The sequence below is a fragment of the Pinus tabuliformis genome, chromosome Q, assembly GCF_031772625.1.
Source record: "Pinus tabuliformis cultivar Carrire ecotype Pingquan chromosome Q, CPIR1, whole genome shotgun sequence".
Classification (NCBI taxonomy): Eukaryota; Viridiplantae; Streptophyta; class Pinopsida; order Pinales; family Pinaceae; genus Pinus; species Pinus tabuliformis.
In genome coordinates, this window is record NC_142296.1 from 885,504,184 (window position 1) to 885,576,272 (window position 72,089).

Sequence of the window (72,089 nt, forward strand, 5' to 3'; positions counted from 1 at the left end):
TATGAGTAAGATAGTATCCCTCAAAAATGGGTCCTATCATAAGCTTCTAAATCTTGTGTTCTAAGATATGACAATGATAATAATATGCATCATGGCATCATGGAAGCATTAGAAACAAGAGATCGTGACATCATTGTGGGAATAATGGAAAAAATCCATGGCATCCAAACATGTAGGATATATAGCTCTTGGGAACCTCAATGAAAATTGAACAAAGGGGTCATCTAAGGCTCATCATACATCAAGTCAAGAAAAAGAAAGAAAGAAACATCTGCCAGATGGGGATATACAAGATCCTCAAAATTCTTTGATGGAATCCTCATCGTAGAGTTCACCAATCTAGAGAGGAAGAAAGTGTTTCAACAAGAACTCCAACCTATGGAATCCATGAGATAATGATGTGATGACATGAAGCAGATCAAGGGATCGAAGATCTCTTCAATCAAGGAAGTTGTTGGAAGAATATGCAATTTTATAATTTCATGTCGTATGGTTGCAGGGAATATAGATCATCACTTCTATCCTAAGAAGCATGATCAAAAGAAAGGGATCTCCTCCTCTGAAAAGATGCAGAAAGGCATAAGTCACGCTAGATGAAATCAACATAATATATCCTCATATGAAGTATGAGGTGGTTTAATACAATTAAGAAAATCTGATTGAAAGCTCCTGGGAATGGAATGTGTGAGGAAGGAAGAGATTGATATATAACCATGCCAAAGGCAATCATCATCCAAAAGATCAATAAGATTTGACTAGAAAATCTCCTGGAAAGACATGAAGACTCTGATGAAAAATCTAAAAAAAATAAAAATGAAGACCCTTGACAATATATATCTTTGGGAGATGTGTCAACTTGTATGCAGGATGCTGCTACCTATAGGAAGATGTCATGATGAAGAGCCATCTAAAAAGGTAAAATTTGATTTAATTTTTTGATTTCTTGAATAATATCTAGATGAATTCATGCGGGGCTACTAACACAAAAGTTGTAAGTACAAGTACAACTAGCATTCATGTGGTGTATGGAAATTCCTGAAAGGTGCATGGAGAGAAAAGAAGTAGCCATATGAATAAAGTTACAGATGTATGCCAAGAAGGCCACTTTCCATGAATAAAGGAGCAACATGACGAAATAAGAAGGAAAGTGATCAATGATTGTTGCCTTACAAGAAATAAGCTCAACTAAATTTCATGACATCAATGAGAGAAGTTGATTAAGCGGCTGAAGAACCCACGAAGAAGAAGATGTTGATGTATATAAGAGTCCCTAGCTAAGAGGGAGATCTGATAGATCCCTGATCAAGAGGGAGTTGGAATTAAGATCACCCATAATTACAAAGGAGTGAAAATTGTGTTTTTCCATGTCATGTGTCATGCACTAGAACATGACTAGCAACCGTAAGTCTAGATGAAGGCCATGAATGGAAATGTAGATACATGATAGACACAACATTCTTGTCTTCACTTGGGAAGAAAGAATGGGAGGATTGGGTAATCATCTGGCATCCAATACTCTTTGAGGATGTGTAGGGCATCCAAGACAAGAGTAGGCAAGAGGACCAATATTCTTTGAGGTTTAGGAACCCAAGATAAGAATGGTCTTAGAAGCTCATACTTAGTGAGCACCTGGGTGGGTATGTACCTTGAGAGAGAATGATGAAGGTGTCTATAAATCATTGGTCTCGCGAGCATTGTAGCTCATGGTCTCATAGAGAGATGGAGCTGTTAGTCAAGGCCTTGCACTATGACAATGCTGATTGATATGATGCTATACAGATGGGATTACCAATCCGATTCTTCTTATGAGAAATTATTTAGATTGAGAATAACCAAGTACCATTGTAAATACCTCCCTAGTTAAGAGGGAGTGTTGAAGAAAAGGGTAACTAGGTTCGGTATTTGTCAATGTAATTTTGATCTTTGTACTTGTCAAGAAAAAGAACTATTATTTTTATAAATTATATGAATGAGTTTATTGCTCATTTTATAGGTCTAGGAAAGTCAAAGAGTCAAAATTATATTGAAGAGCTCTTCTTGAACATATATGTAATAAACACAAGTCAACCTAGTGTCAAGCAACCCTCCAAGACAAGCACCATCCTTCAAAGAAGAAGCCTGGAAACAAAGAAATGAAAAGAGATCATATCGATCTGCAAAATTATATATATTAATGACTAGATGACATGTTGGTTCACCTGAACAAGTTGGCTCAAACTAGAGACACAACCACTATATATACCCAGTTGGGGTATTCGCAAAAACAAGAAGAAATCTCAGCGAAGGCTCTGAAACTCTTAGATAGGTGCAGGTAGAATCTTGGATGGTACAAGACTGAATCTCGGATGGTACAAGACAACATCTCCGATAGGTGAACGATGGTAAGGTGCAGTCTCAATGATAGTTGTAATGACACCCTCACATATCTCTCTGCCAGCTCAGCCTAGTCACAAGGTTACAATAATTGTTTCAGACTTCATAAGGATCTCGATGAAGTATAGACACAGTCATCACTGTTATCATGACATCAATCATGATCCTAATGCAAATGAAGTTCTTAGTTATAATCCTAATGAAGATAAGACACAAAATTCTATGCATTAGTGAAGACATGTTATGTAAGAGTGCAACCATGATTTCGGTGAAGGCAGAGCTATGATAAGACAAGTCATGATCTTAGTGAATCAAGGAGCAGACCTCATGAAGATCTCAATGGTACGGTGAAGACCTTGGTGAGAGTAAATCAATAAAGTTGCAACAATAAAGATCTCAATAGTGCAGCAATAATGATGATATCAACAGTGACAAGGAAGAAGAATGTTATCTTGATCTTGGAGTGGCTGAAAGGGTCAAGAGTCATGGTCTTGGTGTTTGTCAATTGAATATCCATAAGAAGAATTTTATGCAGGTTTTCCTCTCCAAGAGGGAGAGGTTTTAGACCTGGCATAATGCCAAACATTTTGTGTTCTTGTCTCTTTGTTTTGGCAGCATTATGAAGCAAACACACACACACTAATAATAAGAAGAAGATTAAGCTAAGATAAATTGCAAAAGCACTTCACAAATTGTTATCAAGTTTATAAGAATTACATTAAACCCATTTGCCTTAGATTCTTCAACAATTTTAAGGAACAATTAAAGGTTATGTTTTCCTTAAGTTATGTATGGGTGTGGAATCCATACTAACATATATCTATGAGCTAATGTATGGGTGTGGGATCCATACTAGCATATATCTATGAGGTAAGGTATGGGTGTAGAATCCACACAAACATATATCTATGAGCTAAGTAATTCTTCTGGTTAGAATGAACAAATTATTATGATGAAATCTCATAGACATGATTAAGGAGGATTGATTATGTGTAATTAAAGTTAAATGGATAGAGGTTCGTAACATGAATTTGCTTGAGATTTAAATTCATTATTTTCATTTGATTACAAATGAAGGTACTAAAATTGATATAGTGAACACCATTAGGTGGTTTATGATGTTTGGAATAACTGATTTTGATATATGGAGTCAAGTGTGAACTAGGTGTCTATCCCCTATTATTGTAATACTTTTGTATGTGTTGGAATTAAGTAGAATTAAATTGATTTTCAAATTCTTAAAATGTTGAAAAAAATTATTGTGATAAGTTGATGAAATATCTTTTCTATTGGCTTAAGACAAATTAGATCTAGGAAAGCCATAATAGTCTCCTTAATAATTTTATCAATTGCATATTGGTTGAATTCTATTTAAACTAAATTAATTAGAGAAATTATGAGGATTGAACTCATGAACTGCTCTAAACTATTGTTAGTTAGGTGATCGAGTCAAAATTCATATTGTTTATGAACTTGATGAACTGCTTTCTTGAAATTTGATTAACTTGTAAATTGTTAAGAGAATAACATGTTTAGAAGATAAACATGTTTTGTGGTGAGACTTTGTTTTATTTGAACTTAAAGGAAAAATGTACGTGATTAATGAAAAACTTATTAGATTTATTGTTTTACAAGAATATGTGCTCGTGACATTTTTTGAGGGATAAATTGAAGGAGAGTGAGATCACATTTTGATGCATTGGAATTGTTGCATGATTTAGAAACCTAAGATGATTGTATTGTATGTGGAATGGAAGAGATCGTTGGAAATAGTAATTTGTGCTTGGATGTATAGTTGTATGAGTAGTTATTAGTCCTACAAAAGGTTGTAATCTTTTGAGAGGGTGGTAATTCTCTTTAAGAAAAAAGGGTTTAGCTTTAGGCTAGAAATTCCCTTGTGATAGTCTAAATCTTATTTAAATTCAACAAGCTTCTTTATATTTTGAGAAATGTATGGTTTTCATAGGTTGGTTTTGTGTATGTATTAGTAGTAAGGAATAAAACCTTAAACCAAATGAATTGATTAATTACTGAATAGAAATCATGAGAAATTTTATAGTTGGAAAACAAATTGACTTACAGTTATCAAGATAGATTCAATAATATAGATACCATATTTGCATAATTATGAGAGTTGTTCTTGGTTTCAAGTCATTTTCGAAAAATATATCATTAATTTTCTTTCGGAATGAAGATGTTCTAACAGAGTCATTCATAATTGATTCTCAAGTAAGAGAAGTGAATAATAATGAATATTACGAGAACTAAAGGAATGGTCTAAAATACATAAGTGGGTAAATGAGGAATGTATGGAACCTTGGCTTGCTAGTTTAAAAAAATCATGGCGTCTTGAACCTTAAATTGTGATTTTTCCTAAAGAGTAAACATTTAGTAAAAACTATAGGTAGATCCTAAAGATTTTGATTGCAAGGATGTCTTATGGAATGAAAAGGGGAAACTTGGATTGAGAAGACATAAATCAAGTGGGATGTAAGAGTGGGTTTTATATATGACATTAGGTTTTGTTGTGTAGTTTCACTGACAATTGTATGTGGATGCTTTTATGTTTCTTGTATGCAAAACTAATTGTGAGATGGGATGGACCATCATTGTTGTTTATACAACCAATGTGTGAGCTATTTATAGCTTGGAAAACTCAACATACTATAGAACCAAGAAGATGACACATGTAGGATTCATGCAAACTATGAGAAAGAAAAACATGTAGAATATCAAAGTATTATAGATAACTTAAGTAGATGTCATATCAATTACATAAAATAGTATTTTGATATAGTACTATAAATTGTATGGCTGGTTTCAATATAGAAATATTTGGCATTTTATGTCAAAACATGCCTAATATGGCATAGATATATATTCTACCTGATTAAGAATGATATGTTTTGGTTTTCATGGAGTTGCTTCCAATTTAGAAAACATTAAAATATGGATTGGTATGAAGGAAAAGAAATCAAATAAATATACACAAGGCTAACACCTTATTGACAGGAGAATCGAAAAGAACTAAGTATCTTATGAATGTAGGAAAAAAATCGGGCCAAGTTTAGCCTAAGAGGGGGAATATGTAGTGTCCCTTATTGGTGAGATAACTTCGATGACAATTGGAGGGTGATTTTGATGTATTGATATTAAGATTATGCATGCTAGACTTATGTATATGCTTGTATGCTATAGATTTAGTTGAGGTCACATGGTTGCTACGTGCTTATGATAAACGTTGGTTTTGGTTAAGTTCATATTATTGATGTTTTCTCTTTTGATATCCTATTTTGGACATAGGTGTATCACATGGATGGTGATCTAGGATTGAGACACATAGATCCATTTATAATCATGGTTATGTGGAACATATGGTTAATTATGATTTATGGATGATACATGATTTTTATGATTATATATGCTTAATCTTGTACTGAGCAAGATGTGACACGATGCCCAGCTATTTGCAAATATGGATGCTTAAATTATAAATCAATGTGGAATTCATTTAGAAATCATGATACATGATTTGTAGGATTATATATGCTCAATATTGTCTTGAGTAGGATGTGGCAGGGGACGTGGTTATTTGCAAACAAGGATGTTCAAATTATAAATAAATGTGGAAGTCATTTCTTCAACACTAAAATGACTGTAGAATCCATGCATAATTCTTGGCCTTGGAACAAGACCTTACCAATGATTCATTATATGGGTATGAGCTCACAATCAGTTCCTTAAGGTGAAGCACAAAGTTTCAAAGTAGAGGAGATGAGAATCCATGGAAATTAGGGCACAGAGTCCTAAATCCATGAAAGATAAAGACATGGAGTCTTGGATCTATAATAAAAAGATTGAGCTGCAGAGTCCAAATATTTAAAATATTAAGGTGTGGAATCTTAGATCCCTGGAGTAGATTAGGGCACAAAGTCCTCAATCTACTAAGGCATGGAGATGCATGTAATATGGATGTGGAATCCTTATTCTCCGGAAGAAAATTACCACTCATGGGCAACTTAGGGATGAATTTTCGTAATAAAATATTGTTTTTGAAAATTATGCAGTGACTTTCTAAAAATAGAAAGTCATGTTTAGCATTTCAAGTATGACTTTCCAAAAATAGTAAATCACCTTGCATAGATTGGTAATCAAGCATAGTTGAAGGAAAAACACTTAACATATCACTAATCAATCCTAATAGTTCAATATTGACTTAATCCTCAATATTATTATTATCTTTTATGATAATATGATATTATTATTAAAAAGGGAATTATAAGTCACCTTCATCTCCTCAATCACTTCACACCTTTCTCCTTGATGATTCCAATGGCTCTATGCAACTCTCTCTCTCTCTCTCTCTTTTAATAATATATTACACTCTATTTTATGCATTCATCAAAGAATGACATATTCCTCTTACACGCATTATAGACATGTCATAAAAGATTCCTCTTATGCTCTTTTAACGCATATGTTACACTCTCTTTAACTAAGGCATGCGTACCTCTCCTTAATGGCATGGGTTACACTGAGATGTTTAAGTTATTTTTTCTCATGGAAGGTTGTCCTAAGTATAAAGTAAATTCAAAATGGATGAAAAGAATGATAAATTGGGATTTATTTATTCATCCAGATACCAAAGAATTCAATTTGACTACATCCCTAGCAGAAAAAACAAATCTTTCATTAACATGGAAGGAATATATGGATTATACAGATTTATGGATTTCTTTTTATGAATGGAAGAAGCAAGAAGAAAACATGGATTTACAAATGTTATCAACATAATCTTCTTCTAAACACCATTAGACAACTTGTGATGGTAGTAAGATAGAATCCACCTCTATTTTTCTTCCATATAAAGGGATCATCCTTGGAGAAACATGAAAAGTGGTTAAAGCAGTACCTTTAGTCCTCAAAGATGACTCATCTATAGGAATAGAGGGAAGAATACAAAGAGTTAGTGAACAAGTAAATTGGACCAATACTGCTTTGAAAGGTTTATATATGCATGCATCAACATCAAATGCACAAAAAGAACAAGTAGAGTCTCTGCAAGTCTATGTAAATAGTATAAATAAAAGTCTAAATGATTTCCAGTTTTCTGTTTCTACAATAGAAGGATTTTTACGAGAAGGTCATAGTGAAATAAGGACATTGTCTACAAAAATAGATGGATAGTTTGAGGAAATCGAAAATGAAATCCACAAAGCCTTTGTGTTGACCCATACAAAGATTGGAGATCTTTCCTCGCAATTGGGAAACTTGTTTTCTACATCCAAAGATTAAGACATTCCTTCTTCACTATTGTTTAGCCATCCTATCCCCATACATTCTATCAAGAAATCAGTAGATGAATTTCTCAGTTTTTTGCCTAAAGAGAAATCATAGAAGTCAGAAACCTCATTTGACTCTCATCTACTGCCAGTTTATAATCCATTACCCAACCAATACTCAAGATATCCTGCTCCTGATTTGAGTGGTAAGGGTAAGCTGTCGAATCTCAAACAATTTTCAATGATGCACATAAAGAATGGAACATTGACAATCTAAGTTTCGATCAGATAAGACAGATGATTGATCAAATGTTCACTGAATATAAGCTAATGTGCATGAGGGGTAAAAGTGAAGTAGAAGCCTGTAAGACACTAATTTAATGTTTTATTGGTACACTTCCAAGATGGTGGGAAACATAATCCTCTCTAGCATTGGTAGATAAAATGGCAGAAGAAATAATTAAAGATGAAGCAAGGGATGTTGTACATAATGAAAATGGGGATCCCCAAAATAACATGATTGGAGCTCTGACGTCATTCATCCTTGAATACTGGTGTGATGTAGAATTAGAAATATCAGATAAACACTCTCTAATATTAATGAATCTCAAATTTAAAAAAATGTCCCAGTATGAAGACTTCCATAGGGATTGGAAGCAAAAAATATATGAAGTAAAAGATAGCAAGAATCTCTTATGGAAATGAGTGTATCTTGCAACTCTACCTCCTAAATTTGTAGATTATTTGAAAATTCAAGAAGTATTCCAAAACCCCTATGAATCTTATACTGGGGGGGAAATATATAGTACCATAACAAAAGCCTTGGTTGGACTATGCACAGATATGAAGCTGAATAAATTTGTACATAAATTGTCTAGGCTACCTGATAGTAGATCTATCTGCAACAAATATGGTCTATCTATTAATGATCTTGTTGTACAAAATAAAATGATGAAGAAGGCTGTTGGGTCCCTATAATACTAGTGATTACCCCATTACTATTGTAGTTATACCCCTTATTTATATTGTTGTGCCCCTATTACCCCCATGTTGTTATTTCTGTGCCCCATAGAATCCCTCTATTGTTATTTTTGTGGCTTTATATTATTATTGTTAGGTCGGCTGGATTATATTATGACTCCTTAGACTCCTATATATAGAAAGGAGGTTTTGTCATTTGTATTATCAGAAAATTGTTCATTTATGTAATGTAAAGGAGGTTTCCCCCTCGAAGAGGCTGAATTCTAAGGTGTTGATCTATCTTTTCTATCTTTTCTTGAGCTGGTTTCATAACATTTGGTATCAGAGCTTTGGATTCTAGGGTTTCGCTGATCCAAACAGGTCATCGTGGAATTTTCGCTATAACTTTTTTTCTGTGACGTTTAAAAAGTTGCAAGAAAAACCCATTTGAGAAGAAATCACGCTGAACCTGGGGTCCGAATTTCAGAGCTTTTCGCGCTATATTTGCGGAGATATGATCTGAGGAATTTGGTCTTTTTGTAGACTCCTGAATTACATTCAAAACAGGTGACCTGGGGAAAATCGTCATAACTTTCTCTCTGGGGATCAGATTGAAATTTCGTAAGAAGGTACAGAAAGAGGACGGACTTTAGTTTCTTGTATGTGTGTTTCAGATTCAAAGGTTGAAACAGTGACTCATGGCACGTCGTACAAGTTCGCTCTACTGAACTACTCTAAAAGCAAGTCACTGTGGGGGATTTCACATAACTCTTCCTTGGAGAATCCAATTTGGGTCAGACTTGTGGCATTGGAAAGAGGACGTAGAAGGCTACTACAGATCATAATTTTAGAACTGGATGATCTGAAATTACAGAGATACATCAAATTCAATATCAGGCTTCTATAAAGTGAAAAAAGGTGTGTAGTTTTTTTTAAATTTTTGTGTAAGCTTGGTTTAACGGAATTCAAAGGGCATAGTAAAGCATTATTATCGGTAACTGATGCCCCGAGGAAAGAAAATGCAAACACCTAGTAAGGAAACTGAAAGCTTGAGCATGACTCATGAAGAAGAGGAAGAAATGCTACATGATATATCAAAAATACAAGAACAAGTGCAACAAATGTCACGCTCACAAAAGCTAACAGAAGCTAAGATAAGTGGCGTGGAATCTAAGATAAATGGCATAGAATCTAAGATAAATGGCGTGGAATCTAAGATAAAGGGCATGGAAGCTAAGATGGACGATTTGAAGACAGATTTGAGGACAGATTTGAAGACAGATTTGACAAATTTTCTACAAGAAATACTTACTGATGGTGAAAAGGTTGTAAAGGAAACTCATGATGTGATTAAAAGTAATGTTAATCATGATTCCATAGACGCTAATGTTGGATCGAAGACCCACCATATTCCAAAAATTGATATGAGGAAGTTTGATGGCAAGGATCCCGCCACATGGATATTACAGATGGAGCAGTTCTTCGATCTCAATAATGTGCAAAACACACAAAAGGTACGTATGGCAACTGTATATTTGGAACCAAATCAGTTTGTATGGTATCAATGGCTTTGCTCTCGTAAAAAATTTATCACTTGGGCAATTTTTACGGAAGAATTGATAGCACATTATGAAGATACAAAAAGCAACACTTTTTTTAGCCAATTGATAAGTCTCAAACAAAAGGGTTCAGTAATGGAGCACATTGAGGAGTTCCAAAAATTGAACATAAGGGTAAAAGATATTCCAGAGGAGCATAGGATTGATGTGTTCATAGGGTCTTTAAAGGATAATATCCAACATGATGTTCGCCTTTGGGAACCTGATTCATTAGAGAAGGCATTCAGGTTAGCAAGAAAAATGGAAAGCAAAATTATGGCAACCAGGAAGCATACCACTCACAACTATAAAGACGGAAGTGTTGCTGCCCCTAGTCTTCCACAACCTATAAGGTTGACACCACAGCAATTGGAAGAAAAAAGAGCAAAAGGGCTTTGTTACAGTTGTGATAGCAAATACACTAAAGGTCATAAGTGTGTTGAGAAGAAATTATTCTACATAGATTGTGAAGAGGAAGAAGAAAAGGAGCAAGAAAGGTCAAAATAAGAAGATATACTCCAGGAACAAAGCCTAGATGAAGAACAAATAAATCCGACCATATCTTGTAATGCATTGGCGGGAATTACCACTCCTCAAACCATCAAGATAGAAGGACAAATCAAGAAGAAAAAGGTAATAGTGTTGATTGATTTAGGAAGCACCCACAATTTTATTCATTGTAGGGTAGCAAAAGAATTGAATTGCTTCCTATATCCAGCACCAGAGTGTCAAGTGATGATTGCAAATGGAGGAACAATAAATTGCTCTGGAAGGTGCCATAATATCAAGATATCCATGGGAGAATATGTATTGACTAGCCCAATTCTTTCCATTCCAATGGGAGGTGCTGATGTTGTACTAGGAGTCCAATGGCTACAATCCTTGGGTACAATAGCTTTTAATTTTCAAGAACTTTTCATCAAATTTTCTATGGAAGGAAAGGAAGTTGAATTAAGGGGTATTGTAGGGAAACCAGGAAAGATAATCAACTCTAATGGTATGACAAAGCTTCTAAAAAAGGAGCAAAGAGGTGTAATTGCACAATTATGTTCGCTAGATGTTTCCACATCGGAATCATCTATTTCTCCAGATCTCCAAAAAGTCCTGGACAATCATTCCAAGGTATTTGAGACTCCCAAAGATCTCCCACCTATGCGTGACCATGATCATGCTATTCATCTGATTCCAGGAAGTGTTCCTCCAAACATCAGGCCGTACAGATATCCCTATGTCCAAAAAAGTGAAATTGAACGTATGGTTGTAGAAATGCTAGAGGCTGGTATAATTCAACCAAGTCAAAGTTCTTTCTCTGCTCCAGTAGTATTGGTGCACAAGAAGGATGGATCATGGCGCATGTGTCCAGATTATAGGGAGCTCAACAAGCTCACTATTAAAGATAAGTTCCCCATTCCTGTCATTGATGAATTACTGGATGAATTGCATGGATCAATTTACTTCACCAAGTTGGATCTTCGTTCGGGATATCATCAAATTAGAATGAAGATTGAAGACATTCTGAAAACGGCATTTAGAACTCATGAGGGTCATTATGAATTTTTGGTCATGCCTTTTGGCCTTACTAATGCACCTTCAACATTTCAAGGTTTGATGAATTCAATTTTCAAACCATTCCTTAGAAAATTTGTGTTAGTATTTTTTGATGATATACTAATCTACAGTAAGTCTTGGAAGGATCATGTTGAACATGTTGACAGGGTGCTACAACTATTGGAGGAGAAACAATTATATGCAAAAAGATCCAAATGTTTCTTTGGAGTCCAGGAGGTGGAATATTTGGGTCATATTGTATCTCATGAAGGAGTTAAGGTAGACCCTAGCAAAATTAAAGCCATTAAGGAATGGAAAATCCCCACATCCATAAAGCATCTGCGAGGATTTCTTGGGTTGACAGGGTATTATCGCAAGTTTGTTAAGAATTATGGGAGAATAGCAGCACCTCTAACAACATTATTGAAGAAAGATGCATTTTCATGGACTCCGGAAGCAACAAAGGCCTTTGAACATCTTAAAGAGGCAATGTGCCAAGCACCGGTCTTAGCTACACCAGACTTCACAAAAACCTTTATTGTGGAATGTGATGCTTCAGGAAATGGAATTGGTGTTGTTCTAATGCAAGATGAAAGACCCATTGCTTTTGAAAGTCGTCCAATCAAGGGAAAGTTTTTAAGCAAAGCTATTTATGAGAAGGAAATGTTGGCAATACTCCATGCACTTAAGAAATGGCGACCCTACCTAATGGGAAGACACTTCAAGGTAAAAACGGATCATGATAGCCTTAAATACTTTTTAGAAAAAAGATTATCCTCTGAAGAGAAACAAAAGTGGGTCACAAAGGTGTTGGGTTATGACTTTGAAATCATCTACAAAAAAGGGAAGCAAAATGTGGTGGCAGATGCACTCTCAAGCAAGGATGAGGATGTGGAAGCATTGTTGTGCGCCATTTCTATTATCCAACCAGATTGGATAAACGAAGCAAGGGAGGAATGGAAGAATGATGAAGAAGTGTGGGCACTTATTCGAAAACTACAACAAGATTCCAGTACGTCTGATACATTTAGCTGGCAAAATGATTCATTATGGTACAAAGATCGCTTATACCTCTGTAAGAATTCCCAGCTAAAACAAAAGATTCTTATGGAATTGCACACTTCTCCCTTAGGAGGGCACTCGGGATTTTTAAAAACTTACCACAGGGTTAAGAATGAATTTTTTTGGGATGGCCTTAAATCAGATATTCAAAAGTTTGTGGTGGAATGTTTGGTTTGCCAACAAAATAAAGTTGAAACAATTAAGACACCGGGTCTATTACAACCTTTATCCATTCCAAGCCAACGTTGGGAGGAGGTTTCAATGGATTTTATCATAGGTTTACCCAAGTCTGAGGGAAAGAGTGTCATCATGGTGGTAGTTGACAGACTTACCAAGTATGCACATTTTTGTGCATTATCACATCCATTTAAAGCCAGTACAGTTTCTACTGCATTTATGGAAACAATTCAAAAGCTACATGGAAACCCAAAGATTATTGTAAGTGACAGAGATCCCATTTTCACTGGAAATTTTTGGACAGAATTATTTTCTTGTCTTGGTACTCAGTTAGCTCATAGCTCATCTTATCATCCTCAATCTGATGGGCAAACTGAGATAGTAAACAAATGTTTGGAAGGATATCTTCGTTGCTTTGTATCTGATAAACAGACACAATGGGTCAAATGGTTGCCTCTGGCTGAATGGTGGTATAACACTTCCTTCCATGCAGCAACAAAAATGACCCCATTTATGGCACTTTATGGGTATCATCCACCATCCATCACATCATATTTAAGAGAAAATTCTAAGGTTCAGGCAGTGGAACATCACATCGAACATCAACAACAAGTCCTCCAACTCTTAAAGGATAACCTCGTGTTGGCACAAAATAGAATGAAACAACAGGCAGATCAACATCGCAGTGAAAGAAGTTTTGATGTAGGTGATTGGGTACTCCTACGGCTACAACCATATAAGCAAATGTCCCTAAAGCAAGCTAAGAAGGATAATAAATTATCACCAAAGTACTATGGTCCGTACAAGGTGTTGCAAAAGATTGGTACTATGGCATACAAATTGGAGCTTCCTGCAGCTTCTCGATTGCACCCAGTTTTCCATGTTTCATGTTTAAAGAAGGTCATAGGCGACAAGCTCCCAGTGCAAACAATATTGCCAGAACTTGATGAGGAAGGAAAAATTATATTGGAACCGGAAGCAGTCACAAAAACAAGAACTCGACAACTACGAAATCGAGCAATTTCAGAGTATCTTATCAAGTGGAAGAACTTATCCGCTGAAGATTCCACATGGGAGGATGAGAATTTTATGCAGAAGTATCCAGAACTACTCAAGCGTTGAGGACAACACTTTTTTGAAGGAGAGGGCCATGTTGGGTCCCTATAATACTAGTGATTACCCCATTACTATTGTAGTTATACCCCTTATTTATATTGTTGTGCCCCTATTACCCCCATGTTGTTATTTCTGTGCCCCATAGAATCCCTCTATTGTTATTTTTGTGGCTTTATATTATTATTGTTAGGTCGGCTGGATTATATTGTGACTCCTTAGACTCCTATATATAGAAAGGAGGTTTTGTCATTTGTATTATCAAAAAATTGTTCATTTATGTAATGTAAAGGAGGTTGCCCCCTCGAAGAGGCTGAATTCTAAGGCGTTGATCTATCTTTTCTATCTTTTCTTGAGCTGGTTTCATAACAAAGGCCCTTAAGAAAATCTCAAAAATAAAATTGAACCATCCTGTAAAACCCCAAAGAATAAGAAAAACAAAAGGCTACTACAAAATAATTCCAAATTCTCACTATTGCGTTCCTCAAGATATTCATCTTAAGACTCACAAACAAGAAGCCTGGAAGAGGCTTACCTATTGGTTATGTGCGAAAAAAGGACATACTTCAAATAATTGTCCACAGGGGGAGAATCAAAACTACATAGAGGGAAAAGGTCCCAAGAAAATGTTAGAAAACACCAATAGGATAGGCAGAAAAGAGAAGAAAAAAAACCCTTAGTCCACATCCAGTGTTATAAATGTGGTTTGAAACTACATAAAACTAAAAATTGTCCCAATATTCATATCTAAGAATATCAAGAACAAATTATCCAATTTGCCTCAGGTGTGTGGAATCCCGTAGAGAAATACTATTCAACTATTGAGAAAGAAGTAAACGCTGCCTCGAATTGCATCGATAAATTTGATATACACCTAATAAATAAAAGATTTCTTCTAAGAACTGATGCTTCAACCATGAAAAAGGTGTTAACCAAAGATATCAAGAAACGAGGAGAGTCAAAGTTTGCGCGATGCAATATCTCTTCACAAACTTTGATTTTGAAATTGAACACATAAAGGGCAGTAAAAATTGTATTCCTGATTTTCTTAGTAGAGAAAATCTCCAAGAACATGCCCATCTAATGGTTATAGTAGCTAAATGGTATCTTTTTCTTAGTCATGAAACTCTCAGAGAAATTCCAGACTCCATGAAGTGGGAAGATTATATAAATTCTTGGAAACCCACTCGATAGCTTCAAAACACTCGGGTCTTAGATGAAAATCTCCAACCTCATGGAGATCTACAACATTTTGTCCTAGAACAAAAGGTTTATCCAAAATCTAGAAAATGGATTCATGATATGGTTTTTGACCATTCTAGACATCTGGCAAATCGGGCAGAAGATGCCTTAAACCTTCATTTCAAAGACCTGCACATAATTTGGGGAGAGGAAAATAACAAATGTAATATTTTCTACAAAAAATATGTGATAAATAGAGCTAGAGATCCAGATTTCCATAGACTCCTGTGGCCTCAACACAATCCAAAACTTATTTTTCTTGATTCTGTTTATGATTTCTCTGGATATAAAAAGTTATGGTGGAACCTACTTTGCAGAGACAAACCAGATGGTACCTATTATACTCTCTTAAAATTTGGATCACTATTTGTCACTCAGCTACTACATCAGCCCGACTGGTTAAAAGTATGGTGGACATGGTTCGACATCAACAATACTGCCATGGACCCCATTTATTTCCAATCAGATTACAGATAAGCATGTGAAGAATGTATGGACTGCTTTCACCAACCTTGTAAAATTGTAGCAAATTTAAATAGATTCACCGATGATGGGATTCTTTTGGATTTTATGGCTAAACATCACCAATGCGTAGTCATGACAAAAATAAAGCATCAAATAGTACTTGGGAAGCCCATGATAGTTCGATGCATCTTTTCTAAAGCATGGGACAATAGTGGAAGATATTCCAAACAAAGATTCCCTGGAACAAATATGTTGGAAACATAACTATTATACATATATATGTTTCTTGTGGGCTTTGCACAATAAAAGCATCCACTGTGTGAAATAATGTAAAAGTATAGTCACCTGATGATGAGTGTGACCGATATCGTGGGATTTCGATAATATCTCCACTATGTAAATAAAGGTATTGATGGAGGCCTTACATATCCACTTTGTATACTTTATAGGATGATTCCCTGTCCCAAAAAGTCATTATTACAAGACTTTACCGGACGATTCTCTAAGACTCGGAGCACTTCTTTGACGATTGGTGCATTTGACCCACATCTCAGAGCATCTACGAAAAAGACACTAGTCAGTATCAATAGTACCATAGGATTCCTTTTGTCCCCTCCCAACTTCTTATAAATAAGGGGGAAGAGAACCATTTGGGGCATCGAGAGTTTTGAGAGAGATTGAGAGAGCTCAGTGTGTAAGAGTCTAGGAGTCGAAAGTTTGAGAAGCCTACACATCAGGACCTGTGAGCTTGGTGAGAACCTAAAGTGGCCGAACTTTCATAGGTGAAGAGTCCTTTGGTTTAGACTACTTTGGTTCATAGACAAAGTCTGCAACAGGCCAGGAAGCCTTTGGTTCCTAGCTTATAATGAGCTAGTATAACTGGTAAATGCCTTTGCAGTCAATCTTTGGTTTGGCCTGAGATAGTTTTGTGTCTTGTTGATCTTTGGATCTATTTGTAATACTCATCTACTATAACATCCAGTTTCTTTAATAAAAAGAAGAAGTTCCATTCTGTGCTATATCTCTGCGTATAAACTTTCTGTGATTGAGTGAAGTTCGTTTGAGGTTCATCTGAGGTTCGCTTAGGATCCTCGAGTGCAATTTTCTTGTATAGGCAAGAGGCCATTGAAAAAGCGTGTTTGCATTGGATCTGTCTAAAGGTTTGTGTAGCTCAATCCAGAATCATTTTCATCTACAAGCTTCATTCTCCGTCAGAGGAAGCCTCTGTGACAAATTGGTATCAGAGCTAGTAACTTCTGGTTCTCCGAGTAATTCTATAACTTCTTCTCAGTTAAAAATGGAAGCTGGACAAATCTATTTCTTTTCGTGAAGTTCAAGAGAATGAACAAAAAACAGAAAATCTTGATATGCAAAGTCTATTTCATAATGCATCATCATCTATAATAAATTCAGCCAAGCTAGAGATTGTAGAAAGCCACCCTTCATCACGATGGAAGCTTCCTAATATCAGCCCCTCAGAAGTGTACTCTAATCTCTCTGTATTTCATCTCAAAGCTATAACAAGAGTTTCTATTAAGGAATGTGTTAGTTAAATTCAGGAAAACACATAATCCATCCAAACCATGTTATATCCCAAAGAACTTCAACGGAAAGCCCACAAACATAATACTTCATATGTCTGTATTGGTTGTATAAGAGTCAGGATCTCTACTTTAACTCATAGAGGATTAAACACATTCTTCTTAGAAACTATAAGAGACCTCACTCATAACAAGTACACTACACTGACTCCTTGCTTGGTGGGATTGTTGCTCCTCTGTCCAATGGGCTAGTATGGTTTGATTGTTATCCCAATTTCTCGGTCTATGTCTTTAACGAATGTGTTAGGGTCCTATAATAATAGGTTTCATAATTTTGAATTGGCTATGGTTAGTCTTGTAATATTGTACATACTTTTGCTTTCTGCAAAATGTTTTCCATATTAAAAATTAAAAAATGTAAAGAGGGTATGTCCTAAAAGAACAATCAAATGACAAAAAGAAAGAGAAAAAAAGGATATGAACCGCAAAAAGAAATCAAACAGATCATGAAGGTGTGCAAATTCAAATGCCACTACTTTTTACTTTACTATGCAAAATAATGTTGTGTGTAGCTTGTTAGAAATGCCACAATCCATGATGGTCAAACAACTTAATCTTGACTCATTCATGTTTTAAATTTTATGTTGATAGATAGAGAATAAAGATCTAGCCAAACCGTTTAACCTTGGTAGATCAATAGTCAGATAGAGAATAAAAATGAGCTCATCAGTTTAATCTGAGCCATTGGAAGTTATAAGGTTAGAATTAGATAGTTTTCTTATATAAAAAAAATGAAATAAAGGGTCAACAAGCTCAAATGCACCCAATAAAATGAAGAAAAAATGTTTGGATAAATAAAGGGTAGGTAGAAGAAAGGTTGCAAATGTACAAGGTTGCTGAGTCAAAAGCACATTTATCATGCTTAATCCTATGTTTCATGTGCAGGGGCATTTATGAGAAAGAAAAACATGTTCACAATCTTGTTTAACTCATTCCCTCTCATTTCACTGTGCTCCCACATGCTTATTTGCTAATTTCCCCATTATCCCTTTATCATTTATAAATCCCCTTTTACCCTCATTTTTACCCTTACTCCTTGGTTTCACACATTTCCCTAGTAATTACCCTTCAAAAATAATTTCCCTACCCACAACCCCCTTTCCCTAGTGTGAAAACCATTCCCCATTGCAAAAATTAACTTCCCCCATTATTAATTTACCTATTTCCCTTCAAAAACCCAAAAACCCCCTTATCCTAAGTTTTATCCCCCCACATTATTTAATTAACTCTTCGCTTCATATTTCCTTGAAAAACCCTTTTAACCCACCAACCCTCGGTGCAGTTAATAAACCTTGCCACATAACCCCTGGTCCCACTTAATTAAACCCGTTGCTTATATCTAATCCCTACCTTATTTACTAATTAATTACAATTACTTGTAATTAAACCCCGGGCCCCGTAAATCCCTTCCTCGATTCCCTTCGTGCAGCTTAACCACGCGACTACCGTCAGATCTCCTACCCCCAAATCCAATGGTGCACATCCATATCGCGCGAGTTCACTGTGCGACCGATAGTAGCCCGAGAGCACGTGAGATTCGCGTTTTTCCTAGGTGCTTTTCTGCTACGTGGCGGTCCCAGGCTAGATCGTGTGCTCGTGAAAAATATCGCCTGCCCTCCAAAAGCGGTGCGATGGCCCAGAAAACCACCTCTCCGCCCAGAACAAAAACCACCCACTATTCATTTGTAGTTTCCGCGCCAAAATGTAACCGTTACCCATTAAAAGGTCGGGAAAGCCCCAACTCACTCTTTTCACTCGTTTTCACTATAACTACTGCTCGAGCCATTCTGCGACACCCTGAACTTCTGCGACCAAAATTGACCACTGTCTGCTACTTGAAGAAGCTCCCTACACCCAATTCAAGCAACCAATTCACAGCTGAAGCCACCGTACCCTCTGCATTCACCATTGAACTCGGTTTGCAAGCCATACCACCAAATTCTAGGTATTCTTGGGAAAACCAGAACGACCCTTTAAATTGAAAGCATACAGTCCAATTGAAAGATTCATCAATTCAAATTAATTAATATATTTTCCTAAATTGAAGAGTAATTTACTTGTATACCCCAAACCCTTCGTTTACAAACTGTAACTACCAACTCACTATTCCTATTTCTACAACCACTACAAGCTTACTTCATACCTCTACTCCTAAATATGGCTTCCTAGACCTCTCTGGATGTGAGACCTCTGTAAACCCCTCACCTGGAAATTGACCACTTGGCATTAACAGATAGGGATTTTCAAATAAAAGATACTACTTCCCCAGCTTACCTTCTAAAGCTCCACTGCTGGAGTAAGGACAGATTCTAAACCATAATGATGACATCCACCTTTGGGAATCTAATTTACCCAAATATTTGTTTCCAGAAGTGCACATTTTCCCAGATATCATCCATTTCTATCATGCTTGCTATATTCTTAGCCAAAGAGCTATTGTTGCCCCTAACCAAAAACTGTTATTTACCATCACTGCAGAGTCTATTAACCAAATGCTGTAGGTCCAACCAAGCCCTAATGAGACCCCATTGTCTATTGGTGACTTGCTAGACCTATATGTCAAACTAGACCTGGCTAAAATAACACAAATTTTCCAGACTTTCATCATAGAAGACCGCCATACTCCCATAGATAGTCCTCCTTATGCTGCCACCATTTTTCAGAGAGAGGCAGACAGATTATTACCATGCTCTCTTGTATCTTAGGATATACCTCAGATGAGCATGTGGATGAGGTTGTCCTGGCCTTTCTTTCCATTTTTAGCCCAGGCAAGCCTCCTGCTGTCATGTACAACTATGCTCAGTTCATTGCAGATAGGATGCATGAACAGTTCACCAGACTACCAACTGAGAGAGTCTTCAAGTACTCCTCTATGTTATTTCATATGTTTTTATATTATCAATCAGATAAATTCCCTGTCAGCATCCAGAAGTTGGATACCAAGGGAAACCAAAGATCAGTTGTTTATTGGAAACCCTTGATCCAGAAATACTCCACTACATTCACTTATAAGGACTTCATCGATTGATTTTTCCATCCAGTCATGAACATGTTGACTAGTAGCCCTCAGCCTAGAATCAACCAAGAAATCAAAAGGGTGTTACTGTTGGCCAAGAACAACAAGGTGGGAGACTGGTATCTGTACCAGAACCATACAGAGATTAGAATTTATGGATGCCAAATTGCTCCTTACAAACTGCCCAAATACCTCCCTATGAGGATATTTGCATTGGAATATTTTAGGCAGATCATCAATTCTAATGAAGTCAACTTCCTAGCAGCTAGGAAGAAAACCCAGTTTAAAATGAAAAATCAATTGGGCCCCTTCATTTGCAATAACAGAGAGGTTGAACCAGAGGCTGACAAGATGTTGCAACAAATGAAATTTAGGAACAACTTATGTGGCAGTATGATCCTCATGGGGTCATAAACATGTTAAGAATCAAGGTCAAATTGGGACCTTTCATCCACCATCTTAGACCAGATATTGAAAGGTTTTCCAACCAATCGGAATGGTTGGAAAACATATTAATTGACATGGATAGTAGAGTAGTGGATGTAGAAAATACACTAATTGATGTAGAGAAACAAATCGATGAAAGTTATTTCCTGCAGGTTCCAGAACTAGGGGAACCCATGAATAATCCTCCTGTTTTACAAACCCTAGCAAATTAGGAGAGAAACTCAAAGAGAAACAGGGAGGAGGGTTCCAGTTTTGCTATGGAGACCACAGATGAGAATTTTAAGCTCAGGAAAAGGCCCAAGATGAATCTAGTGACTGAACAGGAGGAAACCATTGAATCAGTGGAAATCACTGACACTAAAATAATGGTGGAAAGAAGCAAATCCACAACTGCTTTAGGAGAAACACAACAACCATCAACATCTAACACTCAACTGATTGAGAGACAACTTAGTGTTGAGGTTTCTTCTTTTACCAAGCCAACAAACAAGGAAAAAGATATCAAGGACAGGTATAAGGAGATCAAGATGAGAAATGAGAAGTTTAAGGCTGAAACATATGCCCAATAATTCAAGCACACACCAACTAATTAGAGCAGGTTGATGTCAGCTTTTAACATCAAAGCGGGGAAAATACAGGTGTCTTTCGTGCAACCCACTGTTTAGCAGCCAAAGACATCAACCGACTACAAGAAAATTGATTTCGAAGTGTTGGCTAGGGATGTTCATCCCATTGACTAGATAGAATTCCACAAGCAAGCTGGAGAGATGATCTACTCCACCTTGACAGGGAAGGCCATGGCTACACATAAGCTGCAAAATTCATTGGATAACATTACAACCCAGTATAAATTGGAAAAGGCCTCCTCACAGGCTAAGGACAACATGATCAAGTCATTAGAGGACTTGGTAATTGAGCTGGGACATGATCCCAATGACATCAAAGTTGTCGAGAAGTTGATCAAGAAGAAGAATGAGGACATTGCAGCTCTTAAAAAATAATTAAAGCTTCCTCATTCAGAGCACCCACAAACAAAAGAGGTCCTGGAGAGCCAAACACATTAGGAGGAGATGATGGACCTGGTGCTACAATTGAATGATCAACTGAAGGAAATGGAAAAAGAGTTAGATAGCTTGATACAAGTAAAACAAGCTAGTATGGAGACTACCTCTACCATTGTTATCCCAACAGTTACAACTGCAATACCTTCCACTTTGGCAACATCATTAGCTCCTACTACTCCAATGGCTACAACACTGCCAACTTATACAATATCTACATCAGCAACAAGGTCAACGGGTGATGAGGCAAGTAGATTGGTCAAGGCAATGGAAGACATGTCCATTCAGACCACTGAAATGAACAAGCTCAAGGAAAAGGTGACCAGTCTAGAGACTGACTACAAGCTTGCCCAGATTATGCACAAGGAAGAAGTGCAGAAAGCCACCAGGATGAAAGAAAGAATAAAAAACTTGGAGAAGGAATCAACTTTGAAGGAACCCCTTGGACAAGCTAACGAACAATTGTGGGCCATCCATCCAAGTAATTTTTGAGAAGATTGACTTAATAAAACAGGCTACAAAAGCCATACACGGAGTAAAAACAGAACTAGGAGACATGCCAGAGGAAGCTGCAAGGATCATTCACTTCCTCAACTCCAAAAATAAGTATGAATTGCAGGAATTAGAGATACCTGACAGAACAGGTACAATACTGGAAGTGAAAAGGGTCCTCACCAAGAGGAATTTAATGTTAAACCTTGAAGATAAGTGCCAAACCATGCAACTGGCTATAGACAGATTCATGGTTAAATTTGAAGTTTTGAGGCAAAAGGGTCTGCCCAATCCCTTGGTAATAAACGACAAGTTAATGACACAGGAGGACTACAATAGAAAAATCAGAGAAGTGGTCAGAAATCAAGTGAACACTTCATCTATGAAAGAAATGCCAAATGACAAGGTCCTATACCAAACTTTTGAGAACTTGTTTTACCTCTAGCATGAGGTAAAACACCTTTTTGTGAATAATCCTACTTTTACAAAGTACACGGAGGCAGATGAGATTTACAGGAAGATGATAAATATCCAATTACCAGATGCTGAAACATAGGAGAAATGAAATGATTTACTATAGAAATACACAGTCAAAATGTAAAAATCTACAGTAAGATTGAAAAGCACAGTAAAAGGATAAATGACAGACCACCCAGATGAAAGTGTATCAGTTGAAAGGTCAGATTGAATAGAACAACCAACGTGAAGACCAAACAACAAAGCAGAGATTAAAAGGTAAAATATCACAGATTAAAGACAACACAATTTAATAAACGGGGACAAAAAACAACAGTTCAATAACTGTCTCTATCTTCTTGCATAAATATATTTATTTCTCCTAGATTAGTTCCCAAGATAGTTTGGGATATTTTGTAAATTATTTTTGTATAAATACTTCATAAATTCGAAGTATTGAGAGTGGATTGCTATACATTTGTAGAGTTATTTTGATCATAAACCTAAGGGTTATTGTACCAATTTTTCAAGTTAGCAGACTAGACCAAGTAATAAAGAGATTGCATTACAGGATCCATGTGTTGAGCTATTACGATAAAGTATTTTCTTTGTCAAATTTGTTATTTTCTTATGTTTTTCACAAACTTAAATGTTATCTAAGGTTGAATGAATTAACTGGAAGTTTATCTCAGAATTTGTTTAAGTACACTCTGTTTTGAATAGTTAATGTTAAAATTGACAACTACGGCCAAACTCAATGTGGGTCATATTATTTATTGCAGCTGATATTTTTATTGGATCCCTCTCATTGAGAGGTGTAGGATTGATCTAAATATCATATGATTCCCATAAGTATTTATGAAGTTATGAATTTATTTATGTTATGGACAAATTGTTGAGTTGGCCAACAACTTATGTAGGCTCAGAAGCCCAATAGTCATGTCTATTCAACCTCTACATTTTAGTATAAATAGAAGAGGAATTCAAGTCATTTACACACACACTTGGATCTCTTCTTCTCTCTACTTGTCTTTGGGTTTTAGTAGGAGGAGAGATCCTAAGGAAAAGACTGAAAAGCCGGAATTGCCGGACAAGCCAGAAAAGCCGGAACTGCTGGAAAAGCTGGAATAGCGGGAAAAGCTGGAACTGCCGGAAAATCTGGAAAAGCTAGAACTGCCAGAAAAGCCGGAACCACTGGAAAAGCTAGAACTGTCGGAAACGCCAGAAATACCAGAAAAGTCTGAAAAGTCGGAACTGTTGAAAAAGCCAGAATTGCTGGAAAATCCGGAACTACCAGGAACTGCTGAAACAGACAGAGCATCTGTCTCCGAAGGAAGGAAACATGATGTATGAGATCATGGGTAGCATAATAAGCAACATGATGGTATGAGCATGGGTAGCATAATGATGCATGATGATATGAGCATGGGAAACATAATGATGAATGAGATCATGAGCATGGGCAGCTTGATGATGAATAAGACCATGGAAGATGCAACATGATGGGTAGCATGAAGATGAGAGAAGCTCAGTCATCAAGGTTCAACACATGTGACAGTACAGAAAGGTGTCACATGGTAATGTGCAACAAATAGACGAGATGCAACACTATGATAGGTGAACGAGTCACCTTAGAGAATCAGTTGAAGCAATATGTCTTCAACTGATCTCATGCCGGTATCAAAAGTCAAAGTGATTGAATTCTATTGTAAATGTACTATCTCTCTCACTTTCTCTGCTGAACTTTGAAGAACATAAAAGAATAATTGATCAAGGGTTTCCCCACATTAGGGTTTGTCCTTGGCTAGCGCCACATATTGTGTCCTCTTGTCTTGGGTTGTCTTCTGCGATTTATATTTATGTTCTATCTGCAATTTACTTTATGCTGATGTGATTGCTAATGTGGAAAAGAAATTGAAATAAATTGCTCTAGCATAGAACATACCTAAAATTAACATGGTATCGGAGCTAAGGTGAAGACAATGCCCAAGCAAGAGTGAAAGAGCAATCACCAAAGACAATAGGGACAATAAAAAAGTGTCAATGGGTTCAAACTCTCTCTTCTAAGTTCACAAAGGGTGAAGTCAAAGCAGAACATATTATCAGAATGGCGTAGCATAAGTTTCTGATGGCCCATGTAAAGATCACTTCATTAGGAAGTTTGGATCTAAGGGTGGAAGGAAAGACGGATGCCTTGGTTGCAATAAGTTCAGCCATTATGTGAAGGAGTGTTCGAAGGTAATGCAGGTCATCAAGGAAATGGTCGACTCTTCAAAGAAAGCAAGGAACCTTGAATCACTTTTATGTACCTGATCACAAGAAGAACTTGGTGTCCATCTTGGAAATGGAAGTCAAAGTTTTCAGGGTGGCCCTCATCGATGGAAAGGTACGTGTTTGGAAATAGAATTTTCAAAGATGTTTTTGAGTTCAGGGTTGTATCAAATTGCAGGAAGTCCACTGGGGACCATGTCCATTGTCACGTAGCACCGAAGGTCTGTGAGTCAAATGGTGACAGGGATGCCTGAATTCAAAAGGAGCATGAAAGTACATGTCTCAGATGTATCGAAGGAAAATCTTACAAGGGGACCATTCCCCTCATGTAGCAGGTCCACAGGTCTGGAACAACCCAAGGGGTCTAAGATTGATAATTAGGAATCTCGCATATGCGGGTGGAAGAAAGCCCTCTATAGCTTGAAGCAAAACACCCGAGGCATAGTATGAGAGGATCAATAACTATTTGATAACGCTGAAATTCACTAGGAGTGAAACGGATCGAAACCATTTGAAGGTTGTGGATGATAGGATGATAGACCTCTCATACTAGCACCTTATGAGGACGACCTACTTCTAACAGGTGTAGACCCTCTCATTTGCATAAGTAAGAGGGAGTTGGATTCCAGGTGTGGAATGGTGAACTGCAAGCTTGTGACTACCTCAAGGATCTTAACTTTCAAAAGTTATATGGTAGTGATGTCGAACCAGATTTGGGAAATGCCTCTGAATCTCATAAACTCATTCGCGTTGATGTTCTTGGTGAACTTCCGTCCGGATATATGTTTTGCAGTTAGCATAGTGAGCTCATATTTGGTTGAACCTCACTGGATTGGTGCCAAGAATCTTCTGATATGTCTTCGGGGCACAATCTCTCATGGATTTAGATACACTGTCGGAAATATGAAACTGCATGATTATTCGAATGCTGATTGGGCAGGCAGTGTGGAGGATCACTAGAGCACTTCTTAGTGCTATTTCTCTTTGGATTCTTCTTTGATATCATGGATGAGCAGGAAGCAGAAGTCGGTTGTTATAAGCACCGCTGAGACTGGATACATATCTACGAGTATGATCTCGTTTGAAGCTGCCTAGTTGGGGAAGCTCTTCAAGTGAGCTGTTTGTACCACTGTGATTCTCTGTGACAACCAGAGGTGGGATTCGATTATTGAGGAATCTCGTATTCGACGATTTCTCCAGCAGATAGACATTAGATACTACCTTATCTGGGATATGGTAAGTCTATGAGCAAGGAAGCTCCATCGCTATGAGATGATGTATAGGTCGCTACACTTTGTCTAAGCCTCGGGGGAAAGATCAAATCTGTGATTTTCCTGAACGACTTGGAGTCGTCAAGAGACCCTTGTACAAGGGTCCTGCATGTTATATACATTGAGCTTTGGGAGCTTTGGGGGCTTGTGGTTCTTACTGGAGCAACATACGACCACGGGGTGACTCACCCTCCCTTGGTGGTGCGCACTGGGATAGGATGATTCGCTCTCTTGTGGACATGATGATTCGCTCTCCTATGGACAAGATTATTCGCTCTCTTGTGGGACAAGATGATTCACTCTCCTATGGATAGGATGATTCTCTCTCCTGTGAACAAGATGATTCGCTCTCTTGTGGGACAAGATGATTCGCTCTCTTGTGGGACAAGATGATTCACTCTCCTGTGTAGCAGGATGATTAATTCTCCTGTGAGGTCTGGATGATGTGTTCTCCATGACGATTGTGTAGCAGGATGATTAATTCTCCTGTGAGGTCTGGATGATCTGTTCTCCATGACGATTGTGTAGCAGGATGATTAATTCTCCTATGAGATCTGGATGATGTGTTCTCCATGACGATTGTGTAGCAGGATGATTAGTTCTCCTGTGAGGTCTGGATGATGTGTTCTCCATGATGATTGTGTAGTAGGATGATTAGTTCTCCTGTGAGGCCTGGATGATGTGTTCTCCATGGAGATTATGTAGCAGGATGATTAGTTCTCCTGTGAGTATAGGATTGATTAAGTTCTCCTGTCAAGGCATCCTACCCATGCAGTCTGGGACTCATGGGAAGTACTTCTCATCTGATCAATGAACAGGGAAATGAGGATAGGGACCATAGTAGTACCGATGGACGCATCACTGAATCTACCGTACTCCCTATGCTAGGATGACCTTCATTGATCTGGGATCAATGATACTAGTCTGGGACCAGTGGTAGGAGTTGTACCCACTATGACACTGACTTCGGGTCGGTTGAGGACTGGTCTGGGAACAGTGGTACATACTATGAGACTGATTTCGAGTCAGTAGAGTACTGGTCTGGGACCAGTGGTAGGGGTTGTACCTACTATGACACCGACTTCGGGTCGGTTGAGGACTGGTCTGGGACCAGTGGTACACACTCTAAGACTGACTTTGGGTCAGTGGAGAATGGTATGACACATTCTTGATCAATTATTCTTCTTCATGGTTCAACAGAGCTAATTTGAGTAGAGCAGAGCCAACAGAGCTGAGTAGAGCAGAGCCAGTAGAGCTGAGCTAAGCAGAGCAAATTAGAGCCAGCAGAGCTGAGTAGAGCCAGCAGAGCAGAGTAGAGCCAGTAGAGCTGAGCAGAGCAGAGCAAAGCCACCAGAGCTAGCAGAGCAGAGCTGAGCAGAGCATTGCAGGGCACTGATAGCAGAGATAGTACAATTGGACATATGGATTAGCGAATGGAGTTCTCCCTAGTTGAGAGGTAGTGTTAAAATTGGCAACTAGGGCCAAACTCCATGTGGATCATATTATTTATGGTAGCTGATATTTTTATTGGATCCCTCTCATTGAGAGGTGTAGGATTGATCTAAATATCATCTGATTCCAATAAGTATTTATGAAGTTATGAATTTATTTATGTTATGGACAAATTGTTAAGTCGGCCAACAACTTATGTAGGCTCAGAAGCCCAAAATTCATGTCTATTCAACCTCTACATTTTAGTATAAATAGAAGAGGACTTCAAGTCATTTCTACACACACTTGGATCTCTTCCTCTCTCTAGTTGTCTTTGGGTTTTAGTAGGAGGAGAGATCCTAAGGAAAAGCTGAAAAAGACGGAAAAGCTGGAACTGCCAGAAAAGCTAGAAAAGCCAGAACTGCCGGAAAAGCTGGAATAGCCAGAAAAGCTGGAACTGCTGGAAAAGCCGGAACTGCCAGAAAAGCCAGAACTACCGAAAAAGCCAGAAAATCTTGAAAATTTGAAAAAGCCAGAAAATCTGGAAAATTCGGAATTGTCGGAAAAGCCAGAACCACCAGAAAAGCCGGAACTGTCAGAAACACTGGAAATACCAGAAAAACCGGAAAAGTCGGAACTGCCGGAAAAGCCGAAACTACCGGGAACTGCCGAAACAACCAGAGCATCTGTCTCCGAAGGAAGGCAACATGATGTATGAGATCATGGGCAACATAATAAGCAGCATGATGATATGAGCATGGGCAACATAATGATGCATGATGATATGAGCATGGGCAACATAATGATGAATGAGATCATGAGCATGTGCAGCTTGATGATGAATAAGACCATGGAAGATGCAGCATGATGAGCAGCGTGAAGATTAGAGAAACTCAGTCATCAAGGTTCAACACATGTGATAGTACAGCAAGGTGTCACACGGTAATGTGTAGCAAATAGATGAGATGTAGCACTATGATAGGTGAACGAGTCACCTTAGAGAATCAGTTGAAGCAATATGTCTTCAATTGATCTCATGCCGATATCAAAAGTCAAAGTAATTGACTTCTATTGTAAATGTACTATCTATCTCACTTTCTTTGTTGAACTTTGAAGAACATAAAAGAAGAATTGATCAAGGGTTTCCCCACACTGGGGTTTGTCCCTAGCTAGCGCCACATCTTGTGTCCTCTTGTCTTGGCATGTCTTCTGTGATTTATATTTATGTTCTATCTGTAGTTTACTTTATGCTGATGTGATTGCTAATGTGGAAAGGAAATTGAAATAAATTGCTCTAGCATAGAACATACCTAAAATTGACAGTTAATCATTTACATGTTTTCTTCTGATATCTGGATCTGAGAATCCTTAATTACTCTCCCATCCCGGTTGACCTCTTTCACTTTCTTCATAATCTGGCATAAGGAACCCTTAATTTTTCTTTGGATCCGATTGAAAACCACTTCACCATCCAGCCTTGAGGTTTGAAGTAACTCTACTATCTTGCCCTATAGACACTGTTTTTAGAACTTGATCCAGTCTTGTTTGCCGGACATCTGATCCCATAGCCCAATGGTAAAAGACACCCCTCTTTTCATCTAAGTAAGTGATCCCACCACCAAATCCAAATCAAACCCAAGTACAATCATAACTAGCCTAAAATCAAATAACTAAACAAAGTTAAATAAAAAAGAGAGAGTCCTCTCTGAGAATTAGGAAGGCTATATCCTAATCTCCAAAGTTGGTTTTTGGTTACCTCTAATAATTTCTTTCTTAAACACTCTAGAGAAATATTGGAGTGATAACAAAATGTATTAAATACATTTTGCAACTATAGATCAAATCCTTTGGATTTGATATGAAGAAAAAGAGAACAAATATTTCAATCCATACAAGGGGTTGTTTTCAGCATACAAATACCTTGTATCCTACTATGTTACATTCTCCCAACCAAGATTCAAAGTCAAGTTTTGTAGTCATTATAGATGCTCAAAATCAGAAGATTGAACACCAGGTCATAAAATGGAAAGAATTAATTTTTCTAGAAAGTTGGGTAGTGGATATGCCAAGATCTCCAAAAATACAGAACATCACCTCTGCACAAATTCAAGAGAATCACTCAAAAAATTGAAAGAGAATGCCAAGAATATAACGCTTCCCATCCTATTCCTTCTTAAGAATCTGCGTCACATCTTCTATCTGCCCGTACATACTGTTCCCACATTAAGTTATTTGAGCTTGCACAAATTTTAAATTTTTCAAATTTAGTAATTAAGTGTCCTGCCTATCAGACATTAGTAAATATAAAGTCTCTTGTACATATTACCTCCCATAGAAATCATAATCCCAGGACAGGAGAAGCTCCATCTACTCTGTTAAACAATTCTTGTCCAAATCCAAAATGCAGTGACATCTCATTTCCACATGATACTGTCATGATGATACATGAACTTCCATCCCTCGAAAATGAAGATCCAAGGCTAACAGAAATGTTTAGCAAAATGAGGCCGCTAGGTATGCCCATATATGGATTAGGGTATTTGGAACAAATGGACCATCTCATCCCATCAAGCCGATTTCAGAACACTGTCCCAAGTGACTACAAAAGGCCATCTAAGCTTGAGATGTTTAAGTTCTTCTCTCTCATGGAAAGTTGTCCTAAGTATAAAGTAAATTCAGTCTGGATGAAAAGAATGATAAATTGGGATTTATTTACATGCTTGAAGTGTTCATCTACTGATTTGGAAAATACTAAAACATCATCAATATATACTATTAGCCAATCAAAATATGTCTTGAATACCAAATCCATAACTTTTTGGAATTTGGAAGGGGAATTCTTGAGGTCGAATGGCATAACAATCCATTCATAATGTCTAGAGGGGACACTAAATGTTGTCTTGAACCGATCTTCTTCTCTGATTGATACTTTCCAAAAGCTTGATTTCATATCAAATTTTGAAAATATTTTTGCCTCTGCGATTTTTGATATAATATATCCCTTATGGGGGATTGGATAGGTATCATCAACCAAAACATTATTTAACGGCCTATAATTTATCACCAATATAGGTACTCTAATCTGTTCAGAAAATTGATTTACATAGAAGCCATAACAATTTTGCAAGGCATGCATGTTACTCCTTTATGACAAGAATTTGTTGCTCCTCCTATATATGTGTCTCACGTATTCTCACTTGGGGGTGGTGCATGGTGATACCAAGAGTTTTAGAGAATTGAAGAAGATTGTGAGAGGGAGAGATTTGGAGAGTAGCTAATCCTAATCTAAATTACCAAGTAGCTCTATCCAATGGAGATGAACATGAGTGGTATTGAGAGGAAGTAAAACTTAACTTCCTCATCTTGCCTTGTATATCTTTCTACTGCTATATTTTGGTACTACTTGTGAGCTCTTATAGCTCAGGGGTTCCGGGGGGGGGGGGAGTTTTCCCTGGATATGGTTGGGTGGAAAACCAAATAGTTCATTTAAGTTGGTTAAAGAATCAAGGATGGAGCATGATTTCAGTTGTTGGAATTGAATATCACATTAGGTATATATTTAATTTCCTTGAAATTTTAGCACAATATTAGCATAAGGAATTGTAGAAATTTTAATTTTTGTCAGCATGTAATTTTGGTTTAAGCTTGTGTTATCTAGAAGCTTATTTTCTAAGTTAAGAATGAAGACTAAGAGTAGTCTATACGTATGGATGCTTATACTTCAAGTTGGAAATATTATTGGTATAGTTTATTGTACTAACCTTGGTATTGTAGCAAACAAAGGAAGAAAATACAAATATTGCTAATTATAATGATAATGAAGAATTGCGAGAGAGGTTGGGTAAGGGTTTTATGAGTTATGGCTTTGTGTTTTTTAATCGAAAGAGGTAATTAGATGCATTTTAGAAAGGATTTCAGGGTATGTTTGCAAGGTGTTTGACAAAATATGTAAATGAGTAATGCTATCAATTTATTTATGCATGAATAAGTGCTAATTTACAGCCTACAAGAGAAGTAAGAAAATGGACATGTCCCCAAAATATACTTGGGGGAATTACAAAATCAACCCTTAAAAGAACATGCAAAAATAACGGTAGCTAAAATATGGTTTGGAAGATCAAAGGCTTGAGGTAATTTTGACGTAAATTTCAGTTATGGCTTATGTTTCATATTGTTATCAATAATTCAATGTTTGGTGATTCAAGTTTTTGTTATAGTACTATTATAATTTTGATAGAAAGCCTTAATGGTTGTAGCATTTAGGGTTTCCATGTGTTTGTCAAATTGTAGCAATGGCAAATTATGTCAAAGGAATTAGCTTGTGGGCTGTAAAATGTTTCAAGAACCCATATGGTGATTTAGAAATGTGTGAATTCAGTGAACATATCTTAGTAGCATAAATTTGGGTTGTCTTTCCTCACGTAGCGCTGTAGATGAAAGGTTGCATTCCATGTGTTTGACAAAAGTCGTAAATGAGATATTAAGGATATTTTTTGTTGTTGTTTTAAAGAATCACATCCTTGGGCGTTTGGATGCAATTCAACCCAACATCAGGGCGTATCTGTGCCTTATGCACTTGTAAACCCCCATTTGATAAAAAAAAACACTTTTCAGAACCCATATCGTAAATCTAGGTGATTTTGCAGATTATCGCTGCCAAATGTGTGTGTCTGTTCTCGAGTTTTTCGGTGAAGGATTAAGATGATTTAGTTTCTGTTTTAATATTCCAATATTTTAAGTTTTAATTTATGAATTTTATGAGTTAAATAGGTTGAGTAAGAATCTTATATCGATGTTGCTAATGGCCGTCAAAATTGTCTTAGGAGATTATGGCTACCAAGTGTTTGACAAAATGCCGCAATGACTGTATATTGTATGCTTGCAAACTGTTTGTCATAATGCTTCAATGACTATAGCTATCTACATTTATGAATTAAAAAATTCCCAAGTGAAATTAGGATTTGTAACCAAGATGTTTCAGGAATGTCTCAATGAATATGCGTGATAATCCCATTAAGTTAAAATTCATGCTCATAAAATCAAATTTGGGTAAGTAATTTGTTGTAATGTCAACTTACATATGAATTCATAATTATTGGATACCACTCCTATAGACCTTGAATTCTCCTTTTAAGTAAAGAATTCATAAGCATGTTATTTAAAATAAAATCAAATTAGTCACTCTTGAACACATTTAATTGCAACATAAGTAAATAATTAGCTTGTTGGAAATTGTGGCTCGTAAAGTTTGATATTTATTCATCACACTAAAGAATCTTTCTTTGAAATATGATTTTTTAGCTTAAGGATCAAGTGATGGTTGTTGTTTGGTAGTTTGGCTTTGGGGTTTGAGTGGGACATGGCTTTGGGCATGTCTTGGGATTTGGAAACAAAAAAAAATCACGTTTTGAGTTTTAGTGTTCGATATTTCTATATAATATTGATGGTTGGTAAGGTTGGACCTTACATAGACACAAACTTCCTCCACACCAAGTGAACCCTTTCAACAACAACTGTGACTTAGCAACAACAACTGATAACAACAACTTCGACCTAGCAGCAACAACTTCGACCCAACAGTTAGCCCAACAAATACTTCGACCCAACAGTTAACCCTAAAGATACTTCGACCGAACAGTTATCCCAACAAAACTGTAATGCCCCACTTAAATCTTATCCTACAAATTGTGTTAATATTTACATTATTTGAAAATATTGAGAAATATTGGTCTAATATAAATTTATGATTTGTTTTATTCAAATTCCCCACTTACCTTCTCAAATTGAATATTATGTGGGATATGGTCTCCTTTTATTATTTAAAAATATATGTATTCATGTCACATTCCCCAATGTACCCTCACATTTACTTGGGAGAAGACATAGTCCTATCCATCTTATCATCAATATATATATTTATTCATTTCACATTCTCCAATGTACCCTCACATTTACTAAGGAGAAGACATGGTCCTCTCCATGTAATTACACTTCAGATTTCCAAATGTACTTTTCAGATTTACTTGGGAGAAGACATGATCCTTTCCCATTAAATTCTCAATTTTATATTCATGTCACAATTCCAAATGTACTCCTAGCTTACTTGGGAGAAGAGAAGTCAACTAAGGATGGATGAGAAGTTAATGACATTAATGAGAGGTGGTTGAGGAAAGAGGGTATAAAAAGGAAGGGGGAAGGAAGAAATGGGGGGGGGGGGTGTTGGAGTCTTGCTTAGGATTGTGGGGGTTGGTTGTGATTGTTTGGCCATGTTATGATTTTGGGAGACCTTGGAAACCTGTGGAGGTTTCTTGGGTTTGAGAGGAGGAAAGTATCATTATCTAGTTTTGCACATTCTTCTTGAGGACACACTATATCTGGTTGGACTTGGGCACGGAGGGCTAGGGAACCTGTGGAGGTTTCCTGGGCTAGGAATTTATTTCCTAGTTGGCTGGGAGGTAAATCCGGTTGGGTCGGTCAGAAGGAGCGTTCGGCTGGAGCTATAAGACAAAGGTATCATCATCAACTGCTGGAATAGGTATTTTTCCATGGACTACTCTTGTTAAGTTGATATCAATGGAATGCTAACCATAATTTATGTTGATTATAATGTAAATGACAAAATTTTATTTTTTTAAAAGCCGTGTAAGTAAGTAAGTTATCACCTCTTATCGTATTTAATTCAGAAAAATTAGATCCATTAACAGACCCTAGGATAGGGCTCTTACAAAAACTTTGACCCAGCAATAACTTTTCCTTTCAGCGACTAGCCCAGTAAATCCACATGAGTGAGAGAGAGGAAAACCTAAAAAATTTGATCTTCCTTCTTCCAGCAAATCTCCTCCTCGTTTTGCAACTTCACACTTTTTCTGCTCTTCTTCTTGGATATTGAACTTTTGTGAGAGTGAGTGCTCCAAATGAATTCTAACCGCTTGTATATATACCCTTTTGGTGAGGTCAACTTACCCTGTTTGAGGCCAACATTATCTCCTTGAAGCCGACTTGGTGTGTAGGTGACAAATGACTTATTTGAATAAATAATAAACCTTTTAAATGATTCAAAAGCCTAGGAAGGGAATATTTAAATGGAAAATGACTCTAATGATGCAAAATAGATCTTAGAATTCTTCAATGGGGACTTTGAATTAAAACATGATGCCCAAGCATGAAGCCCATGCTTTAATAAGTCATATTAATAATAATAATAATTTTCTTTTTCTTTCTTTTCATGAGTACATTTCATTATGACTCAAATACAATTATGAAGATTGAACCTAGTTATATTCTTCAACAAGAATCCTCCTTCCTTTTTCTCAGAACCAACCCTCTTGTCTTTGGTCAAATGTCCTTCAAAAATCAGTCCTTGAAGCTCCAAATCCCAACCTCTCCTAGTAGACTTATAGTTCTCCATAGGTTTGCAATTAGGAATCCTTTGAAAACCTACTTGCTTCCCTTCAACAACCTCAAGATGTCTAATAGAAACTATCCTAAACTAGGACACTCAACCACCTAACAATTATCAACTTAAATAGACAATCACATACATGTCTAAGACGTTCTTTGTTGCCTTAAATTCTCCATGTATCTAAGCTTCAATACAAAGTTAATATTCTCTCTAGTTAGGGCTCCTAGTATGCCCTAACTCAGATTGTTCTTTGTTAAGTTATGGTATGTTCTATGCTTATAACATTTTACTTCTTTTTCTTATTATATTCCACAGATTAGCAATCACATATACATAAAGTAAAGTGCAGATAGAACATTAAACGATCAACAGAAAACAAGCCAAGACAAGAGACACAAGATGTGGCGGCTAGCCAGGGACAAACCCCACATTGTGTGGGGAAACACTTTGATAAAATCTTCTTTTATCTTCAAGAATTCAGCAGAGAGAAATAGTACAATAAATCTGATTTATATCAGCAGTAGTAAACCCTAGATCAGCAGCATTAGCATTAGCTGCTTCATCATCAAAACTAGGGCGGTCGATATTTCACAAACCGATCGTTGGATAGGCTTGATTCCACAACCAAAAGTTGCAGCCTTTAGAGGAGGTTCAGATGAACCTACAATGCAGTTCATATGAGGATATCTTCTGGCTCACGTAGGTCAAACTTCACTTCTACAGTTGTAGCTTCAGTTTCAGCAATTTCCTTCAAACTAGGGCAGTCTATATCTCACAAATCGTCCGTCGGATCGACTTGATTCCACCACCAAAAGTTGCATCCTTCAGAGGAGGTTTAGATGAACCTACAATGCAGATCAGAAGAGGAGGTTTGATGGTCCACGTTGGTCAAAGTTTGGATCTGCAGTTGCAGCTTCAGTTTCAGTAGCTTCCTTCAAACTAGGGCAGTCGATATCTCGCAAACCGTCCGTCGGATCGACTTGATTCCACCACCAAAAGTTGCAGCCTTCAGAGGAGGTTCAGATGAACCTACAGCGTAGATCAAAAGAGGAGGTTTGATGGTCCACACTAGTCAAAGTTTGGATCTGCAGTTGCAGCTTCAGTTTCAGCAGCTTTCGACTTCACATATGTGAGAGAGAACCCTTTTCCGCGCAGTAGAGAATAGACTCTTTTCTGCACAGTAGAGAGAGAGAGATGTGATGAGATGAGTGAGTGAAAATGAGGAAAAGTCCTCCTGTATTTATACACAACTGTTGATGTTTGAATATATGCGACTGTTGGGCTTTTGAGCCTACATGAGTTGTAGGTCGGCTTGATAATAATTCCATAATCAAAATAAATTCATATCTCCATGAATACTTATCTGAATCGGATGATATTTAGATCAATCCTACACCTCTAAATGAGAGGAATCTAATGAACATATTATCATCCATGAATAAGATGACCCACATGAAGTTTGGCCCTAGTTTCCAGTTTTAACACTCCCTCTCAACTAGCGAGAACTTCATCTGCAATCTGTTTGTTGGTCGCTACTATTCATCCATCAAATGCACTGCCCTATACAGCCTGACCCTTGCCCTGTTTTGCTCTATTCTGCCTGTTTTGCTTTGTCTTGTTCTACCCTGTATTGTTCTGTACGGCTCTACTCTGTTATGCTTTGCTCTGCTTTTTTCCGAATTATGAAGAAGAAGAAATGATCGAGGATGTATCGTACTGAATCAAAGTCAGTCTCAGAGTATGTACAACTAGTTCTAGACCAGTCTCAACCAACCTGAAGTTAGCATCATAGTGATTACAACTCCTACGATTGGTTCCAAACCAGTAACATCCTCCACTGACTCAAAGTTAGTCTCAGAGTGCATACCACTGGTCCGAGACCAGTAACAACCAACCCGAAGTCAATGTCATAGAATGTACCACTCCTACCACTGGTCCCAGACCAGTATCATTGATCCTAGATCAATGGAGGTCATCCTAGCGTAGGTAGTATGGTAGATACAACGATGTGTCCATCGGTACTACTATGGTCCCTAACTTCATTTCCTTGCTCATTGATTAGATGAGAGGTACTTCCCATGAGTCCCAGACTACATGGGTAGGATGTCTCGACAGGAGAACTTAATCAATCCTGTCCTCATAGGAGAACACATCAATCCTGCTACAATTGCCATGGAGAACACATCAATCCAAGCCTCATAGGAGAACACATCAATCCAAGCTGCCATGGAGAACACATCATTCCAGGCCTCACAGGAGAACACAACAATCCTGCTACAATCGCCATGGAGAACACATCAATCCAGGCTGCCATGGAGAACACATCAATCGAGGCCTCACAGGAGAACACATCAATCTTGCTACAATCGCCATGGAGAACACATCAATCGAGGCCTCACAGGAGAACACATCAATCGTGCTACAATGTCACCATGGGGTGTACATGTATACCACCAAGGTATAGTGAATCATCCTGTGGTCATATGCTACTTCAAGAAGTACCCCGCACTCCCCTGGAGCTCCCAGAGCTCAATGAATCATACAGGACCCTCATTGGAGGGTCTTTGAACAAATCCAAGATGTTCTTGGAAAGTCAAGAATTTTACTTTCCCAAGGGGCTTTGTTAGAATGTCGACGACCTGTTCATCTGTACCGATATGTTGGAGCCTTACAGCTCCCTGCTGCACCATATCTCAAATATAGTGGTACCTGATATCGATATGCTTGGAGCGATAATGAAATACGAGATTCTCTGACAAACGAATCCCACTCTGGTTGTCACAAAGGATCACAGTGGTATCCAATGTAAATCCAAACAGTTCACTAAAGAGCTTTTGCAATCAAACTGCCTCACAGGAGGCCATGCTAGCAGCAATATACTCTGCTTCGGTGGTGCTCAAGGCCACCAGTTTCTACTTCCTGCTTATCCACGATATCAAAGCAGATCCCAAGGAGAAACAACATCCAGAAGTGCTCTTACGGTCCTCCACATTGCTATCCCAATTAGCATCTATGTATCCAAATAGTCTCACATCTCCGGTAGTGTATCTTAAACAATAAGTGATTGTGCCACGCAGATATCTCAACAGATTCTTGGCACCAACCCAATGTATGTGGTGGGGTTCAACCATATGTTGACTCAACGTGTTGACTGCGAAGCATATAACTGGACGAGAGTTCACTAAGAACATTAATGCTTCGACGAGTTGCTGATACTCGGTAGCATTTCGTAAAACAGGTCCAGCAGCACTACCTCTTAACTTTTTGAAGTCAAGTTCCATCGGGGTAGTTATAGGCTTGCAGTCTACCATACCGAATCTTTCCAATATCTTCACCACATATTTTCCTTGAGATAGGAAAATTTCCCTTGGCTTCTGCCAGACTTCAAGTCCTAGGAAATAGTGAATCAGTCCTAGGTCCTTCATTTCAAATTTAGAAGCCAACTCCCTCTTACATTTGTGAATGAGAGGGTCTGCACCTGTTAGAAAGAGGTCATCCACATATAACACCAGTATGAGAGGTTTGTCATCTTCAACCTTAAAGTAAAGGTTAGGATCAACTTCACTCCTAGTGAATCCCAACTTCATCAAGTAGCTATCGATCCTCTCATACCATGCTCGGGGTGCTTGCTTCAGCCCATATAGGGCCTTCTTCAACCTACATACATGAGATTTTTTATCATGAATCTCAAATCCTTCGGGTTGCTCCACGTAGACCTCTTCTTTGATCAAAGCATGTAAGAACACAGTCTTGACATCCATTTGATGTAGTTTCCATCCTAGTGAAGCCGCAAGGGCTATGATCAAGCAGATGGTGGTATATCTAGCAACAGGTGAAAATATCTCATCATACTCTTTTTCTTTTGGTTCCCTGGTGTTGGCTTCTTGAGAGCTCCTCAAAGTAGGAAGATTGTTCATCTTGCTGAGAACCATATCTTTGTCAAAGGTGACATCATGACTAATCACGACTTCCCTTTGATTGGCTACATAGATTCTATAGTCCTTAGTATTTTCACCATAGCCCACGAAGATTCCTTTCTTTCTAGATGCACCCAATTTATTCCTTTTCTCTTTCGGCACATGAAAATATACAGGGCTTCCAAAAATTATAAAATGAGATATGTCAGGTTTCTTACCGATGAACATTTCCTCAAGAGTCTTGGAACCCAATGCTTGATGAGGGCATCGGTTTTGTACATATACAGCGGTGTTTGCAGCTTCGGCCCATAGAAAATTCGGAAGTCTTTGATCATGGAGCATAGCACAGACAACTTCCACAATCGTACGGTTCTTCCTTTCTGCCACACCATTCTGTTGTGTAGCAGTCTCCCTCTTAATGCAAACCTCTTTACAAGAGTCATGAAACTCATTAGATTCATATTTAGTCCCATTATCAGTCCTTAAGATATTGATCTTCTTTTCGGTTTGATTCTTGATCATGGCTTGAAATGTGTCACAAGACATGACACCTAACATACTTCCTCCGACCTGATATAATGAATCAACTTGAAACCCAAGAGTGAAGGCATATTTAATATTGTTTTTCCATGCACATACCTTGCCTTCGCTGAAGGTCACCTTGTAGCCTTTGTCTTCCATTGCCGAGATGGACACCGGGTTCTTTTTGAGGTTAGGTACATATAATACATCTTGTAAGTGGATCGTATTACCTTGATTCAATTTAAGAGAGACATTGCCTACACCTTTCGTGAGGTATTTCATGTCATCTCCAAGGAAAATTTCCAGGTTAGTTGCTTTCTCTACCAGATTATGGAGTACTTCTTTGTAACCAGTGAAGTGCCTTGAGGCACCACTTTCAATGAGCCAAATTCCCATTGAGTCTGAAGGAGTAGAGGTAGATAGGGCAGTTGGTAGATAATATTCAGCCTGCTTATTGTCAACATTGTTAGATTCATACCTGGAATTTCTAGCCTTCTTGAATGGTTGACCTCTTCCTTGATTTCCATCACTCCTTTTACCTCTGCTATTAGATTTTCCATTCCTTTGATTGCCATGGGAGGTGTTAGCTTTGCTATACAACGTTGATTTTCTAAAGGTCATGGAGGAGTTCCAGTCTATGTGATGGTGTCTTCAAAGGGGCCCCTCATGGGTCATTTTCCATTTTCCTTATATCCCTCTTTCTCTACGCCACCTCCATTCCCCTATTTTTCTCTAAACCCTCCTCATTCCTTGAATAAGCCCTTCGAAACCCAACAAAGCCCCTTTTGACTTTATCCCCAAGCGCAAAACCATAAACCCGCCATAAAACCTCGCCCATATGACTCCGTGCTTTCACAACTCATCGCGCTTCATCCTGACCGTTGATCAACCCACCGATCCAATGGCTCTTGTTGGACCCGATAAAGGCGACCCCTCGACCTTTCCCCATCGCCAGATCATCCCCACCAAGATCTGACGGTCTTCACTCTTATCGCCCCCGCAACTCAATCGAACATTAGCACACGATGAGGGTGGTTTTTCTCTCTCATCCGCCGCTATGTGTCGATCACTGAATGGAATTGCGCGACTCCCAGCTTTTACTGCTTAGGGCCCGAAAGTGGTGCGATAAAAACCATTATCACCTGACAAATCCACTCGCGCCCGTTAAATGACCGTGCGACTCCATATACCGATCATCGTCTGATCTATTCATTGAAGATCCAACGGCTATGACTCACCCCGCTCTCACTTCGGCTGACAGCCTCCGCCAATCCATCTCCGCTGTCCATTCCCTCAATCCAATGACCATTATTCCCTCTCATCCAAATCGTCTACTTGCCCGTACATTCCACGCCCTCTAACCATTCTGTTTGCGCAAGCAAGGAGATGACCAGCTTGCTAGTACCAGTCACAGTCAAGCTCACAACCACCATATTTAACAAGAAGAATGTCCGAAGGGAGAAAAGGACAAACATGACCTTGTAACTGAATTTATTAGTCATGGACTCCACTGGTACGAGCATTCCAACTGTCTAAAGGGACATCACAACACCTGAACAAATCAGATTTATCCATTGAAGTAAGCAAATGCATTCAAAGACTCCATCAGGTAGTTAAATGTGGTTGGTGGTCAATTATGACCCCTCCATACCTAAAATGGTCAAGTGCCCTTATAATGAAATCTATAAATACCCAGAAACAAGATGTAATCAGGGTTGGCATTTGATGTAAGGTTCAACTTTTGGACACTGTAGATATTTTGTCACTTGCAACTTCTCATCTTCATTTTCAGCTAATACAAGCTTCTTTTGTTGTTAACTACTCACTTTCATTTCCCTCTGTTTCAAGCTTATGCCTGATATGTTGTGTTCTTGATCTCTTGATGTTTAGCACTAGATAACTGTCATCTTATCTTTGTGTTAAATTCATGTATGCATCATTGAATAGGTTGCCCAGGTTTCTTTCTATCTAATGCAGGAGAGCTGTCATCCTGTCCTTGCATTAGTAGATTATATTTATAGGTTTCTTTACTAGTTTTAGCCAGCCATCACATGGTCTTGTGCATCTGTTGGTGTGGTTAGTATTCTTCATATTCACCTTATCTCTAAACTGTGAGCATTGGTGGTCTAAAGCCTTGTAGTCTGTGGGTGTTCATGCATGTCTGGAGCGAAACAAAGTAGAAGTGGTTATCTGGCTTGAACAAACCATCATTCCTTCCATTAAAACCTGCAACAATAGTTGAATTTATATGTTACCAGGCATCTCCAAGCTACAACCTAGGAGAGTTTCTTGGAATCCTAACATAATTGGCACCGCTGTCGGGGAGAAGAGATTGAAGCTCAGCTTCCTTGGGAGATGACACTGTAGTGCCCGCTCTAGTTGACTAACAGTGATATGACACAAACATTTATTTAGCCATAAGGCCCACACTTTATTCTTTGAGGACCTCAGGTTGAGGATCCGGGCACTTGACACTATTATTAGTGATTGAGATATTCATGGTTGTGATGTTTATGAATGCTTTCCATTGATATTATGATAACATGAATGGTTATGTATCTTATCTATTGGTGTTCTGATGATTGCAACATTAAATAGTTAAGTTTGGTCTCTAGTTGAATTTATGATGATGAGGGTAGTAAAGAATATGTATGCTCTCTACTAAAAGCATGATGATGATAAATTTAATGGATAGGTATATTTCTATTTCTGTTATGATGTTGATAGATTAATAAATATGTATTTTTCCATTGATGTTTAATGATGATAGCCATGATGGATGTGTACCCTATGTTACCTACTTTCTTTAGTTCAGGCTTACAATGGAAAATGATGTGAATGACTAGGAATTGTCAATGATGCTATTATGACAATGACTAACATTGAGAAATCTTGTTACTGCTGATTATTGAGTATGGCAGGAAACCATTAGAGGCACTCGCATATGACGAGTTGATGACACCTGGTTTGATGAAAATTCATATTATTTTTATCTTTGAAAGTCTAAGTCGATCTTGAAATCTGCCATATATGTTTAACTATATTCTGATGATATGTTAATGGTTGCAGGCACAGATTAGTTGCTTGACCGAATGATTCACATATGGGTGATGGGGTTGTACAAGTGGTTGGAACTACATGGGAGGGGTGGGACAGAGTCCCTGATCTCACCCACTAGCACTCCCGCCGTGACTTGGGCTGGAAGGGTTGAAACACCTTCGCCTTGAAGATCACGATGCCATGAGGGCAGGTCCCAAAGTTGGGTCGCTCATGAGGACTTTACCGGGGGGCGCGCATCAAGGCGGATTCCTTGATCCCCGACACCATTAGTCTCACTATAGCAGGCAACATAGGAGATGATAGTGGTCTATGACGTTGCACTATACTTTCCCCTCGTAGTCACTGGATGCTTGAAGGGCAAGTGGTGTGGCACCCTTGGAACTTCAGGGGAATTTCTTGAAGGGAACGACCAACTTGGCACCCTTGGCATCACAAATAAACTAGTAGGTGTGGCACCCTTGGAACTTCTAGGGAAGTTCTTGAAGGGCACAACCAAACTTGGCACCCTTGGAATCATTAAAAATAAATAATAATAAATAAATATAAGCAAGGAATGAAAACTATGTAAATTTACATCAAGGGTAAATGATGATTAGAAACCAATGTAATTAAATCAAAAATAAAACTTGGAATAAGGAGGATCATAGGAAGAATTAAAATAGAGTACCTTAAAAACTCTACCCTTCCCATGTTGGAAAATACCAGGAAGATTATGTGGTTTAATTAGGAAAAAGGGGAAAGAAAAACATAATTGTAAGGATAAAGATTAATCCTAAACTAATTTAAACCTAATTAAGAAAAGAGGAAGGTGAATTAAAATGAGAATAATAAATTAAATTTAAAGAAATGTAGAGAAGCTCCATGTGTCAACAACCAACATAAGAATATCCATCTAGGAGATAACCTGAGTTAAATCAGGGAGTAGATTGGGGATAAAATCTTGACTCATTAATTGACTTCAAGTAATGAACACAAATTAAGGAATAAAAGGGGGGAATAAAGAGACAACTAGGAGAAGAAATAGGAATCTTGTTGAGGTGAGGAAAATATAAATTTTAAATAAAAATTTAAGTAAATAATTTGGGTGACCCTTGATGAGAGAGTGACACATGGGTAGGTGAATAATCAAACTATTGAATTATAAAAAAAAATATAATTATGCATGACATGTCAAGTGTCATCTAGGAGGACTCTTATAAAAGAAGGGGAAAGCCATGGGAGTGGGGAGTTTTTGGGGAACCCTATTGTTGGATGGATGAGATGATGTCAGAGCAGTGATTACGAAGCTATAGTGAGTTTGGTGAGGTAGAGGATTTTAGAGAGGGGACTCTGGAGCTAGGGTGTGCTCTCCTCTACCAGCTAGTTCTTTCCTCCATTGTACAACCCCATTGCAGCTCGGGGGTCTGCGGGGAAGAAGAGTACCCAAGGAGTAGGCTGGGAGGTTAACTGGTGGGTCTTCGTATTCAGATCAAGTGCGTCATCATTCACTCGCGGAGGTGACCAGCTTCAAGGGAATACCAGTAATAGCAGAGCAAGCGGAGTCTCGCCTTCTGGTGAACGGTACATATGTATTTCATTACTATTGATCTTAGTTAACAGTATGTAAATGTTATGATATGTTTTCCTGAAATGAGCGGCAGGAATGTGTGTGCTAAATATATTTGAATTTCAATGTGTTTCTTTTCTGGTTGTATTTGCTGTTAAAAAAAATAAAAATAAAATGCATATAGTATGAATTTGGTCCTTACGCTTGGTATGAGAGCCAAGTTGAAACCTCGAGACCTATGGGCCCATGCATACGTGACTAGTTTTGTTAGATAGTTGCTTCATTCTAAAATTTTGTATGAGGAGTACCATCAAACTCTTAGGTTTCAGAATATCTCTACAACTTGATCTTCAGGAGTTTAAATTTATAAGATCTTATAAAATCATTTTCTACAGTGGTTTGGGGTTATGACAATTTTGTTCGGTGTTAATTTTTTTTTTATCTGAATCGCAAGCCCTTTTCAACAAATTTTTAGGAAGAAACTCTGAAAAGCCCTCCTATTTTCTAAAGGAAATTTACGAAATTTCCAGGTTTCAGTTGCTTTCTTACAAACCTTTGTAACTGGTGCGAAAACCTTGGACATTACCTGCAGTAAAAATGAAATCCCTAAAAAAAAAAAAAAAAACCTCAGTTCGAACCACTCCAGCCGTGTTGCATACTGAGTCTCATTCTCTTGATTAGACAATGAAATCCACTCAAATATAAATGAAGAAGTCCATGGCCAAACCAATATCGATGGCTGACAACCTCTTAAGGTAAGCACTTGGCAGACATGGGTGTTACTGGCATTAGGATTGACCAGAACTCTGATTATAAAAGCATTGGCAAGAAACCGTCTTCTTTTACCAGAATGTTTTCTTGCCCTTTTGGGAAACCATCTACCATAACCTGTACTTCTTTAAACATTGACGCTATTAAGGAGACACTATTGTATCCTTATCGGATCTCTAGTCTCTTCTTTGAGCTAAAAGATTTTCCAGGGCACTCGAAGCCATGACTCTGACATCTATGGCTTTGTTATCTTAAGATTTGAAACAGAAGATCAATAGCTTTGTGCAGTCACCCTACCCTGCATTCGAAAACACAACGCATCCCACGCTGCAATCACAGATTTATGCGATGACTGACATCACTGTTGTAAAATGTAAAGCAGGACATTAAAATTGGAGATAGACTTCATGAATTGCGTGATGGAAGAATTGGGTGTGTCATTTGACAACATTACAACAGAAGCAGTCTGTAGATATCCTCTACCTGCTGTCAGTCCAAACCTATTTATGTTGTCCAAATTCGAATCTGTTATGGTGGCCAGAGCATCGCTGGCACCCATCTCCAGATCCGGTTTTTTTCTCAACAAACTGGTCAAGAAAAGCGCTGTAATGCAGGGAAACTAAAGAAACATGCTACTGTTTCACTTAACAGCGGCTCTGCTAGAGCAAAACTTGACAGCCATGCCCTCCAGAAAATCCATGTTATAATGAACAAATGCATAATGAATCGGCTTCCCTGCACTACCCTGGCAATATTTGAACACGCCCACTCATAACAGACTTGTAGTAAAAACCGCTAGCTTGCCTATGAAGGGGACTTCTATACAACCAGATACATTAACGGAATCTGTGACAATTAACGCAGGCCACATCTATTCCATTAATTACACAGATCAACCAGATCGAATTGCCAGATCTGTCCCTCGATTGTACACAAACCTCAGTTGTAGATTTCTTTATATATAAAATGAAACAGAGTTTTATATTTAAACTGAAAATAGGTGGATGAAAGCAACGCCATGGCTGAAAACGTTATCTGGGAAGGAACAACGAATCTCCCTCGTTGCACTTCGTTAACGAAAGTCAAAACGAAGCCTTCACGCCCAAGCAAGATCTGTAAAGTACCCAGATAAATAGTCATATTGCGTAAGCGCCTACGAACTAATATATCATCCATTTAGACGTAGTCTATTCCTCGAATTTATCAAAAGAAAATTCTGACAGGGAGCTTTCAGTCTCATCGTCACCTCTCTCCCGAGTGATTATTAAATTGTGTAAACGCAGACGAACTCATGTATTCGGCGGAATTAGCAAAAATCCCCCTAGACTGATATCTGTTTGATTTTTTTTTACATAACTACTCCACTAAATCTGAGCTTTTCGCTCCACAAAAACCTCGCCTAACTCTTCTCCCCTATCACATTAATTTTCTAATAATAGCTTAACTGAAATCTTCTATTTATTAATAAAGATCTTAACATAATCTCCTATCTCTACTTCTGGTTTACTCCTGTTCGAACAGATTTTATCACTAAATCTAAATAACACAGTCTTCTTATTAAGAAATGTTAAACTCTACGGTTGAGATATGAAAATTCATTTTCAACACTTAGTTATTCTCTTTATTATTTACGATTGTGAAGTTTGAAAGAAAATCAAATAGAGTTAATTAAAAATCAAATTTATAACTGCTAATTTTAAAATTAAATGTGATGCCCCTTACCAGAGACTTTTCATTAAAACTCAATGTATTTTAGTGGAGTCTAAAGCCATGATTCAAAATTTAGATTATAAACCCATTTTTCGAGCTGAATAAAGATAGAGTCTTTACTATTGCTTACAATATAAGTGGAGTCTTTATGGTTGCTTACAGTGGACACCGCAAACCTTGAAAACAATTCAGCAAGTGATTTGTTACAATAATAACAAGCTATTTGAAAATCAACCCCACAGTAACTCAAGTTTGGCAACTTGAGCACGTTTCTTGAATCTTCTTATCAGACATGCTCATTACTTTCCTTGTTACTAGAAGATGGCTCTATTTCATAGTCAGGTTGCCTTCTTTCTCTTGGTCATTTACCTTCTACTATCACTTACAAATTGTGGTTGACATATAAACAAATGGAAATGAAAATTGAATAAACAGTAGATTTAATATGACTGTCAATTGATTGTTATAATTCCCTTGCCCTTCACTTAGATTATGTTTTTACATTCCATGATTTCATAATTGTCATTTAAATTCATTGAACTGAAGTGATGAAGTGACGTTTGTGTTAATTTAAATTAATTTATTAACTTACTCTATTTTTAATTTTAAAACTAGAACAAATTTTGATGGAAAGGTTCTTCCTCACCTGGATGTCAAAATTCCTGGGCGAAGAGTGAAGCGATTAACTCTGGAAAGGTGCTTCTTTTAAATTTTTATTTTGGGTTCTCATTTAATTATATGATAGAATTTTCTCAAATGTCAGTTTTGGGAAATTGATTGGTAAAAGTTTCATTAGTAAATTCTTTTCACTATAAATTTTTCATTTACATTTTGAAGAAAGTATATTCCACTTTTAGAAAAGATGTGTCGTGTTAAAATATTTGTAAAAATCATTTTAAAAGTTTTTCCCATTATTAATTTGAGGAAAGGGCATGTAAATTTTTCATCTTGTAACCCCTTAAAGGTTTCATACCCTCATCATCCTTTTGGGGGTAATTATTTTGGAGTGGATTTTAGTTTTTGGGAAAATCATTTCTCTTTTAATCATTATAAAGACGCTTTTTCATTGATGTATTTGGAAAAAAAAAAAAAAAAAAAAACAAAGGGGAATTCATTGGTAAAGGAAATTTAAGTATAAAACGCTACTATATTATTTTAATTTCTTCCTTTCCATATTAACGTAGGGTAGGTGATAAATTCTAACTTTTAATTTTAAGACTTAGCTTCCATGTTAAACTGGTAGCTTAATTTTAAAAATTTAAAAAGAAAGAAAGGAAACTGAATATTATGCGTACATTTAAGTCAAATAAGTTTAGAAATGCATTCTTAAGTATGTTTTAATAACAATAAATTATAGAACCACTCACGTTGGTTAAAATTTTTATTTGATTGGTTTTTATCTTATAAGGAAAAATCGTATTAAACTGTGGTAGGTGAACCATGGTTAGAAGAGGTACAAGAAGGAGTGGGGAAGCTAAAGGGCACAGCATGGTGCCACCACAACAGCCTACTCCTACAACCCCACCTAATGACGGGGAAAACATCTCAACACAGGAACAAATACTAGCGGGAGAAGTGTTGAACTTAATTGAGATCATTCCAACACATGTCTGAGGCATTAATAAACCGTTTGGAACAGGAGCATGGAGGACTGGTCATACAAAATGAAACACCCCAAAACATCACAAGAAATGATGTACGTCGAGACTTGGAAAAGGTAAAATTTCCAGAGTTTTGGGGTTCCACTGATGGTCAATTTGCAGAGGCATGGTTGGAAAACATGGCTATGTGTTTTACCCTTAGAGATTATGTTATAGACATTTTTGTGCCTTACAGCTATAAGCATGAAATGTCCATAATCCAAGGGATCCAAAGTCCCTAAACATGTTGTTCCTACCCCTAGAGGAACAAGGCTAACAAACCACAACAATTCACAGAAGTTCTCCACCTGAAACTGCTCAAAAACAAGTCAATTCAGGATCAATTCAGAAGCTCCACTAGCTGCCTGCGTTGAAATGCAGAGGCTACACTGGCTAGTTGCATTGCAACGCAGGTGGAAGCACTACCAGGGTGCGCTGAGCGGGAAATGACAAATGTCAGGGTCTCTTGTGAGAGGTGTCAAGACTGTGGAAGCTTCCAGAATCTTCCTCCATGACACTTGCCTTGCTGAGTTCGACTAAGTGATGAGTAAGAGGCTCTTAGTCTCCAAGTGGAAGTAAGAACTGACAGAGAGAGAGGACACTAGTCAGATCACAAGCTGACCCATCCTCACTCCAAACATCTATATATGGATCTCTTCTCCATGAGATCTAAAGGCTGGAATTCGGTTATTGCAAAGAATTGCTATTGGTTTGAGATTGGAATCATTGGGTGCTTAATTCTTTGAAGGGAGGTGAAGATAGGAATTTCATTTGCTGGGAGGGAGATGCTGGATTGGAACTCTCTTGGTTGTATCTCCTCCTGAACCTTGTTATTCATCAATAAAGCTATCTTGGTTTCTCCTATATGCTGATGTGTCTTTGATGTATGATTGCATTAGTGTATTTGGTTTATTTCTAATCCTGAACTAGTTATGAATATGAATCTATGTCTTTGTGTATTGTTCCCTTCTTGTGATCTTGCAGGAACCTGTTGAAGCTGGGCGAGCGAGAAGGCAAGTAGCTGGGAACTCTAAAAGAGAAGAGAAACCGGATCGAGGGACAAACGGAAGACACCGGTTAGTCCATCTATCTCTCTTCATTCTTAATTCATAAAGGAAGAATACTAGAATAGCTGTTTCTGTTTGTTGCTAAGGCACTGTCACACCTTAGGTGGATAGGATCGTCCTGCATAGGCATTTTTCCCCACAACAAATTGGCGACTCCGTTGGGGAGATCTGTTTAGTCATTTTATTTGTGTTTCTATCATTGTTTGTTTCATAGACTCAACAGTAACAATCGAACTGCATCTGCTATTCTCAGATGCAAAGTAGACAGCTGCTGCTTTGATCCAATCACTGGATTTGTCTATGATCTGAACAATGGACTCACAAATGATTTGATGATCCTTTGTGATAGATGTTAGTCCTCCTTCAAAGCATCCCTTTGATTGTACCTTGCTTGTTGCTTTGATTTGGCCTGAAACTGTAGATTAAATAGCAAACTCTGACCCAGAACCCAGTGAGAAACTCTCGTTTCTCCTTCAGCGCAGGCTCTGTGAAGAGACTCTGCATTTCAACGCAGTTCCCGTGAAGGCTACCTGCATTGAAATCCAGTTTCCCTGTTATACATGTGCGCTGATCCAGTTAGGCCTTGTGCAGCTGGGGTTCTCTGCTCTGTTTTGCGTTGTTTTGATCTCTGATTTTTGCAGCCTGTAACCAGCATAGGTACCTGTCTGATAGCCCTTTTCTCTGCTTTAATTCCGCATCCTTTTGTAAAAAAATACTGTGAGTGTTTTTATGTGTTTGTGGCGTCATTTACAGTTTTCCATTGCAAGAGTGAAATAGTCATCCTGTAGCCCTTGATTCAGATCTGTTGATTGGGATCTTAGGAGAGAGTTCATTGGCTGTTTACAGTTGGTTATACATTTACTTTTGCTTTTGGTTTGAGTTTGTCTCTTTTAAGTGTCGAAACAGGTGTTCATTTCAAAAATCGTAAAGTGTTGTAATCTCTTCTACCCTTTCTGATTTCAAAAAAGTAAACTTGTTTGTATTTGTCATTTAAAAGCAAATTCAAAGTTGTGAAAATAGCTTTCTTTTTAGGCATCAATATTAAGAAAGCGGAAAACAAACACTTGCATTGTGCATTTGCATCTTGATAGTTTGCATGATTGATTTAGGGAAAGTGCATTTAGAGTGTGCTGATTGCTCTCTGAGAAAAGATGGTGTCTTTCTTTTCCATTTGTAGCTAGGATTTTCATTGTTAAAAAAGAGATAAAATTTGCTTATCATCTTTTAGATTGCATTTAGGAAGTTGTCTATACATCTCGTGGTGAACCTCAAAAGGCAAACTTCTAAGAAAGATCAACATAAAATAAATTGAATGAACTTAATAACGCTTTGTAACATAACACACAACATAGAGGTCTAGGCTAGAGACGTGTTCCGGCGTCGTAAAGCCTGGTGACTGTCGATCTCGCTGATGGTGGCTGATTCCTCTTGAGGGACGATAACGCCAGTATGGATTGTGCTCCCATGTACCGTCGAGTATATATTAGGAAGCCGTGTCGGCTGCCCTACTGATCGCAATGCACTGAACACATCATTCGGGAAGATTGACCGCCCGTACCTTAAAAAGTATTCTGCGGTTTTGCGAAAAGTTTGGCACACCCTATACCTAGAACTCTAGAGTAGTTCCTTTTGGCCTTTTTCAGACTCTATAACGGAAAAAGTCCATCCGAGCATTTGTCACTTCGGGCTCGTTAAAACATCGAAGGAGACTAGAGTCATCTTTAGCTTTTTCTCGACTCTTTAAAATTGAAAAAGCAAGTTGTGTCTAAAGTGTCTAAAAAATTCATTTAATTCGGAAACAAACTTTCCCCTTTTTGTATTTTGGTTGATCGAGTAATCCGCAATCGTGGAAGAAAGTCAATTGAAACCCCGTCGTTCGCAGAGGCTTACGAGTCAACCGTCTTTGTCTCCGGAATCGAAAACAGTACGGACAAAGCGAACTCGTTTAACCGGTTCGAAATCTCCTATCAAAGTTAGAACAACTGTTCTAACAACATCTGAGATTCCGGTTACTCCAAACATTTCTGGAAACCCTACCTCTACAGAAGAAGTTCAACAACCACAGAGGAACAGTGATATCGATCCTAGTCTGAGAACAAACACTTGTGTTGCTGAACCAGTTCCATCTGTAACCGGTTCAGAGAGTCTTGTTCTTCAAACATCTGTCGCTGTTGATTCAACCCCTTCTTCGGCACCAGAAATATTTTACGGACCTAACGGTCTTCCCCTTCCACCGGGTTTGATTGCGATAGAGGAAATTGTAGAAGATCCGAAAGTAAGTACTCCAACACATTTTGGAGTCAGGGTCACTCTATTTCCTTCGACATCAGAAGTTAGTCTACCACCAGAGGAAGTTCCTGTAGAATCGCTAGGTAATCTCTTGGATAGACTCAAAATGTCTGAACAACCATCAACATCTAGGACTGTGTCGAATGACACAGCAACAACAGAAATCCCTGCTGTCACTCCGACAATGTTTGCCGGCATACCATCTGTCCCGACTAGCTCACAACCGCTAGAAGGAGTCCACCCAGGGACTATTTCGACAGTGTGGTCCGTTCCAGTTTGTTCCTCCGGAATAATATCCGGCAACTCTTATGTTGAGACTCACCAGATTGATCCATTTGGAGGTCAATTTGGGCAATCCAGTCCCCAAGGACAAACAATCCCCTTGAGTTCCGGATTGCCACCGTATGGGGGGCAGTATGCCCTTTCATTACCCCCTCCGGGAGGATATCCATACGGGAGTTCACAACAGTATTCAGGTTATACTGGAGTTACATCAAGTGGTTGGGTACCTATGCTACCTCAACAACCAATGGTTGTGTATTCTATGCAACAACGTGTACCTATGTCGAACATCCCGACCACACCGGCTATTGTGACAGTGTCGCAGGTTCAAACGTTGCCTGTTGTATGTCAACCTCAGATTTCTCAGGTTGTAATGCAACAGCCCCTTGACCCTGTGACTCAACCACAATCGCCTACTGGTGGGGCGACACAGGTCCAAACGGGTACAATTACCCCACACCTTGGTCCAACGGTTAGTATAGCGCAACAGAACATGGCTTCGCAACCATGGTTGGTGCAATACCAACAACCACAATTCCAACAAGTATACCAAGGTTCTGAGCAGCAGATCTTTGCAAACAGTGGACAACCGTAAATTCAAAAAGGTCAAAATCAACCACTTTACGGTGGTCATGTCCACCAACCGTATCAGTCATACCAGCATCAATTACATTATGCTGGTATGCAAAGGCCAACTGCTCAGGCAATCCCATCGTATCCTGGGTATGCTTCACCTAACCTGAATCAACAGTTACCATTCGTGGCAACTTTAGAGTTACCTGATTTACACCGGTTAACAAACAATCCAATTGCTTACACCCCGTGGTGGCCAACGATTCCTCACAAACTTCCTTCAGACATTCCTAAATTTAATGGAAATCCAGGTGAGGACCCATCGAATCACGTGATGACATTTCATCTATGGTGTTCATCAAACACCCTGAACGATGATTCGATAAGGCTTCGCCTTTTTCAGAGGACGTTAACGGGTCCAGCGGCAAAATGGTATATTGAATTGCCTAGAGCTTCGTTCGACAATTTCAGCACCTTTGCCACGACATTTTTAACCCATTTTCAATTACCGATAAGGTATGAAACGGGAACGGAAATCTTAACCAACTTCAAACAGACGACGGCCACTCACATATCTGATCATATACATGAGTGGCGACGTCGTCGTAGGATGGTAAAAACGTACGTTCCCAATCAGCTATTAGCTGAATGGTTTATCAAGTCGTTACTTCCTGCTATAACAGAAGATGTGGCAAAGGGAGGAGTCGTAACGGAAGAGCAAGTTATCGCTCGTGCGCAATATCTAGACTTAGTCTATACTCAGTCTGGCATGCTCTACGACAAAATACCTGATGCCCCTAGGCCGGAATTCTCAATTCCTCCTCCTCCTAAATCAAACAATGACTCTCATGCCGGTGATGGCGTGATTGGCATGACAAACGCGAAATCAGCAAAGGCCAACTCCAAGAAGGCCCGTAAGATTTCGGATCAAAATGAAAAAGACGAAATTCTTGCTTCGGAAGTAAATGCCGTATCAGCAGATAAGGGAAAAGAAACCAAACAACCAGGAAGCAAGAAAAAGCAAAACAAAGGGAAGAAGAAGAAATAGGGTGAGTCATCCCCTGAAAAAACTTCTTCAAACCCTCCTGGAAATAGGAAACCTCCCCCCTCGGGGTGTCAGATATGTGATGAGGATCATTGGACAAAAGAATGTCCATACAAAGCTGAGCTTAAAAGGTTCTTCAAGAGTTCGCAAACCTCAGCTATGTCAACTGATCCGTTTCCAAATCCAGGTCAAAATCTGGTTGGTAGTGGAAATGCTTCCCCATCGCAAGTGCTTATGTTGTCGATTTCCAAGCCACAAAATGATGCTTTGATTTCGACAAGGAACAAAGGTTACGGGAATCCGCAGCTGTCGAACGGCAAAGGTAAAGATCAACCAAGAAGTTTGACAACAACTTCGACAGAAGTTGTACCACCCATCATTCCTGAATTAACAATAAAACCGCCAAAGGGAGTAGTACACAAGTCGACATTTAATCCTCGTGCCAGAGCAGCGCAACATTATAACATAGTGGAAGATTTGGCCCAATCGCCATCCGCTATGTCGACTCTTGAAGTACTACAAAATTTCCCATCCCAAAGGCAGGCTTTGTTATCAGCCATTGGTGGGGTTGATCCTAAGGATTCCAATCTTGTATCCTTTGACCATAAAGGATACGATCCTTAGTTACCAGCTCAACTAGCTTTCCTTATCCAAGTGAAAGCCCTCAACAAAACTGTTCATCGAACAATTATTGATGAGGGGGCATCTACATGTATTATGTTGATGAGTTGCTGGAAAACTTTAGGATCTCCAACCTTGTCGCGATCTTCGACAACATTAAAAGCATTCGACGGAAGGACATATACCCCATATGGAATCCTAAATAACTTGAAGGTTGAACTAGGGGAAAAAATAGTAGAAATAGATGTTGAAGTCATCGATGGGAATCTTGATTACAACATCCTACTTGGAAGACCGTGGATCTATGCCATGGCAGCTGTTGTGTTGACCTATTTTAGAAAGATTGCATTCCCCTTTCAAGGAGGGATTACGATCGTCGACCAACAAAACTTCCTCCCTAATGGTTCACAAGTTACAGGAAGCATTCCCATGATCCATGGAAGCCCTCATTCGCTTCAGAATATCGGAGTAGGCCTACTAAAAGATCCTATACTAATGGGAACTTTCGCTTTTCCACCACCAAGCGATTTGGCGGAAGTAGCGTCGATAGGTACCTGCAATATGATATCTTCCACGAAGATCTCAGAAGACGATATCGACATGGATCATGCAATGGTTTTGCCCCCAAGCCCAATAGAAATTTTGTAGCAATCAATGTTTCTGGCATGGGAGGCGAACCCAAGTCAACGCTCATCAAGCGTTTGGGTAGATAGGTCTAGAGAATATGGTACCCCTTTAGATCCTTGGTCGCGAGTGCATGGAACCGACGAAGGAATTCTACAATCAATGTTGATTGAAGGGGCACCATGGAATGATTGCCACCATCGTTCCCTTCTTCCAGATTATGAAGAAGATACTCAAGACGACCTTTATCGCCCTTCAGTCTTTGAATTCCTATCAAATACTGTAAATACGGTGGATTTCGAGCAGAACCTATCCAATATTGAAGAGACTATAGCCATAAATATCTCAACCAAAGCAGATGTTGTAGAGAATATTTATGTTGGCAAATGTTGTTCTCCTTCAGAACTGGAAATATATAACGCTCTTTTTCGCGAATTCAGAGATGTCTTTGCTTGGTCATATGATGAAATGCCAGGCATCGACTCGAGTATCGTTGAACATGAAATTAAGATGTATCCAAATGTCAAACCGGTAAGACAACGGCTTAGGTAGGTGCACCCCAAGAAAGCCGTTGCCATTAAGGCAGAAGTTGAAAAACTTCTCCATGCTGGTTTCATCTACCCGGTTCCTCTAACCGATTGGGTATCGAATATTGTCCCTGTTATGAAGAAACAAGGGGCAATTAGAGTGTGTGTCGATTATAGGGATGTAAATCAAGCTTGTCCAAAAGACAACTACCCTACACCCTTCATTGACCAGATAATTGATGAATGCGCCGGATGTGAAATCTTTTCATTCATGGATGGATTCTCCAGGTATAATCAAATAAATATCCGCCCACATGTTGTGGGGAAAAGTATCCGATGCGGATGACCCTATCCCTACTCTAAAGGTGACAGTCTTTAGCAACAACTGAAAGTAAAGCTTTGATGTTTTCCTTTATGAAAGTACAGAGAGGGGGAAGAAATGATCAACCAACCTGGTATCCTTCGCTTAGTCGATCTTGATCCTCTCTCTTTGTCTCTTGTTCCCAGCTCCTCCTACTCTCTTTGCCGGTCCAGCTACACACAAGCCCTGCACAAAACGAGAGAGGAAACTACAAGATACAAGTACTCATAACTGATGCATGGATTAGAGTGAATCAAATATACATGTAAATACAATACATCAATGCAATACAAGTATATAGGAGAACATGCAAAACTTTATTGATAGAAGTAACAGGGTTCTGAGAAGGTTACAACCAATGATGGCTCCAATCCAGCAGCACCTCCCCAGCAGCAAGAACTCTCCTCTTCACCTCTAGTAAAACAATCACCCAATAGCTCTAACTGTAATCCAACAGCACCTCCTTGCTTTACACAAAATTCCAGCCTCCTTAGACCTCATAGAAGAGCTCTATATATAGGAGAGAAGAAGAGAGGATGAGTCAGCTTGAGGCTGGCATAGAGCTGACTAGTGTCCTCTCCCTCTTCAGTTAATCTTCAGTTCTTGAGTCCACTTGGAGATCCTTGCTTACACATGGTGATCAAGTACCTCTTACTCATCACAAGGCGAATCTGATGAACCAAGTGTCAGTTTGGAAGCTTCCTGGGCAGTTGACACCTTGCAGGATGACTGTGCCACTTGGCCAATCTCGCCCAGCGCAGGTAGCCTTCATTACTTTTGACTTCCAGCGCAGGTACAGAGTGGGACAGTTGCATTACAGCGCAGAAGCTCAGTTAAGCAGCTGACATGATCCAAAATAAGCCTGTTTTGAAGTGTTTTCAGGTGAGAACTGATTGGAAGTGCTGTTGTTTGATGACCTTGTTCTTTTAGGGACTGAGGATCCCTGTAATTATTGACATTCCATGCTCCATGATGCGAGGCACAAAAATGTCTATAACAGTTGCCCCCTAAAGCATGAGGCTGTTTATCGGTGAAATGCTTTATCTAGAGGATCCGAAGTTCGTTCCAGTACTGAGGAGAGTGCCCTGTAATACAATACAATACAATACATTATTTTTCATTCATCATTATTCTCATGATCTAGCTGAGGCGGGCATTCCCACGCTCAGCTTTTATAAATACATTTTGGTACATATGACAGACGATCGTCTGAAGATAGACTGATAATTTTCTGCTGAAATTATCATCCTTTGAGTAGGATGATCATCTGCTGCAATGATGTACATGGCAAATGCTTTTATATTTCCTGAATATATATCGCAGCCCGGATGGATGAAACTAGATCCGGGGTCTTCAAACTCGTTCGATCTTCACTCTAAGTACAAGTCGATCCATGTGAGAATTGCGCTGAAGTCGAACATGGAAAGACATCGCTTGATTACCGGTCAATAATGAAAACCGTTAACAAGCGCGAGAGGAATCACCATCAATGACCTTCGACCAGAAGATTTTAACGTGGCGTTCGACGCCAAGTCCTTATTCACGCCACGTGAATTGTACTGCAGTACATGTCAGTTTGGAAGCTTCCTGGGCAGTTGACATCTTGCAGGATGACTGTGCCACTTGGCCAATCTCGCCCAGCGCAGGTAGCCTTCATTACTTTTGACTTCCAGCGCAGGTACAGAGTGGGATAGTTGCATTACAGCGCAGAAGCTCAGTTAAGCAGCTGACATGATCCAAAATAAGCCTGTTTTGAAGTGTTTTCAGGTGGAGAACTGATTGGAAGTGCTGTTGTTTAATGACCTTGTTCTTTTAGGGGTAAGAACAACATGTTTAGGGACTGAGGATCCCTGTAATTATTGACATTCCATGCTCCATGATGCGATGCACAAAAATGTCTATAACAGTTGCCCCCTAAAGTATGAGGCCGTTTATCGGGTGAAATGCTTTATCTAGAGGATCCGAAGTTCGTTCCAGTACTGAGGAGAGTGCCCTGTAATACAATACAATACAATACATTATTTTTCATTCATCATTATTCTCATGATCTAGCTGAGGCGGGCATTCCCACGCTCAGCTTTTTATAAATACATTTTGGTACATATGACAGACGATCATCTGAAGATAGACTGATAATTTTCTGCTGAAATTATCATCCTTTGAGTAGGATGATCATCTGCTGCAATGATGTACATGGCAAATGCTTTTATATTTCCTGAATATATATCGCAGCCCGGATGGATGAAACTAGATCCGGGGTCTTCAAACTCGTTCGATCTTCACTCTAAGTACAAGTCGATCCATGTGAGAATTGCGCTGAAGTCGAACATGGAAAGACATCGCTTGATTACCGGTCAATAATGTAAACCGTTAACAAGCACGAGAGGAATCACCAATAATGACGATGACCCTCAAGGTACTGCAGTACAATTCACGTGGCGTGAATAAAGGACTTGGCGTCGAACGCCACGCAAAATCTTCTGGTCGAAGGTCATTGATGTATACCTGTCGCCGGAAGTGAGAAACTTTCCATTGAGGCATGCAAGCTTCAAAGTACTGATGGGGGTGTTCCTAGATCAACTTCTTGGATAATGAGCTGAAGTCGACAAGAAGCGATCCGTCAAAGGAGGGCCTTAATGAATCCCACATCAATGACACGGAACGGAGCTAATGACTTTAAAAAATGAAAACCATGAGGATAGTTCTTTTACTATGTCAACCTCATTAAAAAATGAAACAATCCCCTTCCAGATCTCAATGGTAAACCTTCATTCCAATCAACAAAGTTGAATGCAATGAAGCTTGGGGGGCATGCACCTCAATTTGTATTAATGCTGGGGGCATGCAAACTTATCATTGAGCAGTTTTAGCACATAGTTCATGCTCGTTAAAAAATAAACATAAGTTGTGAGCAATCTTCCCCTAAAGTTCAAGCTCATCCAGAAAAAATGAACCGTAAATAACCTTTTGAGATCGTAAATTCATCATCCATAAAAGCCTTGGTCGTGTTTGTGCACCGTCACCTCCACTTTTCATTTGGCCGATCATTCACCTCCATTTGTGTGTTTACCTCTTTTGAGAAACAGCTGCGAAGAGTGATTTCACCTAACCATCCACATTTGGGGTAATGCTACCGATCCATCGCATCAGTGTCGTTATATGTTCAAGAGGGGTCATTCTGAAAGTGTCAACCGTGTCCCATCCCCAGCGGAGTCGCCAGTTTGTTGTGGGGAAAAGTATCCGATGCGGATGACCCTATCCCTACTCTAAAGGTGACAGTCTTTAGCAACAACTGAAAGTAAAGCTTTGATGTTTTCCTTTATGAAAGTACAGAGAGGGGGAAGAAATGATCAACCAACCTGGTATCCTTCGCTTAGTCGATCTTGATCCTCTCTCTTTGTCTCTCTGTTCCCAGCTCCTTGCTCTCTTTGCCGGTCCAGCTACACACAAGCCCTGCACAAAACGAGAGAGGAAACTACAAGATACAAGTACTCATAACTGATGCATGGATTAGAGTGAATCAAATATACATGTAAATACAATACATCAATGCAATACAAGTATATAGGAGAACATGCAAAACTTTATTGATAGAAGTAACAGGGTTCTGAGAAGGTTACAACCAATGATGGCTCCAATCCAGCAGCACCTCCCCAGCAGCAAGAACTCTCCTCTTCACCTCTAGTAAAACAATCACCCAATAGCTCTAACTGTAATCCAACAGCACCTCCTTGCTTTACACAAAATTCCAGCCTCCTTAGACCTCATAGAAGAGCTCTATATATAGGAGAGAAGAAGAGAGGATGAGTCAGCTTGAGGCTGGCATAGAGCTGACTAGTGTCCTCTCCCTCTTCAGTTAATCTTCAGTTCTTGAGTCCACTTGGAGATCCTTGCTTACACATGGTGATCAAGTACCTCTTACTCATCACAAGGCGAATCTGATGAACCAAGTGTCAGTTTGAAGCTTCCTGGGCAGTTGACACCTTGCAGGATGACTGTGCCACTTGGCCAATCTCACCCAGCGCAGGTAGCCTTCATTACTTTTGACTTCCAGCGCAGGTACAGAGTGGGACAGTTGCATTACAGCGCAGAAGCTCAGTTAAGCAGCTGACATGATCCAAAATAAGCCTGTTTTGAAGTGTTTTCAGGTGGAGAACTGATTGGAAGTGCTGTTGTTTGATGACCTTGTTCTTTTAGGGACTGAGGATCCCTGTAATTATTGACATTCCATGCTCCATGATGCGAGGCACAAAAAATGTCTATAACACCACAGGACCAGTCAAAGACTGCATTCATTTGTCCGTGGGGCACATTCGCATATCGAAAATTACCCTTTGGTTTAAAGAACGCTGGGGCGACGTTTCAGAGGGCAATGAATTATGCCTTCCATGACATCAAGAACATCGTTCAACCATACCTCGACGACCTTCCGGCTCATTCGTGAAAGCGGACTGATCATCCGCAGCATTTAAGAGCGATATTTCTACGTTGCCGACACTACAAGATAAGACTCAATCCACAAAAATGTGTATTTTGCGTCAGCTCTGGTCGTTTACTTGGCTTTGTAGTCTCCAAGGATGGGATTCGTCTTGACCCCTGCAAGGTTCAGGCAATCATCAATTTGCCTCCACCTTCGAATTTGCTTCAGATTCAGAAACTCCAAGGGAAAGCAAACTTTTTGAGGAGGTTCATTCCAAATTACGCAGAACTTGCTAAAGGTTATACTCGTCTTTTGAAAAAGGATGTACCTTTTGTCTGGGATCAGGTGGCGCAAGCTTCCTTTGATGCTATGAAAGATTCTCTAGTAAAAGCATCATTAATTTATGCCCCGGACTATCAAAGAGATTTTAACCTGTATCTGGCTGCAGCGGATACGACCATTGCGATGGTTTTAGTTCAAGAAGTCGATGGAATCGAACACCCTATATATTATTTAAGTAGAAACTTAAATGATATAGAAAGTAAATATTCTTATGTTGAAAAACTAGCGCTTGCAGCTATTCAAGCGATACAAAGGTTTCGACACTATGTCCTCTTTCGGAAAACTACCATTTTGTCTGATTGCAACCCCATGACTTATATATTGTCGTGACAGTTGCTGGGGGGCAAATATTCAAAATGGATAGCAATCCTTCAAGAGTTTGATCTGGAATTCATAAAATCCAAATCAAAGAAAGCTCTAGTTTTCGCAGAATTATTGTGCGATCTCCCATCGTCGTCCAACGATGAAACATCCGAAGAATCAATCGTGGACGAGAATTTGTTTCTGATATCTACAAGCAATGAGTGGTATGGAGATATAATAATTTATCTCCAAACCCAAAAGTTTAGGCCTAACACCTCTCACTCAGAACATAAACGTATACGATACCAAGCAAAAGACTACATGATCGTCGGTGATACGCTTTACCGTCGTGGTATCGATACAGTTCTGAGAAGGTGCCTCACCCATGAGGAGGCCGAAAAAGCCCTGAATGAGTGTCATTCAGGCGTGTGTGGGGGGCATCAATCTGGATATGCTACAGCACAAAAATCTTACGAGCAGGATACTTCTGGCCAACCATGTTCAAAGATTGCATAACCACAGTCAGAAGTTGCCATGCTTGTCAAATTTTTGATAGCAAAACCAGAAGACCACCCGCACCTTTACAGCCAATAGTTGTTGTTGGGCCTTTTGCCAAATGGGGCATCAATTTCATGACATGTAACCCCACCTCGACCGGGGGGCATGGGTATATTATAGTCGCCGTTGACTATTTTACCAAATGGGCCGAGGCGATGCCTACATTAGATAACACTGGTGAAACAACTGCCCTTTTCTTTTTCAATCATGTAGTCACTAGATTCGACGTACCACATGCTATAGTTACGGATCATGGATTGCATTTTCGCAATCACATGATGGTTGAATTAGCTACCAAGCTAGGGCTATCTCACGACAGCTCTACCCCGTATTATCTGCAAGCCAACGGACAGGTTGAAGCGATCAACAAAGTCCTGAAGCGTATGTTGCAAAGGATGATCGAAGTTCACAAAAGAAGGTGGCACCTAATCCTGTACTCAGCCTTGTGGGCTTACCGAACATTGGTAAGGAATGCGACCGGGTTCACACCTTTCCAACTGGTGTATGGCCTGGAAGCAGTCTTGCCAGTCCAGTGTGAAATCTCGTCTCTTAAACTCGCAATTGATCTCCTCCCCGGAACTTCAGAAGAAGAGGCTCGTTTCTTGGAGTTAATCCAATTGGATGAAACCCGTCGTGACGCCGCATTGGCTAACGAAGCCCATAAGAAACGAGTCAAGGCGCAGTTCGACAAAAATGTCAAACCCCGTGTCTTCTCAGAAGGTGATTTGGTCTTGCTTTACGACCAAGAATCCGATAAATTGGGAGCTGGTAAATTTAAGTCTTTATGGATGGGCCCCTATATTGTTAAAAGGGTATTAGCAAAAGGAGCCTACGAGTTAATGGATTATGACGAAATTCCACTGGCGCAACCTCGTAACGAGTTGTACCTCAAGCGTTACTATGCCTAATAGTAACCTGTATGCTTTTGTTACATTTTTGTTTTCGCTAAAGTGTTTATTTTGGTTAAGTAATCCAATTTTTACATTTATTGCAGATGTCAAATCCTTTGGAACCGGGTGTTGGATATGCCGACGGAGCGAGTCGTAGTTCATGGAACCTATCCTCCGCAGCCTGGGCCATTTTTGATCCAAGTGGCGAGTTAGTAAGTTTCAGAGGTGTATGTATTGGTCAATCAATGAATAACATCGCTGAGTATAGCGCGTTGATATAACTACTCTCTGATGCCATCACCCATGGTATACGCCGAATAGTCGTCAGGCTAGACTCACAACTCGTAATACTACAACTCACTGGTATCTACTCTGTACGAAATCCAGATATTTATCGCAAGTTCCTAAGGGTTAAGATTTTGGAAAGACAATTTGATTTTATTCAATATCAACACATTTCCAGAAACTTAAACACATTAACCGACTCATTAGCAAACTATGTGTTAGATAGACATTTGCAAAATTGATAAAAAGAAAAGCATCATCAATGTTTCACATATGGATCACATAAACCAGAATAAAACTCCGAAAATCAAAAATACATATAGCTATTTATGGTTTACATATAATGTTCTGTAACCAAGACAAAATCGGTCATATGACCAAAAAACTCAAAATGCTAGGGGGCACCCTAGTCTAATGATGCTCGTGATAGCAAGTCACGGCCTGTGCAATCATGCGCAAGAGACGAGTCCATCGTCTGGGCACACCAGTAGTATGCCGCTGCAGCTGCAACGGCAACTCGTCAATCCTCACATCTGGAATACCGAGAGTAAGGCTCTCGACCTGCTCCTGCACACCTGAAAGAGTCTTAGCCACATCAAGGTCGCGAAGAATAACTCTCCCGGCAGCCTCTCCTGCTGGGGCGACAACTGGCACTCTTGGACAGGCTACTGGGCCAACAGGACCAACATCTGCATGTACACATGAGTTTGATTAAAGTCTTGATAGAATAAAGCACAAGAACATTATAAACAATAACAATAAACAATGATATGGTCAGAGATTTTACCAATAGCACCCCACTGCTCGCTAGCCGGCAGTACTAAATCCGGGTCACCCCGGAAATCCATGCCAGCATATGGATACTCGGCATAAGCCATCTCCTGACGATCGAACCACCTGAAGAAGGTATCAGAAAAGGAAATCTGAGACTGGCCTGCATGCCGAGACATGTGAACAACCCATCTCTGCATACGTGGTTCGGTAGGAGAAGGTAAGTCAAGTGCAATGTACTGAGGCTGCATCAGTGGTATCCTCTCCAAGGCAAAGGCGGTCAAAATAGAACCGAACCCAAAGTTCTTCAATCTTCCGGTCTTTACCTTGGTCAACTGTTCTTTCATCACCAGAAGTACTGCATCACACCAGTTGAATAATTTCGGTTGGATGCATTCCAAGGCATGATGCATATAGGACCTGTTGGCTACATGAAGAGAAGCGCTACCGGCCATCCTACCAAAAGTAAACAAGATAGCCCTGAGGGGCCTGTCGGTGACATCGCGGATGATGATCTTGCCATTTTTACTCGGCTGAGATCCTTCCCTACAATACTGGCGGACATAATCTCTCACAGAATCGCTCCCCCGGACCGAACTTGACAAAGAGATGGGGGCACCTCGCCTCAAAAAACCAGTCAAGAAATAGATGTCCACTGCTGTCAAGGGGATGGACTTGCCCCTAATCTGAAAAACTTGGTGGTCAGGATCCCAAGCATCGAGCAAATACTGCAGTAGGTTGATCTGCTGTCTCATGCTAGAGATGCGGAAGAACTTCAGCAAGCCACAGTTCCTCAGCGCGTTCACTGTAACTGGATCATGTAGGGCAATCATGTCCTCTTCTTCATGCTCTCGTTCTCGCCATGTAAGGGTCATTTTGCTCAAAGATCCCTGAAAAACAAACAAGAGAAGGAGTAAGATCCTGATTTTGATGCAAAACAGGCAAAATTTTCATCAAAAAATGTGCAACAAGTTCCTCTTTTTCGCCCAACGCACCTGCAGGAGTGGTTCACCTGCATTGAATGTCAAACTGCCTTCATACTGGCTGACATTCAGCGCAGGTTTCGCTAGGCACAGGGTGCGTTGATAGGAAAACGAGCTCATGAAACCCCAGGGGCTCAGAAAAATAGGAAAAGAGGCACAGAATGCAAAAAGGAAACCATGGAAAGAAAGAGCTAGGGTTTAGCTCCTACCTGGTCCAGACGGCGCCGAGAATCGTCCACAAAATCTCCCGAAATCAGTTGATGAAAATCGAAGAGGAAGAGGCACCTCCAAAGCTCCAACAAACCAAGTGCAAATGAAATGGTAAAATGAGAGGTAAAAACACTTTTTAATTGCTTTTCATGTATTTCAAACTAAAATATTAGTGTGTCAATCTCATTTTCAAACAAATATTGTTTATTTCTAACTCGTTTGATGAAGCAATCGAAGATACAGTACTATATGTTGAAAGAACAAAGCTATTTATGGTAAAAATCCAAAACAAGACCATCATCGAGCAGTTTTAGCACACAACTCATGCTCGTTAAAAAATAAACGCAAGATCTGAGCAGTTTTAGCACATAGTTCATGCTCGTTAAAAAATAAACATAAGACCGAGCAAATGTTTCCACCCGTGTTTAAGCTCGTTAAAAAATGAACTATTCTGGTAAATAACCACCGTGAATGTAATATCATCAGCCATTTAAAGCCTTGGTCGTGTTTGCCCATCACCTCCACTTTTCCATTGGCCGATCATTCACCTCCATATGATTGTTTACCCATTTTGAGGAACAACTGCGAAGAGTGATTTCACTAGCCATCCTTGTGACAGTGCCGTGACTTGGAAATTCCAATCCTTCCCTGGAATCAACTGCTACCCCTTTTTATCACTCGTTCCTCAAAAGACGAGTCTTCTTTAAGCTCTTTTCATCTGACTTGTAAAATATGAAAAGATCGTCGAGTTTTGGCCTTCCAGCTCGATAAAGTGACTGGAAGAGCTATCCCTCCTCTAGATTTTAATCTTTTTGGACCTGAGGGATTATTGCACAAAAAGATCGAGCGCTTGTTTTGTTCGGCTTGTTAAAGATATCGAAAATCCATCCCTTCTGTATTGTTTTATACTTTTTCGGACTTAAGGGATTAGATGATGAAAAAGGACTTTTGGAGTTAACTTTATGTACCTTTTTAGACTCTCTAAAAATGAAAAGGACCGAGTTATCCTTGTCGTTAGACTCGTTAAATGCATGAAATAGCGACAAACTTGTCTTTAGACGAGAATGAGTTTCACCATCACTAGGCTTGTTAAAACATAGCGATGGGCTTGCCCGAAGGGCGAGTTATAGAACAAGCATATGTTATCCTCCTCAAGCTTGACAAAAATAAAGAGGTACTGGTCAGCAATGACTGGGGAAAAATTGGGAGAAACTCAAGAAAACTTTGATGGTAGCAAGTCGCTCTTGAACATGACACTTTTCCTCTGTACCACAATCGGGTTGGGTTGTTTCATTCACCGGTCACATCACCATGGTCTCGCCATACCATCCATACTTGGGGTAATGCTACCAATCCATCGCATCAGTGTCACCATATGTTCAAGAGAAGTCATTCAGAGAAGTCACCTGTGTCCCATCCACTACCATACATTATACTCTTTCATGACTGCCACCCTGAATCATATGTCATCAGATCGTTTTCACCTCCATCAAAATCATTAGCTCCGTTCTGTGTCATCGATGTGGGATTCATTAAGGCCCTCCTTTGACGGATCGCTCCTTGTCGACATCAGCTCATTATCCAAGAAGTTGATCTAGGAACACCCCCTTCAGTACTTTGAAGCTTGCATGCCTCAATGGAAAGTTTCTCACTTCCGGCGACAGGTATACATCAATGACCTTCGACCGAAAGATTTTGCGTGGTGTTCGATGCCAAGTCCTCTATTCACACCACGTGAATTGTACTGCAGTACCTTGAGGGTCATCTTCATTATCGGTGATTCCTCTCGCACTTGTTAACAGTTTACATCATTGACTGGTAATCAAGCGATGTCTTTCCATGTTCGACTTCAGAGCAATTCTCACATGGATCGACTTGTACTTAGAGTGAAGATCGGACGAGATTGAAGACCCCAGATCTAGTTTCATCCATCTGGGCTGCGATATATATTCAGAAAATAAAGACATAGAAATGTACAGCTTTACAGCACAGATAATCATCCTACCAAAAGGATGATGGCTCTATTAGAATCATCAGTCTATCATCAGACGATTGTCTGTTATATGTACATAAAATGAATTTATAAAGATGAGCATGGGAATGCCCGCCTCGGCTAGATCATGAAAAAAGTATGAAAATAATGTATTGTATTGTATTGTATTACAAGTCTTCTCCCAGCAATGAAAGAACTTCGGATCCTCCTAATAAAGCATTTCACCCATAAAACGGCCCTCATACTTTAGGGGCAACTGTTATAGACATTTTTGTGCCTTACAGCTATAAGCATGAAATGTCCATAATCCAAGGGATCCAAAGTCCCTAAACATGTTGTTCCTACCCCTAGAGGAACAAGGCTAACAAACCACAACAATTCACAGAAGTTCTCCACCTGAAACTGCTCAAAAACAAGTCAATTCAGGATCAATTCAGAAGCTCTACTAGCTACCTGCGTTGAAATGCAGAGGCTACACTAGCTAGTTGCATTGCAACGCAAGTGGAAGCACTACCAGGGTGCGCTGAGCGGGAAGTGACAAATGTTAGGGTCTCTTGTGAGAGGTTTCAAGACTGTGGAAGCTTCCAGAATCTTCCTCCATGACACTTGCCTTGCTGAGTTCGACTAAGTGATGAGTAAGAGGCTCTTAGTCTCCAAGTGGAAGTAAGAACTGACAGAGAGAGAGGACACTAGTCAGATCACAAGCTGACTCATCCTCACTCCAAACATCTATATATGGATCTCTTCTCCATGAGATCTAAAGGCTGGAATTTGGTTATTGCAAAGAATTTCTGTTGGTTTGAGATTGGAATCATTGGGTGCTTAATGCTTTGAAGGGAGGTGAAGATAGGAATTTCATTTGCTGGGAGGGAGATGCTGGATTGGAACTCTCTTGGTTGTATCTCCTCCTGAACCTTGTTATTCATCAATAAAGCTATCTTGGTTTCTCCTATATGCTGATGTGTCTTTGATGTATGATTGCATTAGTGTATTTGATTTATTTCTAATCCTGAACTAGTTATGAATATGAATCTATGTCTTTGTGTAGTGTTCCCTTCTTGTGATCTTGCAGGAACCTGTTGAAGCTGGGCGAGCGAGAAGGCAAGTAGCTGGGAACTCTCAAAGAGAAGAGAAACCAGATCGAGGGACAAACGGAAGACACCGGTTAGTCCATCTATCTCTCTTCATTCTTAATTCATAAAGGAAGAATACTAGAATAACTGTTTCTGTTTGTTGCTAAGGCACTGTCACACCTTAGGTGGATAGGATCGTCTTGCATAGGCATTTTTCCCCACAACAGATTACACCTCAAACATGAAGGCCAAGATGGGTATATTCCAGCTAAAGGGAAACACACTACTTTGGTGGAAGACATTATTAACCCAATTGGGGATGGATATATCAGAAGTAACTTGGGAGCTATTTGAAGAAAAATTTAGAGAGCGTTACCTATCAGAAGAGTTCCTTGAGAGACAACTAAATGAATTCAATTCATTAAAGCAAGGGAGTCGCTCCCTACCAGAGTATGAGGCACGTTTCATGGAATTACTTCGTTATGCCCCTCACCTAAACACAGAGAAGCTCAAGGTGAACAAATTTGTGTATGGATTGAATGTTAACATTCGGAACAAGGTTAGAATCTTAATGCCTCGCACCTTGCACGAGGCAGTTCAGCGGGCAATCATTGCAGAGGAGGAGATCATGAGCAGTGCACATAGTAAGTCAACAAGGCCCACAGAATCAGGAGTACCAGGTAGAAACAATATGGAACGTGGAAATTTGCAAGGGGGTCCTGTGCTAAATCATCAAAGGTGGTCAGGAAGAAATCAAAGAACACCATATAGGCATCCAGCTCAGCATTCGCGCAGGGTACCACAACAAACTCGTCAACCACAACCGCACCAGCCTATGCGACAGCACCAAGTCACACCACCTCAGCACTGATCTTCTTTCCAGAAAAGTTCTAGACCAACTCACAGTTCAGTTGGTAGTAGGAGCCAAGTCCCTAGGAAGGGGTGTTGGAATTGTGGGGGTCCTCACTACGAGAAGGATTGCCCTCAAAAGACAGGTAATATCAACTCAACTAAGAATGCAACTACAGTGGGGGATCTGGGGAAGGCTCATCGCATCCATGCAGCGGTGAACAATCGCTAGGTCGAACACCAGTCCACTGTGTTAGAAACCTCAGGTAATATTGATGGTATGAGTTTGTCATTTTAATAGATCCAGGGGCTACTGATTCATTTATTTCTATAAATGCATTATCAATGATTAAACATAAAGCAACTCCACAGTATGAATTTAAACATGTAGAAATGGCATGTGGTATGAAAAGAACTGTAGGAAAAATGGTAAAGGATTGTGAGGTGGACCTGGGTGTATGTAAGACCAAGATATCCCTGTACTCAACAATTCTAGGAGTTTATGATGTAGTTATAGGAATGGATTGGTTGGAGCGGCATGAGCACTCCTAGACTGCAAGGACAAGATTCTACATTTCACGGATGATGACGGCCAATGAAAATCATTAAGGGGAAAGAACCGAGGGGTGTCCTTGAGGTTCATCTCCTCCTTGCAACTAATGAAATTTAGGCGAAAGGGGTGTCAATTGTTCTCAGTGGTAACTCTAAACGAAAAGAGTGACTCTGAAGGTCTTGAAAAACACCCAATTGTTGTTGAATTTAAGGATGTATTTCCCGAAGAACTACCCGGGCTACCCCCAAGAAGGGAAATTGATTTCACCATCGACCTTAAACCAGGCACGAAGCCTATTGCAAAGGCACCCTATCGGATGTTGGCTCCAGAGCTAAAGGAATTGCAGTTCCAATTAAAGGAACTACTAGACTTGGGGTTCATACGACCTAGCACATCTTCATGGGGAGCCCTAGTGATTTTTGTTAAAAAAAAGGATGGCTCTTGGCGACTGTGCATTGATTACCGCCAGTTGAATAAAGTGACTATAAAGAATCAATACCCTTTGCCTAGGAGAGATGACTTATTTGATCAAATGAAAGGGGAAACGGTGTTTTCGAAATTAGATCTGAGATCAGGTTATCATCAGTTGAGAATCAAAGAAGAAGATATTTCGAAGACAGCCTTTAAAACAAGATTTGGGCATTATGAATTTGTAGTCTTACCCTTTGGACTGACAAATGCCCCGGGTGTTTTCATGAGTTTGATGAACGGAATATTTCGGGATTACTTAGACAAGTTTGTACAAGTCTTTATCGATGACATTTTGATCTACTCAAAGACCCCAGAAGAGCATAATGAACACTTGAGGATAGTTCTACAATGTCTTAGAGAAAACCAATTGTACGGGAAGTTGTCAAAGTGTTCCTTTTACCAAACCAAGATTCATTATCTTGGACACATTATCTCTGGGGAGGGTATTGCAGTAGACCCAGTAAAGATCGAGGCCATCATGGAAGGGCCAACACCAACCAATGTTCATGAAATACGAAGTTTCATGGGCATGGCAGGATACTGTCGTAGATTTGTCGAAGGGTTTTCAAAAATAGCAAGCCCCATTACTGAGCTCCAAAGAAAGAACAAGAAATTCATCTGGATTGAAAAATGTGAAGAGGCATTCCAAAGGTTGAAGGTGTTATTAACGACAACACCAATTTTGAAGGTGCCAGATATGGAACAAGAATTTTTGGTTTGCACTGATGCCTCCAAAGAAGGATTGGGTTGTGTGTTGATGCAATAAGGAAGAGTAATAGCCTATGCATCAAGGAAACTCAGAACCCACGAAGAAAACTACGCAACCCATGATCTAGAAATGGCAGAAATTGTTTATGCACTAAAGATTTGGAGACACTACCTTCTAGGAAGGAAGTTTGATCTTAGGACTGACCATTGTGGGTTACAACACATATTCACTCAAGATCACTTAAATGCAAGGCAAAGACGATGGGCTGAGCTAATTAGTGAATATGATTTCGATATCACTTACATCAAAGGAACGGTAAATAGGGTGGCTGATGCTTTAAGTAGGAGGCCGCGGATATTTTCAGTGATTCCCTTGAAGACAAATTTGAGGGAGAAACTGCTTGAATTACAAATTAAAGACGCCTGGTACCAGGAGGTTAGAAAAAGTTTGAGGGAGGATGAAATGAGGGTCCCAAAATATGAGGAATACTCCCTTGATAATGATGGGCTACTACGATTTCGAGGAAGGATATATGTACCACCAAATGAAGATATTCGCCAATTAATCTTAAATGAAGCACATCGTGCTGTATACATGGCACACCCTAGTGTTAAGAAAATGAGTGCGGATCTGAAACCACTCTTCTTTTGGAAAGGGATGAAGAAGGACATCATGAACTTGGTAGCTAGATACTTAGAGTGTCAGCGAGTAAACGCCGAGCACAGGCATCCGGCAGGCTTATTGTAGCCCCATGAGATACCAAAATCTAAATGGGAAGTTATATCAATGGACTTCATTGTGGGACTACCAATGACCTCAAGAAGACATGATTCCATATTTGTTGTAGTGGACACGTTGACCAAAAGCGCCCATTTCATACCAGTTAAGACTACATATAAGGCACCAGAAATTGCGAGGGTTTTTATTAATGAGATTATGAGATTACATGGAGTGCCTAGAAAGATCATATCCGATAGGGGAGCAGTGTTTACTGGAAGATTTTGGACCAGTTTCCAAGAAGCTTTGGGAACCCAGTTGAACTTCAACACTGCTTATCACCCAGAAACAGATGGGCAGTCAGAGAGGACAAACCAAATCCTTGAAGACATGCTCCGGATGTATGTGATGGACCAACAAAAGAGATGGGAGGAGTTTTTACCACTCGTAGAATTTGCTTACAATAATAGTTATCAGAGTTCCATAAAGATGGCGCCATTTGAGTTCTTATATGGAAGACCTTGCAGAACACCTCTCAGTTGGGACCGACTAGAGGACCGAGTATTAATAGGACCTGAAGTGGTGCAAGAGATGGAAGAACAAATGACCATGATTAGGAGGAGGCTAAAGGAAGCGCAAGATCGAAAAAAGAGCTATGCTGATGCTCATCGAGTAGACCGAAGTTATGAAGTGGGGGATAGGGTGTTCCTGAGAGTAAAGCCCCAAAAAAGCTCTATAAAATTTGGGAAGGGAGAAAAATTGTCTCCACGGTTTTTGGGACCTTTTGAAATCTTAGAAAGGAAAAGTCCAGTGGCATATAGGCTTGCCTTACCTCCATCTTTAACACGTATGCATGATGTGTTTCATGTGTCTGTTTTACATCATTATATTTCAGATCCTTTGCATATTATTGATTTTGGTCATTTGCAGGTTTCGGACGAGGGAGCAGTGATGACTGAACCAGTTTGCATACTGGACCAGAGAAATTTGCAGCTTAGACGACGGTCAGTGGACCAGGTCAAGGTCCAGTGGGACAATTATAGTCCTAGTTCAGCTACTTGGGAGGATGCCGAGGAGATGCGTCACCGTTTTCCTTACCTATTCCAGTGACTTCGAGACGAAGTCCATTATTAAGAGGG